A 72,089-nucleotide genomic window follows, 5' to 3' on the forward strand; every position below is an offset into this window, starting at 1 on the left:
GATGCATTTGTTTCCTTCTACTGCCATGACAAACTGCCACAAACTTAATGATTTATGACAAAACAAATTTATTGTCCAGAAACCAGTCTGGCGGGGTTCAGGTCAATGTGTCTGCAGAGCAGGATGCTTCTGTAAGCTCTGAGGAAAGAGTTGCTTTCAGAATTGTTTTTCAGTTTACTTTTTCAGGTTCCAGAGGCTACTTCCCACTCTCACATTATTACCTCAACTTCTTTTTCCTGTTCACATATTCTCTAATAGATTTTTGCCCTCCTAATATCTCTCACAGAAAACTGTAAGATTACAAAAACTCTGCTAAGATAATAGAGGACAATTAAGATCTCTTTGTCATGTAGGGAACCGCAACTCTAAGGCTTAGGCATCAGGGCATGACTATTTTAGGGGCCATTTTCATTACACTGGTCTTAAGCCTTGATAATGTCACCTGAATTATTTGGGCTAATTGAGAGTGATGTCCCCTTGTCCCAATTGTTCCTGTATGTGGTGGTTCTTCTGTTAAGATGGATTAAACACAATAAAGAATCCATCTGCCTAAAAAGACAATTTATTTAAGTACCTGCTCATTTATGATGAATTTTCATTTGGTAAATAAAATCCAATTCTTAGTTTTTCCTGAACAAATCAGTCCAAAGGGTACTTGACAAATACTAATTGTGTAGAGAGGAAGGATTTATGAGGGAGAACAAACCTGTAACTGCATTGAAACAAAAAAGAAATTTCAGTTTCTGTTTTAAAACTTCATTGTAAAATAAGCCGATTTCTGAAACCCATTTCTACAGACTTAGCATGTTTTTTATGAAGGTCTTTTAATTGTGACAGTGTGTTTTTCCAAAATGCTCTATGTCCCTATATATTTAGGAAAATTAGTACTTCATTGTCACCCCTCGGCAAAACATAAGCGCCTAAATATGTTTAATGAAACAGTTTTTGCCTATCATAAGAACATTACTTAATGGTGCTTGAATTAACAAAATGATACAAGTTAATTGATGACATCCCTTCTTAATGATGTATTGACTTTTTAGGTCATCTCCTCTACTTCTGCTGCTCTCATTAGCCCAAGGCCATATGCATAGTAGGTCCCCTCTGGCATTTCAATCCATCAACTCAATGAATCTTCAATGCCAAATCAGAGGTGCCTAACTTCTGACTACTTTCTTTCATCCTAACTTCCAACTCCTTTCTTTCAATCAAATGAAAATCACACATTGGGGAGCATGTTTAATTTAAAAGGATGGTCCTAAAAATATATTGATAGAGCTTGTACTAACAGAGAATTCTAGCCTACAGACCAAAAAATTGAATAAAGCATGGGGTTAGTCACAGGTATCAAGCTTTGACTTAATAAAAATACCCAAAGAAGACTTTTGTTTGGGGGTTTGGCTTTGCTTTTGTTTGTTTTGTTACACCCAGAGGTGTTCAGGGCTTACTCCTGGCTCTGCTTAGGAATAATTATTGGTAGATAGATAGATAGGCAGATAGATCTGAGATACCAGAATCAAACCTGGATCACATGGTACAAGGCTAGTGCTTTGCCTGTTTTGCTGTCTCACCAGTTTCTATTTTGAAGAATATATTCAAGCTTTATTACTTTTAAAATTGGCACTTCATAAAAAAAAAATACTGGCATGCAATTTCCTGAGGTTGGTGGCTAAAAGAAAAAAAGAAAATTATGTTAACAAGTTAAAAAAAAGTACAAAAGTTCCCCCCAAGGTGTAACATTTTATGTTAGAATATTTTAATTGCTGGGTAAAATTGCAAAAATTAAAAATTTATAGTTGTATAAGAAACTATATTAGAGACCCGAGCAATGGTTAAGGGTTAAGTCACATGTCTTACATGCAGATGACCCTTTTGATCCTTGATACCACAAGGACCCCTGAACATTGCTGGGTGCAGACCTGAAGACTCTCAAGCACTGCACACTGTAATCCTAGAAGTCCCTGAGCGCTGCTGGGTAGTCTGTGGCTCCCAGGAGCACTGAATCATAGGCCCTTACACTGAGGCAATTCATTGGCTGAGAACCTCAAGGAAAAGTCCTCTCCACCTCCACAAGTCTCCAGTGCCCTGTTTCAGAGACCAACCCCACCACGCTGCCTGCCTGGAAAAAAAGAAAGAGCATTAAAAGTATAAATTCCCTTCCTTTCTAAAAATGAAACCAAGAAAAGCATCTTTTAAGCATTTATTTCCTGAAGGTGAATGTAAATGAGACATATATTTCTTTTACTGTTTTTCTGAATTCCCGAACCACGTGTGAAAAATCGTAACCGTGTCATGTGCTAGAACTGTTGATGAATTTTAGAAACCACACTTTCAAATAAAATTGATTTCTGTTTAGCCATGGACTTGAAAAAAATGTCACGTTTATTCCCGGATTTATTTGTTATTTCGAAGTTTAAGTGTTCTGACCAGTAAAAAGTTAACAACAAAATGGGAGGGAAATAATAAAAGAGCTGAGAATAGCATGATTTAAAGTATGCCAATCTGTAACACAGGGGATAGGTATTTGCATACTAATTGTAATGTTCCTGCTGTCACATTACCTTCAGCTCGAAGATCAGTCAGAAAGAGAAATTCGGCATCATCTGTGACAGTCAGACAGTGGAACGAGAAATGCCAATGAAGTGAGTTTGCTGTTTAAAGCTATTTTTATCTCAGAAGATGTACAAATGACACGCTTGAGTCTTCATTAGTTTTGATGTTTTGTTTCCTTCGTTTATGATAAATATGATAATTGCTGTCTTTTCTTCCTGATTTATTTTCTTTTTCTCTTTTCTCTACTGATTTCTTCTTCTCTTCTAAAATATGTCAACAATTCGTGGTTTGCTTGTGCAGTGAACTCATTATACTTGTTAAAATGAAACTTAGCAAGTGGAGGAAAACCACTGAGCTCTCTCAATGTGAAGCTTCTCAAAATTATTAAATGTTAGATCCAGAGACAGGAGATCTAAGTGATTCTCGCAGAAATGATTTATTATTGTACAGTTTATTGAAGAACATGAAAATAAATATTAAATGCTTGATAAGGAAGCAGCTGTCACTTGCCTAAGCACATGGACCCCTTGCTTGAGTTTCCCATTCTCCAGCTCACTGTTAATTGAGTGTGAACAGCGAAGTTGTTGGAGCCCACATTTTCTAATGCAATACAACTGGTTCTAGCTGGCACAATTAGCAAGATAACTGGTAGCTTTCATGCAGTTCCCATCTGGCCTGGCTCTTCTATGGACACATAATATGGGGACTGCTGGCCTTGATGGCACTTGCTTAATGAAGGAAACAGAAAGGAAATCAGCCAAAGCCCCATGCAATACTAAGTGCAATTTTGACTTGAGCTACATGGTGAATTTTCATGACCAACCATACACTGACAAAAAGTTCTTCTGATCATGCATCACATTTTTACAGGAAACACAAAAACATAGATATGCAATTGAGAACATTTAGATCAAAGCACTATTTAACCTAGAAGTAAAAATCCGACTAATGGAAGGGAAGAAATGGTTCGTGTTGAATCATATAGAGAAGGGGTGACGAACAAGTTCGACACAAAGAGCCAAAATGTTGAACTGTGAGAGTCAGAGAGCCACACCATGCAGTGACCAGCCCAAACAGACACACACTCACACAAAAGCATATAATTTTAACAATTGTATATTAAACACATATTGCATTTTGCCATTTTGAATGAGGGTAAAAATCCTGTTCGTCACCCCTGAGAGTAAGTCATGACAGGGACAGTCTATGCAATCCATTTCCTCCAAGGTTGAGTCAATATTTGTATAGCTTAAATTTTTGTGTCTATAGTATTATTTACCTCTACTAAAACGTGTCTTATTTCATTTGATAAAATCTGAAATTTTAGAGTCCTTGTCGTTTAAAAACTACCAATTATGACAATTTATTTAGAGAAACTATTTGTGGATATGCATAAAAATATTACACAAAGCACTTTAGGTACTGAAATGTGAACAAACTACAAGCATTTGTATATTGGCTCATCCATTCTAGGAAAAGCTACAGAATTTATTGGGCTATTACACCCATGTTTGAATTCTAATAGCCCATTAAATATGTAAACTATCGTACCAGTAACTAAATCTGTAGTCTCTTTACTCACCTTAGAAAGAGATTCAAAGTCTATCATCTTCAAGAAAAAGAGTAGTAAGGCATGCTCGCTCCCTACAAGGAGATACAGATTATAAACATGTAGTACATTGCTGTAGAATTTAGCACTGTCAAAAACTGGCTTTTAGTGAGTATGTATATAGTTATAATTTATTACTTAACAGAGTGTATAATAATTCACTATTAAAAAAGAATTCATACACATATACCTCATTCTTAAAATAAATATTGCACTGTTGCTAATTCTTTCGTCATACCAGATAGTCTAAATTGAGTCCTTGGGCCAAGACTATAACCTAAAGGTAGAGTTTATGGCATACCTGGATGAGGTCCTGAGTTTAATTCTGAGAATTTGTTATCACAGGAATATTATTAGGTCAGGGAGCTGAAGGCAACAATTCCATTTAAAAATATTAGCACTGATTGAAATTAAGTGATAATGGTACCTAGAATATTTCCTTTTGCCACTCCCAGGAATGTTCAGGGATTCCTTCTGGCTCTGCACTCAGGAATCACTCACTCCTGTGGGCTCAGGGGGAATCAGGGATTGAATTAAGTTGGCATTATATAGGGCAAGCTCTTTACTCACTGAACTATTGTTCCTGTTCTAGCATCTATTTCTATATCTTAAATATATATACATATACAGAATATAACAGTATGTTCTTCTAAGTTTAGATATTAAGATTTTCCTTTTGTTCTCAATTTTATAACATCTCCCAGGTTTTGCTTTCCTCTCTCTTTCACTGTTTTCCAGTATCAAGGAACATAATAAGAATTGCTGGCATTTATTCAACACCTCCTTTTCAAAAAGATTCCTTTATATATATCCAATGAGTTTTCCATCGAAAATCTCTTTGTTTTCTTCTTTTTTGTTTAATCAAAACCTCTTTCTCTCTCAAAGTGAATTTCTCTGGGGTCTTCCAGTACAGATAATACCCCTTCTCTGCAACTTCACCTACCTCAGGGTTGAGTCAGATATGTTACTCCCAGAGATGCTCCCACATAATTCTTGATCTCCACTTGTCCAAAATACTCTTGAAGCAATTGATATTTACTTTTAAATAACCTCCTCATCTCCATCACACCACCATGGAGACCACAGTCCTTCCACTGAAAACTTCAACACCTGCACTATTTAAAAGGCTAAATAATTCTTTACATGTATAAAAATATTTTCTGGACAGACACATTATTCTTTTTGTTGTGAATAATATTAAATACTGTCATCAAAAGCTTACAGATGAATGAGGGAGGACATATTCACCCTTGAAGTTTTTTGCCTAGATACCTTTTCTTTTTTATTATTACTTTTTTTTTTTTTTGGTGGTGGTTGTTTTTGGCCCAAACCTGTTGACGCTTAAGGGTTACTCCTGGCTATGTGCTCAAAATCGCTCCTATGGGATGCCAGGGAATTGAACTGTGGTCTGTCCTAGGCTACGGCTTGCAAGGCAGATGCCTTACAGCTTGTACCACTGCTCCAGCCCCAGATACCTTTTCTTGTTTTGTTTTTTGTATTTACCATAATAGCTGTTTCTCATTCAAAATTGACCAAAGTGCTCTCAAACTTCTCCCCATTCTACTCATCAACAGGTATTCCACAATTATTTCATCTTTTGGTATTCACCAAATTCCATTTTACATCTAGAGTTTTCTTTTGTTTGTTCGTTTGTTTGGGGCTCAATGACACTCAGGGTTACTCCTGGCTATGCACTCAGAAATTGCTCCTGGCTTGAGGGACCATATGGGACGCAGGGGATCGAACTGCTTTCCATCCTTGGTCAGCTATGTGCAAGTCAAATGCCCTACCACTGCACCACTGCTTTGGCCCCCAGAGTTTTTCTTTAATGTGTGTACTTTAAGAAGCCATCTTCTAATATATCATTGCTATAATTCTTACAAAACTTAATTTTTGTATAATATCTTTATTTAAACATCTTGATTACAAATATGATTGTGACTAGGTTTCAGTCATGTAAAGAACACCCCCCTTCACCACTGCAACATTCCCACCACCAATGTCCCAAATCTCCCTCCATCTCACCCCACCCCCACCTGTACTCTAGACAGGCTTTCCGGTTCCCTCATTCATTCACATGGTTATGGTAGTTCTCAGAGTAGTTATTTCTATAACTGAACTCACCACTCTTTGTGGTGAGCTTAATGAAGTGAGCTCGAAGTTCCAGCCCTCCTCTCTTTACAAGACTTAATTTTGACCCATCTGAAATATATCAAAATCTTATTTGAGTAACAGGAGATGGATAATCTAGGAAATCTCTTCTATGTAAAATTAACTCTAAATCACGTGCCATTTCCCATTTCTGAAAGATGAAAATTAAAGACCTAAATGTTACAAAATCATAACTGCAATGAATATAGTGTTTTTAAAAATCGTTTTCAAAATGGATCTGGCATCTCCAAGATTTAGTTGCTCAAGAAAAAAGTAAAATCCAATGCCTACCACTAGAGAAAAATAAATGAAGCAGGTAATGGGAAAGAGTGAGCTGAATTTCAGTTCACATAGTTTCCTCTCTGGCTTTTCTACAGGGACAATCGTTATTATCTGAAAATATAACTACAACTGCAACAGTAGAAGGGAGCATAATGTATCCTCACACAAAGTATAAAAACAATAGCAAATTACTTCACACAAGGTATAAAAACAATAGCAAATTACAAAATATAAAATCATAGAGATATTACAATTAGTCTTACAGGCACAATGAAGATTAATTACCTGGATAAGCAAACATACAACAGTATAAGAATAACTCAATACTAGGGGCTGGAGCTGTGGCGCAAGCTGTAAGGCATCTGCCTTACACACTCTAGCCTAGGATGGACTGCGGTTCAATCCCCCTTATGGTCCCCCAAGCCAAGAGAGATTTCTGAGTGCATAGCCAGGAGTAATCCCTGAGTGTAACACCGCCAAGTGTGGGTGTAGCCCAAAAACAAAAACAAAATCAGAAACAAACAAACAAAAAAGAATGACTCAATACTAGATCCTCTTATAAGTTTTTATTTTAATAGAAACCTTTCATTAGACTATTTCCTTCCATTAAGCAGTCATTTGTGCATCACAGATATTTAATCCAAAATTCTTTCAGTCAGTGGCTGATTTCTCTGGATGGAGGTCTGTTTATCTGGATATTTTTAAAGCTTATATATTTGAATCTCTCAAAGACTATGTCTTAGGAATATCTTTGCATATCTCAAAGTCTATGCCTTAAACCTGATTTATTATTTCTACATCATAAGCCCCAAAGTATAACTTTTTTTCATAAGAATTAAGTCTATAATTTTTCTACTGCTTTGGAACAGAAGTAATTCTATTATGACACATTTCTAGAGTTACAAAAATCATCCTAGCACTGATATCAGTCTGAGGAGAAATAAATACTTTTCAGAGTAGGGTAAGGACTTCTGAAAGCAAAAATAAACATGTTATTCTTAAAAATAAACATGTCCATTATCAGCACATCCTAGATTTCTCTAATCAAAACTTTAAAAATATTTTAACATATAATTATAAATTGGACATTTCATTTACTTTATGAAAACTTAAAAAAAAAGAGTTCAGTCATCATTCGGGTTATCTGCTGAATTTTCAGGAATGAACTAGATAGAATATACCATATAAATTATCATCTGATACATGTCTAGTTGAGAGGAGATTCACTACTGCTACAGAGAAGCATGCAATATTTATTTAGTGCTTATATTAGAACTCAAGAATTTATAAATGTCATTAACACTGTCAATTAGATTAATAAATAATTTTCAGATCTCAAATAACATCTCACATTTGGTTACTATAGCTATCTCCTGAGGCAAAACATGATATAATTCTTGCTGACTTTAGTGCTTGGCATCATGTTATAATGCTCATTTGAAAAACAAAATTTAACAAGGACACATAGCTAAAAATTAACTATATGCTGTGGAAGAAAAAGATCACAATGCTATTGTCAAGGGTAGATGTTGTTTCTACAGGTCACCTGTGACAGAAGCAATGGCATGGTCTGAAAATATGGACACACTTTTAACAAATCAAGGTAAGAACCCAATAATGCTGGGTTTTAAATTACGACAATTAAAACCACCTATGAAATTCTGAAAGTTATCAACAGTGAATGTATGAGTTTGAGCAGTATTTGAACTGTAGATCTCCAGCAGTTATACAGCTGTATACAGATTCAAAACTTAAATGGAATTAAGGTGGGCTCAAAATGAGATTATGAAAACATGTAAAAGAATGTTTAATATAAAGTGAGAAAATGTTCATTTATTTAGACTCACAAATATTTGTTATGGATACAAACTACCTTTTGTACAAGTTGAAAACATACAAATTATTGAAAAAATTGTTTGAAACTGATAAACTTTTATCCAATAAAAGTAAAGTTTTCAAAGTAATCATTTAAGTGGAGTTATTTTTAGTAAAAATGAATTGAAATGAATGTGTGTTACTAAGTAGGTATCATAATTGAAATATGTGCTGTATGCATATGTGTTATAATTATGTAAATGTGTGGGTACATATATTTATAATAAATATGATTACTCAATATAGTGATTTTGACAATTAAAAATAAAATATCCCAGAAAGCATATTGGGAAATAAACCACAAAAATATTTAGGACTTACTTTCTGTTCATGAATAGTCATATTTAGTAGCAGTTGTTGCATATGAATGATAAGGCATTATGGAGACATCCATCAAAAGTATGTAAAATATAATTCTGTCTTTATCAACCAAATGGTACTTCTATTTTATATTCAGAAAATAACAATGAGAGTATCAAAAAACTTAAAAACTGACGAATGAAATGAGTTAATTTATTTGGGAGTCACACTGAATGGTGCTCAGGCTTAACTCCTGGCTCTGTACTTAGAAATCCCTCCTAAAGGTGCTCAAGAGACCTTATGGGGTTCTGGGGATTGATTAGTTGTATGCAAGGCAGGTGCCTCCCCACACTACACTATGTCTTGACCTCGAATAAATTCTTTTTTTTGTAATTTGGTTTTGGAATCATCCGAGTGTGGATTTAGGAAGCTGATTACTCCTAAAAGTGTTCAGCAAACCAGTTGATGTTGGGAATCAAACCCAGTCCTTCTATATGCAAAGCATGTTCACAGCCCACCGAACTAGTTCTCCAGCCCAATAAAATTGAATATTCTTTAAAGCTGTTTATTCATGAGACAGAATCAGATGAAATTACCCTCTGAATTTTTGAGTAGGAAGTTCTGTGAAACAACACCATAGAACAAAGGGATGGACAGAGTGAAAGTTGCTTTCATTTGCATCCACTGACATACCTCCAGAGAGTTTCCATTTTATGCCTACATCAAGCAGTTATGTCATTGGCTCATCTGAACTGCTGTTTACTTTTTATTTTTTTATTTTTTTTATTTTTTTGGTTTTTGGGCCACACCCAGCAGTGCCCAGGGGTTACTCCTGGCTGTCTGCTCAGAAATAGCTCCTGGCAGGCACGGGGGACCATATGGGACACCGGGATTTGAACCAACCACCTTTGGTCCTGGATTGGCTGCTTGCAAGGCAAACGCCACTGTGCTATCTCTCCGGGCCCACTTTTTATTTTTTAATATCAGAAAAATGGCTTGTTATTTAAAAAAATGCCTTAAAAAGTGAAACAACTGGACATATTATTTGTCTTCCAATTTTAGGGTCTACTTTGCACAGTGCACTTGGCATGGCATTAGAGCACGTTTCACAACCTACAGCTAAGTTGTTGTCTACATCACTCTGGTGGGGTCTTAGATAGAGTCAACATAATTTATATAACTTGCATTACTATGATTTTAATTGCATGACATATTTTCCTACTCACAGAACATCTTTTGAACATTGAAATTGTACATAAGGAAGTATAAGCTAGTACAAGATAAAGCCTACTAGCTCTAGTTTTAGTTGCTAATTCTATTCAGTTGTGCCCTCAACAAAGTGGTGGTGGAGGGAAGAAGACAATAATTAATTGTTAGTTCAATGTAACCTTTCATTATTATTGCAAAATGTGAGAAAAATAATTTCTTATATTTCCCAAATCTCTAGGATACATTTAGATAAGTTTCATAGGAGCTTTCTATGACTTAATGTCACACACAACTAAAATGTTGCCAGACATGAATCTATAGTATGCTTCCAGTATTATCAAAGTAAAATTTAATATTTCTAAAATACTATAGCATAAATTCTACATAAATCCTTCAAATGCATCATTGTTTAGACAAAACTCAGGCAAAATTTTAATTGACTATTACAGGGAAGATTTTTGTAACCTAGACTTCTATCATAGAAGTTTCTTGAATGTATTTTTAAACACAAGGAACTGTAGTTTATTGAATTTTTATAGTGCTCAGTTCACATATTACTAACATCCACACTCTACCATATTTCTACTGAGAATTTTAATTGGTACCTGATAACCTTTTGCAATAACTTGTTATTTCAACTTTTTCCAGTGCTAAAAAATGTTAAATCTATTTTTAATCTAGCATTTTTGGATACTTTAATTTTGGAGCATTAAGACCCATTCCATTTTTCCCTCACTAAACTTCACTTTCCTTTCTTCTTGCAGCAAAATCTAAAGCAATTTAGGTTGCATTTCCATATGCTTTCCACATTTTTTCCTCTCTCTAATTAATGTTCCTTTTTCTTAGCTCTCTGTCAACATTTTTCCTCTACTCTGGGGCTTTTGGATGAGCTTTCTGAGCATGCAGTCAGGAACAAACTCCTTTTGAGCTCATGCAAAGGGGAACCCTCTGGCAGATGGAGGAAAAACCACCAATGCTTTGGAAGGCAAATCCCTCGGAGTGTCCAAAGCTCTGATGTATATTTTCCTCTTCAGAAAGATACTCAGCCTTGTATATAAACAGGCTCTGCTGTTAGAAGGTAAACAAATGAAAACTCAATAGCATATATTTAAGGCACTAATTTAGCCATCTCAACTGGGGAATCTGATAATGATCTTTTTTTTTGGGGGGGAGGTACACCCAGTGACTCTCAGGGGTTACTCCTGGCTATGTGCTCAGAAATCGCTCCTGGCTTGGGGGACCATATGGGACACCAGGTGATTGAACTGCGGTCTGCCCTGGGTCAGCCTTGTGCAAGGCAAATGCCCTACTGCTGAGCAATCACTCCGATCCTGATAATGATTTTTTTAAGCAACTCAAGGCACAACCTTAACCTAAGTTTAGCCTTCAAACATTTAACAAGATTTATTCTGTATAGTAGCATGAAATATACTCAAAAAACAACAAACAAACAAACAAACAAACAAAAACGAACAACTATTTCAAGGCACCTTTTGTTTTGGAAAGTAGAGGAAAGAAGGGTTTTTAATGATGGACAGGAGCAAGGACAAAATGTGTAAATTTCACAGAAATTCAGATACAGGAAGAAGCATTTCTGACAGAATTCTAAATTACAAATATCTGTTGATATTCTATTTTTTTTAATCCATGTACTTTTCTTTTTTTTTTTTTTTTTTGTTTTTTGTTTTTTGGGCCACACCCGGTAACGCTCAGGGGTTACTCCTGGCTATGTGCTCAGAAGTTGCTCCTGGCTTGGGGGACCATATGGGACACCGGGGGATCGAACCGCAGTCCGTCCAAGGCTAGCGCAGGCAAGGCAGGCACCTTACCTTTAGCGCCACCACCCGGCCCCCTAATCCATGTACTTTTCAAGGTATAGCAAACAAGCTTGGAAGGCAAAGGACTCCCATAAGCATGATTAAGAGAGATTCTTGGCAGGAGGAGAAAAATTCTATAGACTGGTTAAGTTGGACAAGAACAAGGAGGAAGAATGGAAAGTATCATATTTTTACTTATGCCACTATGGGTAGAAGTCCTTTACTTGGTCATAAGGATTAATATGGTCAGTTACAACAAAATAAAAGGAGAAGCATTTATACCAAGTAACTCACCAATTAATTTTTGCTTTAGAGATTAGAGCTAACCAAAATTATGTCAGTCAAAACTAATTAGTTTATGATAGCCACTCTCCCTTTACATTGGTTTCCAGTCAACACAATTTAACTCCTTAGCATTACACTGAGTTCCTTCACTAGCACAAAAGCAAAGATAGTCTGACTGTAAAATTAGAATATCATTGTTAATTTTGACCCATTGAATGGTTTAATGCAATGGGTCTAAAGAGCAAATCTTAAGGATTTTTCAAGGTTGTAACTGCTATTAGGACTTTCTCCTAAACCCAAATCTTTACACATTTTAGATTTTTTTAAATAAAGGTATAGGTTTTCTTTATTAGTAGAACTAATTCTAGAAATGTAGCTGTAAATATTTTATGTTTAGGGTTAATAGTCCAAAACAAGTTTAAAACTGTAGAAAATGTTTTATGCTACATTTAGAGGTCCAACATTTTACCATCAAATACTAAAATGTTCATATTATGCAATGTTCCTTTTTCATTATATTGCTGGGCTACATGATATACACACTTCTTTATGTATTTTCTAGCTGGTCTAGAAGCTTTTAGAACATTTCTAAAATCAGAGTTTAGTGAAGAAAATGTTGAATTCTGGCTTGCCTGTGAAGACTTCAAAAAAACAGACAGTGTAGAAAAAATTGCTTCCAAAGCCAAGATGATTTATTCGGAATTCATTGAAGCTGATGCCCCTAAAGAGGTGAGTAAAATACTCTATGACAGTAACATTCAACCTTCATAGATCTCCTTCCAATTAAAAAATTCCAATTCCAATAATAGAGTAAACAGTATCCCTGTAGTTCACATGTAAAATGTCCTTAAAGCACAGAAGAAGTTTAAATGATCCTGTGTTTTTCGCTGATTCAGCACATTTTTCTCAGTAAATATTTTTAGCACCTAAGCTCTGTTGATTATATTCAATATTCCTATTTTCTTACACAATATAAAGTGTATTGAAAATTAGTCCTCATACTCAAAAGAAATAAATAGCTCAGAAGTTCACCCTGAAAAAAATACAAATTCAATATTCCATTGGATTAGAAGTATATTTTTGCTTCTTTTCTTAGAAAAAAAATGGAAATCAATGTTGGAACAAAATTCTTCAATAAAATTATTAAATTAAATATATTGTTAGAGAAAATAATTATAAAGAAGCATTATACATTCTTTTCAAAAATAAATATTTTAGGGGCTAAAGTGACAGTACAGTTAGTAGAGTACACAACTGACCCAGGCTTGATTTGCAACACCCAGATAATTCCTTAAGCATTTCCAAGAGTGATTTCTAAGTGCAAAGCCAGGAGTAACTTCTAAATCACTAGGTGTGGCCCCAAAACTAAAATAAATAAATAAATAGTTTAAATATTCCCTTTATTGCATATTATGACAGCTTACTCTTCAAGAGAAATTTTGCTTACTCTTCTTTGCTGGTGAAATGAGTCAAAGATGTCTCAGATTCTTAGGAAGATTAACCAAGCAATAACTAACCAAATGCCAATACCAAAGGTGAAATTATTTGTATTATACCTACATAAAAGAATTTAGTGATTACTAGTGGCATAGGATATTGAGACAGAGCTTTCATTTTAGTAAGGTTAGTTTTAACCTAACTTGTGTGAAGAAATGGATATGTGAATTACTGAAGAAAAAAGTCAAGGGAAAAGCCTTTCATCATATTATGGCAATGCTTGTTTTCATTCTCTATTTTATAGTCATATTTTTCTTTGTACTTTGATGTCCACTTCCCAACTATGCCATTATTTTGAGACTGCCTTGCCATATCAGTGACTATTTGCCTACAGTGTCTCTACCTATAAAATCATCTACAGATATAATGAGATTTGCTTATTTGTCAATGTTCTATTTTTTTGTTTGGTTGACTGTCTATTATACAGCAAACATTAGCCTGATACAACAAAAATAGACAGAACCTTTTAATAACAAGAATATCTTGGTGTGTATTTGCCAATTTAAAAATATAATAATAATGGGCCAAAGCAATAGTACAGAGAGTAGGGCATTTGCCTTTCATGTTGCTGAGCCTAATTCAATCCCTAGCATCCCATATGGTACCGTGAATCTGCCAGGACTAATTTCTAAGCACAGAGTAGGAGTAACCCTTGAGTACCACCAGTTGTGCCCACCCAAAATGAAACTAAACCAAAAGACAATAATCTTTAATGGGAGTGACGACTGAGAAATATAGAAACCCTGATAGTTATGGAATAGGAAGATCTAAGGCAAAGGGATATATAAGATACACTTGATATTTACCTCAAAAGAAATTATTAGCAAGTATTACTATATACAGAAAAACATTGAGTGTGAGTGTGTGGGAGAGAAAGATTAGTCTAGCAAAGATGAACAGAGTCCAGAAAGCAAGTCCACTTACGAAGGAAACCAAGTACTATGTGTCTCAGAGCATAAAAGGAAGAAAGCACATTTCCAGATGCCATGAGTTCTGCATTCTATTTATTTCATCCTTAAAATTAAACACTATTTTAGAAAAGAATGGACGACTAGAGAGCAAGAGTGGGAGAGAGAGGGTTAAGTAGGGAGAGAGTAGAGAGATAAGGGCAAAGAAAGAAATGCAGAGCCACAGAGACCTAAGAAACACCATCAGCTTTCACATGAATTCTCATTCAGACTTCACACTCATTATGGTAGGGAGCTATTATAATCAACCGCATTGTACAGGCAGAAAATGAACGAAACTGTAGACATCTAATGCTGAGCCCTGCAGTTATTATAATTCATGGATCATGAGAAAGAAGGTCTCCTGCCCAGGCTTTTAGGTATCAAATGTATTGGCTGCATTTCCCACTTACTTTTAAATGTCTATGACATAGCTTGGGCCCCTTGATGTTTATGCTAAAGGCAAAAGCATAAAATTATCTTGTCACATGCTGCTTATCTTCCTTTCTATCAAAAGCTTTATTTCTTTTTTCAGTTCTTTCTCGTTTGCTCAACCTCTTAAACTATGAAGCTCAGGTTCAAATATGGCATTGAAGGAGGAAATTAAAGACAGGAATGGTTTTCTGACAATTTTAGCATCATGGTGTTCTGCTGAAAAACAGTGATTTCTGCATTGAACTCAAAAACAAAAATGTTCACCTTTTTTTGTTTCAAAATTCCACAAATCTCTGTGAAAATTCATGGATAAGCACCTTAAATTTGGGCCTAGAAATAAGTCAACCTCTTTCTCAGCTGCACCAGATAGTTTTTGCTTTTACCTACAATAGCATTTTGCTTTCGTACACCAACTTTTTGCATTCTGCATATATTGTGCTTTTGCCCATTATGTTTGCACAGGTGATGATCTCTTTCATTTTTCTTGCTCAATTTCAGGTTTTAGTTCTGCCTCCAAACTTGTGTCATTATTTCTGTCTCCAAAGCCAGTAACACAAGGACATGGGCACATACCAAGATGAATTTCTTCTAGATGCACAAGCATTGCTAAACTCTTTAATAGCTACCCTGGAGAATATATTCCAGGAGATTTGTTTGCATTTAATGCTGCTCAAAATGAAGTAATACTACAGGTGTTAGTGGTGATTAAATAGAATTATGCAACCAAAAACATGATTAGAGGGGACTTTCATTTGAATAGTAATTTTTAAGCTCTGCTGTGAAAGGGGTGGGAATTGCTACCATTTTATAAAGGTTTCATATTCAGGCACTCACCCTGCACCTCATGGCCTGCTCCTGCCACACTATCCATTCTAAAGGAGGAAAGGCTACCTGATTTGAATGGGAGTGCACCACGGAAAATTTTTCATTCAAATTATGTGATAATATAAAAAGCACAGCTTAGGGTCACAAGAAAGTCCAAAGGTCGACTTTAAATGCAGTCTTGTTGCTCAAACCTTGTGATGAAAGCCAAAAGACTGGAAAAGTGCTAACACAGCAAAGAGGAAGGTGGCTGGGAACACCTGAGGTGAATAAAAACCACCCGCTATTAAAATATCCAAAATTTTTGTAATTAAATGCTTCTGAAAAAAAAAAAAAAAAACACCACAGGACTCATTCAGAATGCAGCCATTGAAATGTGATACCTTGCTGCCAATGTCAGCTGTGTCAAGGCCTTTTCAAAACTGACAGGATTTCAAAACCTCTAAACAGTGATGATAACATCTTGGCTGTCATCCCATACCCTATGACTTGTTTGCCGAGATTGGCAGTGCAGTGGTCTCCCATAGCTAAGAGAATCCATGACCTTTGAAAAAAAGAAGAAAATAAAATATTGGATTTCTTGGAGTCCTTGCAACTAAAGACTACTACAAAATCAAAATACAAGAGTTTATTCAGATCAGTAAATTATAAAATCAGAACTGTTTGTTTTATTAATCAATATGCTTCTCAAAACTTGCTTTAAACCTACTAGTATGATATGCTTAGCAAAGCTCAAGCTACTCTGCTAAGGCCCACCTAATTGGAGGTGCTTTAAGATCATATGGGTGCAAAGATCTGCTTTTGCTTCCTCCTTGACTTTCACCTGTAGTCCAGTACAACTAAACTTTTTGAGAGAGAAATTGATTCTTGTATCATCCATAGAAACCAACTCAAATTCAATTTCCAATGGGTGAAAAGTTGGAGTGCAGTTTGCAAATATGCTCTCAGAAATTATGCTATTCAAGAAATTAATGTGTAGAAAATAAACCACACATTTGACTCTCTGCACTTTATTGATGTAGCAAAGGAGTCAAGAGGAACAGGCAATGTATATCAATAGCCTAGATTCAAAGCACACCGGAATTAACCCCTTTATCTTTCTAAAATCAACTTCTAAGGAGCATTTAATAAAATTGATTGCCCAATTATTGAAATACTACTTCAACTGCCTCTTCCCTTATCACTGCTCTTTAACAATTTCTTTTGTGCTTCTTAAACACAACCCAACAAAAAAAACAAGAAAAAAAATCATTATTTATTTTTGTAATTTTTTTCTACTCTATCATATCCCTTCCCAGTTGGTTAATGAATACCTGAAACAATATATTCAAGTCTAAATTCTAATTTTCTGCTTTAAATTTTTAACATCCATTACAGATATTACAATGCTGTTCTCTTAGCTCTGACTATATGGCAAGTAGTAAACCCTGTTCTATTCACAGCTCCTGTCTAATTTATCAGCACTCATCTCATGCTGCTGAATATTTGCAATTCAGCTACTTTTACGAAAACTGTGTTCCTCAAAGAGGCACATAAGTACTCAATGAAAAGTAATACCTTTGAAATCTACGTGCTTCCATCTATTTCTTATAACTTTACCCAGTCTTTTCTATCATTATTACACAACTGAATTTCTAGTGTGTTTTCCTAACTTTTCTTTTCCCATGCACAACAATTAATTATTTTCCAAGTATGTCTTTATATCAATTCCTTTTTTGAAAAACTCATTGTTCTCATGTTACTTAAAAATCCCTTAAAAATTTTAAAAGATCCTATATAATCTGGCACCTTCATAGCTTTTCAAATATTTCTTTTCTTCTCCCCAAATATGATTTAAAAAAAAGGGAAAGTGTCATCATATAAGTACATTGAGTGTCAGTGTAAAATCTTTCTCTCATAAAGCTGTTTAATAAGAAGGTTAGTTGTTTTTCTGCAAGTGATATACTATTGTGGGACTAGGGTGCTTCCTATGCATGCAGCCATTCTGGGTTCAATTCCTGGCATCACATATGGTTCCCTGAGTCCTGAAAGGAGTAATCTCTGAGTAAAGAACTAAGAGTAACCTGATCATTGCCGGTGTGCCCCCAAGACAAACAACAACCTGGAAAAAAGACAGAGAAAAGAAAGAGAAAGAAAGGAAAGAAAGAAAGGAAGGAAGGAAGGAAGGAAGGAAGGAAGGAAGGAAGGAAGGAAGGAAGGAAGGAAGGAAGGAAGGAAGGAAGGAAGAAGGAAGGAAGGAAGGAAGAGAAGGAAGGAAGGAAGGAAGGAAGGAGAGAAGGAAGGAAGAAGAAAGAAAGAAAGAAAGAAGAATGAAAGAAAAAAAAGATAGAAGAAAGAAAGAGAGCGAAAAAGAAAGAAAGAAGAAAGAAGGAAGAAAAAGAAAGAAAGAAAGAAAGAAAGAAAGAAAGGAAAGAAAGAAAGAAAAGAAAGAAAGAAGAAAGAAGAAAGAAAGAAAAGAAGAAAGAAAGAAAGAAAGAAAGAAAGAAAGAGAAAGAAAGAAAAGAAAGAAAAGAAGAAAGAAGAAAGAAAGAAAGAAAGAAGAAAGAAAGAAAGAAGAAAAGAAAGAAAAAGAAAGAAAAAAGAAAGAAAGAAAGAAAGAAAGAAAGAAAGAAAGAAAGAAGAAAGAAAGAAAAGAAAGAGAAGAAAGAAAAGAAAAGAAAGAAGAAAAGAAAAAAAGAAAGAAAGAAAGAGAGAAAGGAAAGAAAGGAAAGAAGAAAGAAAAGAAAGAAGAAGAGAAAGAAGAAGAAAAGAAGAAAGAGAAAGAAAGAAAGAAGAAAGAAGAAAAGAAGAAGAAGAAAGAAAGAAGAAAGAAAAAAAGAAAAGAAAGAGAAAGAAAGAAAGAAAGAAAGAAGAAAGAAAGAAAGAAAGAAAGAAAGAAAAAAGAGAAAGAAAGAAAGAAAGAAGAAAAAAAAAAAAGAAAAAGAAAGAAAAAAAAGAAAGAAAGAGAAAGGAAGGAAGGAAGGAAGGAAGGAAGGAAGGAAGGAAGGAAGGAAGGAAGGAAGGAAGGAAGGAAGGAAGGAAGGAAGGAAGAAAGAAGAAAAAGAAAGCAGGAAGCAAGGAAGGAAGAAGGCAGAAAAGAAAGACTAAAGGAAGAAAAGAAATATAAGCATAATTTTTCTTGTTTTTATTATTCAACCCCCAAATTATTAATAACTTTATTGTTCTTGACACAAACTCCTAAGTACTCAATAACTAATTTGTTTTTTATAAGAAAGTAATATTTTTATATTATAGCTATACATGTATGATATAAAGTAGCAATAGACAGATTTAGCATATACTACTAATATTAAAGATATTAGCTATTATTAAGAACAATTAAAATAATTGTTCCTTGAGATTATTTGAGATATAAATTTATGACTTAAATATTTGAGAGGATAATTTTTTTTAAACAAAGTATATAGGGAGAATGAAGATGGTATATAATTTGAAAATGCATATTTTTCTTCTCATATTTGTGAAGCATATAAAGAAAAATAAATCAATAAAAAAACTAGAAACTAGGCAAGAATTAAAGATAAAAAATGGATTAATTCCATGCCAGGAACTAATGTTCTTTGTAGTGAAAAATCTGTCTCTGATAATCAATCTAAATAATTGATATTACCAAAAATTTGGCAAATTTCATCACCAGGTTTAGAAGGGAAAGGCACTGTAGGAAAAGGTATCAGATAAAACCTAAGAGTTATGGTTTCAGGCAGCGTAGGTAATAAAGCATTTAAGAAGATTTTGAATGAGAAAGACCACTGAAAAATTATAAAACAAAAGGCTTTTCCCTCTATAGACTAGATATGGCTAGGTAGACTAGCTATGATAGGCTATGAGGAAAAAAGAGGTGTCTGAGATGATTCCTGTGCTTCAAGCTTGAATAACTTGAAGAAAAGTAATGACATTTATATAAACATGTGGGTGTGATATTTTGTCACTGACATTAAGTTGAATTGCCAAGACACATTTTCCTAAGACTACTGATTATCTCCCGGGGACAGTCTATCTGCTCATCACTCAGCTATCAATTGCTGATGTTGGCAGTTCCTTGGTAGGAAAACAGACAAATCAGAAAAATGAGAGGGAGAAGTCAGAAGTACATGCTTAATACATTTCAATAAATAATATGAATGATGGGTTTTATGTTGAAATGAAGTCATTCTCTTTAAAAGGTAAGCATGGCTTTTGACAAATACCAAGAGAATTTTTTTGCTTTATTTATACAAATGTGCTTATTGGGTCCTTTACTCTTCAAGGCATAAGAGAGCTGGACAACATGAAAATAAAGTCTAGGGAATATAAAAAAAAATCACTTAAAGTGCCAGAAAAGTAAAGAACCACATGTCAACAGCACAAGGTAGACACTACCTGAATTTAGCACAAAAGGCATAAAAGATTGAAAGACTTAGATGAAAAGAGTGACTTCTGTCTGACTGGTTTGGGATGGCACTAAATATGTTCAGAGTGACAAAATGAAAGGAATTTGAAGGGATCCGGGGGTTTTAGCTTGGTACAATTCTGGGCACATAAAGAAAGAAAAGTATGAGCCTAAAAGCCTTGCCTGATGTCAAAATCGGAGCTTTGGGCCTTTCAAAAGCAGAAATGGGAGTTGATTTCTGGTTAAAATGGATTAAAATGATAAGAAGTCAATACTAAGAACCAAAGACACATTGGCCCTACTTTCATTCACCCAATGACCATTGAATTTCTACTTGAGTGTAATGATAGATTTACCCTGTGAGGGAAGGAAGAGGCAGGAATAGCAAATAGAGTAACTTTCTAATGATGCCATGAAAAAAACTAACAGCATAGCTTTTCTAAAAAAGTGAAAATGTGAAAGAAAACCAACATTTATTATTCACTCCCCATACATGAAATGAAATTTATCAACCAGATTATACTAGATGTTTAATATCATCATCAATATTGACAATAGCCTTCATTCACTCCACTCCACTTTTGAAGGAGCTAATTGGATCATAATCCTGTTATTATCCCACTCCCTCCAGACACATCCCATATAATGTTAAGACCATCTCCAATGCCCACTATTTCTCCTCTCCCAAATTCATCTGAAGAATATGCTTTCTCAGACCCAAGACAGACCATCCAAGTAGTGTGGCTTTTCAGAGAAAACAAACTCTTTCTTGCGCTGGCAATGTTCCAGTCCTGGTTATTTAAGCCACAAAATGTCTTTCCCAGCTTCTTCAAAGATTGTTTATGTCCAGTTCCTCAAGTGTAAATATAAACCAAGTTAAATATAAAACTATTTCATTGCTTTTATCTTTGCCTAAATTTTGAAATCATTTGGTGCCAACTGACACTAAATTATTTGTAGGATTAAGGAATGCATGGATCATCTTGCTTTGTTTGTAACCATTTGAATCACAACTAGCTTTATGAAGAAAGAAAAACTAGAGGTAATATCATTCACCCCAATTTACCCAAGGTGTAAATTTTAGAAGACAAATTTAAAAGCTATACCCAAGTCTGTTTACATTCCCCATGAAGAGGATAATGATTCTTCAAGGATGTGATAACACTTCACCTGAAACTTTGATGGAGGACCTTAAAGTATATTCAACAGAAGAAAAGATAAACTGTTAAGTCTCCAAAAAGAGAAAATGCCTCTGAACAATTAATAATGTTTTGAGATTTTGATGATACTTTTTGATTTAAAATGTTGTAGATATTCCTTGACATAATAACATTTAGACATTTTGATACTAATTTCAGATAATCTTGAAAATGAATGTAAGAGGCTATTACTATTCTCTTTTACAAATCAAGGATTAAAGAAAATTATAGAACTCATTTTAATCATTATAATATTAATTAAGTAGTCAAGAAAAGATCTAAATAGAGGTGTTTAATGTCCACTGAAAAGGCAAAATTGTCCCTTATATTTTTTAACAGACCTCAAATGTTATTTTCACAATCTCCAGTTTTCCAAGAGACATTTTATTTGTAGCCAACAAATATTTGTTGATTGTCTGCTATGTGGTAGATATTCTGTTAAATGCCAAGAAAACAGAGTGATAATTAGGACAGATATAGCACCTGCCTTTGGTGATTTGTTAATTGTAAGATTTAAATATCTTTCACTTTTTATAAAAAATATGCTTATGTTACACAACTTGAATATGAAATTTTCTGCTTCTTAGAATGTTTTTTGGAATCTGTAGAGAGTTGGGCAGTGTCTTCAAAGGGGGATTTGGCATATTGGAAAGTGTATGCATGTGTCCTAGTATAGTCGATCTCTTTTCTCTTTTGTCTAGAATACTTAAATGTGGGAGTGGTAAGGATCTAAGACTATAAACATATTCATACTATACTATACCCATAATCATATATCCATATGCACATTCTGTGGAATCATAAGGGTCAGAGAAGATGAGGGTCTTTTTTTTCTGGGCCACACCCATCTGATGCTCAGGGGTTACTCCTGGCTAAGCACTCAGAAATTGCCCCTGGCTTGGGGGGACCATATGGGACGCCGGGGTATCGAACCACGGTCCTTCCTTGGCTAGAGCTTGCAAGGCAGACCTACCTTACCTCTAGCGCCACCTCGCCGGCTCTGAAGATGGGGGCCTTTGGCTTGCATTTTGGAAAAAAAAAATAATACAAATCAGAGAGAAACAATGTTGATAGAAAAGAAGTTCAGAATCATAAAGTATCTTGCTTGTTTTTTATTTGAGTTTCTATATCTCAAAATAAGGTTTGACCTCTCTCCTCTGCCACAGCCACCCCTCTGAATCTAGGAGAAATAAATCAAGCCTGGAATCTTTATTGCCAAGAATGAATATGTGGCTTTTATGCTGTATTGTATCAGATTAACTTTGTGTCTAGAAGTATTCGAGTAGAAAGTGCATGCACTACCTGTGTAAAACATGAATTCAAGAGTAAACTATGTTAATGCTATGCAAATTTGCTTCCACAGATTAACATTGACTTCAGTACCAAGGACCTCATATCAAAGAATATCCAGGCACCAACTCTCAAATGTTTTGATGAGGCTCAGAAGCTAATCTATAGTCTCATGGCCAAAGATTCTTTTCCTCGATTTCTTAAGTCAGAGATTTATAAGAATCTGATAAATAACAAACAGGTTGGAAATCATAAAAAGTGGCTACCTTTCTTATAAAAGAGGTAACTGATAAGGTAATAAACAGTATATTATTGGGAAAACCAATCACTATCTTTCAAAGCTGACTATTTTAAAATACAAATGTAATATTAAATTTTAAGATATAGGAAACATTTTATTATAACAAAACAACATTTTAAAAAATACAGAAGACCTAAATTGCTAAATCATTTAGTTATCATTTATTTATTTAATAAGATAATTTAAAAATCTTCTACTGGATGAATACAAAAGGGAGTTTATAGAAATGCTGTTAAAACATAAGTGAATACTGTTATGACATTATGAATTCAATGCAGTGTATAACTTCCTGTTGAAGTGGGAGAATATTTAACATCATATACATGATTTTAAATACCATTTGCATTATTCAAAACCTCACTTTTGGAAAAAGAGAATTCTGATTGGAAACACAACTTGAGTATTTAGTGTACTCAACTTTTCCTTTAACTAAAATTTGCCATATGACAATACGATAGCTATAAAGTTGTGTTAGTCCTCAAATTAAGTAGAAAAATGCAAGAATGTAAACATATGTATGGATTGTGGACACGTATGTAAACACGGGCATAGCTAGAATCAGTGAAAATATAACAACCATATGATTTGATCAGAAGCATTAGATAGGAGAATATATATTGAAAATACCTCAAACATGGGAAACTGTTGCTTTTTAAATTAGTAAATCTATAAGAGTAAAAAAAAAGGAAGACACAAGGAGCACGGATAAGTATATACATAAAGCAACTGCACAACAAGTATTTTCTATAAAATTAAAATATCATTACAGCATTGTCTTAAATTGTGGAGTTTTGTATCACTTTGTTTATTTAAGGACACCAAACCTATAGGTGCTCAGAATTTATTCCTGTCACAGTGCTCAGGGTTCAGGCTCATGGACCATATGGGGTACCTGGGATCAAACCTGGGTCAGCCTCTTGGAAGGCCCTAGAATCCTAGCTACTATCTTATTGATCTAGCTGCTCTTAATTCATCTTAAATGAGAAGTTGCTTTTGAAACTCAAAGAAAATAGTTAAATACATTTATTTTGGGGTTATGTAAATATACATATGACTTTATAAACTATAATGATACAGCAGAGCTTCCTTTTTGCATAGATTCATTTAGTTTTATCTCTAATTGTAGACTATTTTAGACATGTTAAAGTGGAGAAAAATAGCATGACTTATGTGTCCACAGCTATTCATTTGATAGACAAACTTTTGTCTCCTCTTGGTCATAATAAAGCAAACATTATGCAAAGGGAAGACTCCCTGCACATTTGCAAATTTTTTTCAAGGAAACTATTACCAAATGTTTGTGAAGTGTTCAGTACAATGTTTCCATTGTAAGATACTTTCCAATATTTATCTTGAAGTGTCCAGACTTAGTTGCCAATTAAGTAGAAAATGTTTCAATTATTGCATAGACAAAAGAACTTTAGAATATATATTAAAAAATCCTCAGAAATTAAAATCACTCTTTTCCTTAGATAGAAAATAGCCCTAGATCTCAGATATTTCCTCAATTTTCACAGCTGGTATTTGCAACAGGTAAGAAATGTAAAGATACGAGCTCCATTCTGGCATTGCATATGGGTCCCTGAGACCACCAGCAGTAATTTCTACATGAAGAGCCAGGAGAAAAACACTTTTTTTTTTTTTGCTTTTTGGGCCACACCCTGGTGACACTCAGGCTATGTGATCAGAAATGTCTCCTGGTTTGGGGGACCATATGGGACTCCAGGGGATGGAACCATGGTCCATCCTAGGTGCAAGGCAGACACCTCCTGCCTTCAGTCACTGCTCCAGCCCCAAAGAGAAATTTTTGAGCATCATTTGGCATGAAGTGTTTTTTGGTTTTGGTTTTGTTTTTGTTTTTCCTGAGTGGCCAATCTCCTCCGTCATCCAGTTGCCTCACCAGGTAGATCTTTGCTAAGACCTAAGAATATAAATTATTACCAAGTCTCAACTACCCAGGCACTGTTTTCTTTAGTTTTATTTAGAGCAAATGTGAATTGTTCTTTCATATGATCTGACGCTTCGCTTCCTTTTTTATATCATGTTCATTTTCAATGACACCATTCAGGGCCTCTTAAATGTTGCAGAGAAAATCACAAAATACATTCCTGCTAATATATATTATAGGTGCCAAAGGATGAAAATATTGAATGTTTCAGAGATTCCTACCAAATATCCATTATAGTAAGATCTATCCATCAACTCATTCCTCAGTCCAAGTTGTCATTCTATGCAGGGGTCATCAAACTGCCCACCAAAAGCAGGTCCATGGTTCCTATTGAAGTCCTGGTAAATTTTTTGATTTAATTTTCCTTGTTCTTCATTTTAAATATTGTATTTGATCCCACTTTTTGACTTCAAAATAAGATATATGCAATATGCATAGTTATTTTTAAACTATAGTCCAGCCCTCCAATGTTCTAAAGGACAGTGAACTGACCTCCTGTTTAAAAAATTTAAGGACCCCTATTCTAGGCTCTTTAACTTAATAGAATAGGTAGAAGAAACTGTGGCTTTGGTAAATAAAAACAATTTCAAGTTTGAGGAATATTTGGAAGTGAAGATTTTTAGTAAAATACCAGATGTCTACATTTCACATTTAAATTGGTTTCCTTCCATATGCTATGTTGTTCATCATTTATCATTGATGAATGATTTCATGGATAGGGTTTTTTTTTATTTAAACACCTTGATTACATACATGATTGTGTTTGGGTTTCAGTCATAAAAGGAAAACCACCCATCACCAGTGCAACATTCCCATCACCCAAGTCCCAAATCTCCCTCCTCCCCCCCAACCCCCGCCTGTACCCTAAACAGGCTCTACATTTCCCTCATACATTCTCAATATTAGGACAGTTCAAAATGTAGTTATTTCTCTAACTAAACTCATCACTCTTTGTGGTGAGCTTCCTGAGGTGAGCTGGAACTTCCAGCTCTTTTCTCTTTTGTGTCTGAAAATTATTATTACAAGGGTGTCTTTCATTTTTCTTAAAACCCATAGATGAGTGAGACCATTCTGCGTTTTTCTCTCTCTCTCTGACTTATTTCACTCAGCATAATAGATTCCATGTACATCCATGTATAGGAAAATTTCATGACTTCATCTCTCCTGACAGCTGCATAATATTCCATTGTGTATATGTACCACAGTTTCTTTAGCTATTCGTCTGTTGAAGGGCATCTTGGTTGTTTCCAGAGTCTTGCTATGGTAAATAGAGCTGCAATGAATATAGGTGTAAGGAAGGGGTTTTTGTATTGTATTTTTGTGTTCCTAGGGTATATTCCTAGGAGTGGTATAGCTGGATCGTATGGGAGCTCGATTTCCAGTTTTTGGAGGAATCTCCATATCGCTTTCCATAAAGGTTGAACTAGACAGCATTCCCACCAGCAGTGGATAAGAGTTCCTTTCTCTCCACATCCCCGCCAACACTGTTTATTCTCATTCTTTGTGATGTGTGCCATTCTCTGGGGTGTGAGGTGGTATCTCATCGTTGTTTTGATTTGCATCTCCCTGATGATTAGTGATGTGGAACATTTTTTCATGTGTCTTTTGGCCATGCGTATTTCTTCTTTGTCAAAGTGTCTGTTCATTTCTTCTCCCCATTTTTTGATGGGGTTAGATGTTTTTTTCTTGTAAAGTTCTGTCAGTGCCTTGTATATTTTGGAGATTAGCCCCTTATCTGATGGGTATTGGGTGAATAGTTTCTCCCACTCAGTGGGTGGCTCTTGTATCCTGGGCACTATTTCCTTTGAGGTGCAGAAGCTTCTCAGCTTAATATATTCCCATCTGTTAATCTCTGCTTTCACTTGCTTGGAGAGTGCAGTTTCCTCCTTGAAGATGCCTGTAATGTCCTGGAGTGTTTTGCCTATGTGCTGTTCTATATATCTTATGGTTTTGGGGCTGATATCGAGGTCTTTAATCCATTTGGATTTTACCTTTGTACATGATGTTAGCTGGGGGTCTAAGTTTAATTTTTTGCAAGTGGCTATCCAATTGTGCCAACACCACTTGTTGAAGAGGCTTTCCCTGCTCCATTTAGGATTTCCTGCTCCTTTATCAAAAATTAGATGGTTGTATCTCTGGGGAACATTTTCTGAGTATTCAAGCCTATTCCACTGATCTGAGGACCTATCCTTATTCCAATACCATGCTGTTTTGATAACTGTTGCTTTGTAGTACAGTTTAAAGTTGGGAAAAGTAATTCCTCCCATATTCTTTTTCCCAATGATTGCTTTAGCTATTCGAGGGTGTTTATTGTTCCAAATGAATTTCAAGAGTGTCTGATCCACTTCTTTGAAGAATGTCATGGGTATCTTTAGAGGGATGGCATTAAATCTGTATAATGCCTTGGGGAGTATTGACATTTTGATGATGTTAATCCTGCCAATCCATGAGCAGGGTATGTGTTTCCATTTCCGTGTGTCCTCTCTTATTTCTTGGAGCAGAGTTTTATAGTTTTCTTTGTATAGGTCCTTCACATATTTAGTCAAGTTGATTCCAAGATATTTGACTTTGTGTGGTACTATTGTGAATGGGGTTGTTTTCTTAATGTCCATTTCATCCTTATTACTATTGGTATATAGAAAGGCCATTGATTTTTGTGTGTTAATTTTGTAGCCTGCCACCTTGCTATATGAGTCTATTGTTTCTAGAAGCTTTTTGATAGAGTCTTTAGGGTTTTCTAAGTAGAGTATCATGTCATCTGCAAACAGTGAGAGCTTGACTTCTTCCTTTCCTATCTGGATTCCCTTGATATCCTTTTCTTGCCTAATCGCTATAGCAAGTACTTCCAGTGCTATGTTGAATAGGAGTGGTGAGAGAGGACAGCCTTGTCTTGTGCCAGAATTTAGAGGGAAGGCTTTCAGTTTTTCTCCATTGAGGATAATATTTGCCACTGGCTTGTGGTAGATGGCCTTCACTATATTGAGAAAGGTTCCCTCCATTCCCATCTTGCTGAGAGTTTTGATCAAGAATGGGTGTTGGACCTTATCAAATGCTTTCTCTGCATCTATTGATATGATCATGTGGTTTTTATTTTTCTTGTTATTGATGTTGTGTATTATGTTGATAGATTTACGGATGTTAAACCAGCCTTGCATTCCTGGGATGAAACCTACTTGATCGTAGTGGATGATCTTCTTAACGAGGCATTGAATCCTATTTGCCAGGATTTTGTTGAGGATCTTTGCATCTGCATTCATCAGTGATATTGGTCTGTAATTTTCTTTTTTGGTAGCGTCTCTGTCTGGTTTAGGTATCAAGGTGATGTTGGCTTCATAAAAGCTATTTGGAAGTGTTTCTGTTTGTTCAATTTCATGAAAGAGTCTTGCCAAGATTGGCAGTAGTTCCTCTTGGAAAGTTTGATAGAATTCATTAGTGAATCCATCTGGACCTGGGCTTTTGTTTTTCGGCAGACATTTGATTACTGTTTTAATTTCATCAATGGTGATGGGGGTGTTTAGATATGCTACATCCTCTTCCTTCAACCGTGGAAGATTATAAGAGTCCAAGAATTTATCCATTTCTTCCAGGTTCTCATTTTTAGTGGCATAGAGTTTTTCAAAGTAGTTTCTGATTACCCTTTGAATCTCTGTCACATCAGTAGTGATCTCTCCTTTTTCATTCCTGATACGAGTTATCAAGTTTCTCTCTCTCTCTTTCTTTGTTAGGTTTGCCAGTGGTCTATCAATCTTGTTTATTTTTTCAAAGAACCAACTTCTGCTTTCGTTGATCTTTCGGATTGTTTTTTGAGTTTCCACTTCGTTGATTTCTGCTCTCAGCTTTGTTATTTCCTTCTGTCTTCCTATTCTTGGGTCCTTTTGTTGAGCATTTTCTAGTTCTATTAGCTGTGTCATTAAGCTACTCAGGTAAGCTCCTTCTTCCTTCCTGATGTGTGCTTGCAAAGCTATAAATTTTCCTCTCAGTACTGCTTTTGCTGTGTCCCATAAGTTCTGAGAGTTTGTGTCTTTATTGTCATTTGTTTCCAGGAACCTTTTTATTTCCTCCTTGATTTCATCTCGGACCCACTGGTTATTGAGCATGAGGCTGTTTAACTTCCAGGTGTTAAAGTGTTTCTTCTGAGTCCCTTTGGAGTTCACAAATAATTTCAGAGCCTTGTGGTCAGCGAAGGTAGTCTGCAAAATTTCTATCCTCTTGATCTTATGGAGGTATGTTTTATGTGCCAGCATGTAGTCTATCCTGGAGAATGTCCCATGTACATTGGAGAAGAATGTGTATCCAGGTTTCTGGGGATGGAGTGTCCTATATATATCCACTAGGCCTCTTTCTTCCATTTCTCTCCTCAGGTCTAGTATATTCTTGTTGGGTTTCAGTCTGGTTGACCTGTCCAGTGTTGACAAAGCCGTGTTAAGGTCCCCCACAATTATTGTGTTGTTGTTGATATTATTTTTCAGATTTGTCAACAGTTGTATTAAATATTTTGCTGGCCCCTCATTCGGTGCATATATGTTTAGGAGAGTGAATTCTTCCTGCTCTACGTACCCCTTGATTAATATAAAATGTCCATCTTTGTCCCTTACAACCTTCCTGAGTATAAAGTTTGCATTATCTGATATTAGTATGGCCACTCCAGCTTTTTTATGGGTGTTGTTTGCTTGGATAACTTTTCTCCAGCCTTTTATTTTGAGTCTATGTTTGTTCTGACTATTCAGGTGCGTTTCTTGTAGGCAGCAGAAGGTTGGATTGAGTTTTTTGATCCATTTAGCCACTCTGTGTCTCTTAACTGGTGCATTTAGTCCATTGACGTTGAGAGAAAGAATTGTCCTGGGATTTAACGCCATCTTTATTTCAAAATTTGGTGTGTCTTTTGGGTAGTCTTGTCTTAGATTAGGTCTTTCAGTTTTTCTCTTAAGACTGGTTTTGTGTCTGTGAAGTTTCTGAGCTGTTTTTTGTCTGTGAAACCATGTATTCTTCCATCAAACCGGAAAGTGAGTTTTGCTGGGTATAGTATTCTGGGTGAAGCATTCATTTCATTCAGTCTTGTCACAATATCCCACCACTGCTTTCTGGCATTGAGCGTTTCTGGTGACAGGTCTGCTGTAAATCTCAGGGAAGCTTGCTTGAACATGATTTCCCCTTTTGATCTTGCTGTTTTCAGAATTCTGTCTCTATCTGTGGGATTTGTCATTGTGACTAGGATGTGTCTTGGGGTGGTTTTTCTGGGGTCTCTTTTGGTTGGTACTCTTCAGGCATGCAGGATTTGATCACATATATTCTTTAGCTCTGGGAGTTTCTCTTTAATGATGTTCTTGACCATTGATTCTTCCTGGAAATTTTCTTCCTGGGTCTCTGGGACTCCAATGATTCTTAAGTTGTTTCTGTTGATCTTATCATAGACTTCTATTTTCGTCTGTTCCCATTCTTTGACTAATTTTTCCATTGTCTGCTCATTTGCTTTAAGTTTTTTGTCCAATCTCTCCTGCTGTATGGAATTGTTATGTATCTCATCTTCCACAGCACCAAGTCTATTCTCAGCTTCTGATACCCTGTCCCAGAGCTTATCCATTTTGTCATTCACTTCGTTTACTGACTTTTTCAGTCCTGTTAGTTGACATGTTATTTCAGTTTGGAGTTTTGTCATTTCTGCCTTCATATTTTCTTGGTTCTTATTAGTGTTCTGTTCAACTCGATCCATGGTTTCTTGGAGTCTGTTGAGCACCTTCCATATTGCTAGTCTAAAGTCCTTATCTGAGAGGTTGATTAGTTGTTCAGTCATTATCTGGTCCTCAGAATTGTCATCTTCATTCTCTATGTCTGATGCTGGCCTGCGTTGTTTCCCCATTGTCACACTTGTATTGTGGGTTTTTCTACGTGTTGTGGTGGTATTCATTGTCTATATGATGTAGGCAGCACACTCCTCTGGCTCCTCCCTTTCTGGATGGGCTGACTTGCCTCTAAGGGAGGGGAGTCCTCCGTGGATGAAGCCTCACACTGGGTCAAATCTTAGGCCCGAGCATGCAACAGAGAAGACAGTCCAGAGAGAAATGTTTGCTTCTGTGATATAGCGCCGTTCTTAGTGTGATTTTTCCTTCTTGTTGCAATGGAGTTCTTTCCTTAGAAAGAGTGCACGGCCGCGTAGCGAAGCGGAGCGGCCGTGCTCCTCTGAGCCTCTTTTTGCCCCACTCGCAAGAGTTTCACGCAAGAGGACAGTAGACAGACATAGACAGGTCACACTCACAGTCTTTCACAGCTGAGCCCCACTGGGCCGGTGTACTTTCGCGGATTTTCCCCGCCTGGTGTCACACACAGGGAGCCAGCTTTTGCCACCCTTCACCTTCTTTACTTTTCCCTGCAATGCTCATGGATAGGGTTTTTAAGTGAAAAAGGATGACAGCAAAACATGAGTAAGAATATTAACATTAAGATAATGCATTCAAATATAAGTTTGTTATACCATTTTGTAACAATATTTATATCAATTGGTAGAAATGATGTGCTTATATTAAAAACGAAGTAAAACAATACGATTACAAGATTGATATAGGCATGAATATAGATAGAATCAAAATATGGATATGACTTCAAGTTTTTAAGTTTTTCACACACAGCTTTTTTTCATTTTCTTACTGTTCCTACAGAGTTTATTTTAATGCAATTTGTTGGCCTTTCCTTCATTACATTAAACCTAAAGTAATTAAATGATGTCTTTCTAAAAGAATCTTAGCTTCTCTTGTGGTCTGTTGTAGAGTTAAGATCACAAATTGATCTAAAATTCTTTACAACTTACTTAAATGCTGATAGTTAAACATTAACAATAATAATTATTATTTAAATTTTCATAACATAGTTTCCTATATTCTTTTTTTATAATTATCTTTATTTAAACACCGTAATTACAAATATGATTATAGTTGTATGATTACAGTCATGTAAAGAACACCCCCCTTCACCAGTGCAACATTCCCACCACCAATTTCCCAGATCTCCCTCCTCCCCACCCCCCACACCTGTACTCAAGACAGGCTTTCTACTTCCCTCATTCATTCACATTGTTATGATAGTTTTCAGTGTAGTCATCTCTCCAGCTGCACTCATCACTCTATGTGATGAGCTTCATGTCATGAGCTGCACCTACCAGCCCTCATCTCTCTAGTTTCCTATATTCTTAGAAGATACTCACTTTAACTTGAAATAGAATCAAGAAAATATAGACAGTAGATTTAAAAATATTATTATTATAAAAATCTCAAATCAAGGACTGGAGCAGTGGCACAAGCAGTAAAGCATTTGCTTTGCACGCACTAACTGCAGTTCTATCCCCCGGCATCCCATATGGTCCCCCAAGCCAGGAGTGATTTCTGAGTGCATAGCTAGGAATAAGCCCTGAGCATCACTGGGGTGGGCCCCAAACAGGCAAAAAAAAAAAAAATCCACCTCAAATTATTTGGTGTCACAAACAAAAGCTAGTCTTAAAGTATCTTCCCAAAAGTTCTAAGTCTGTTAAAGTAATTCTATTCACCTTGTATCTTTTTAGAGTTGTTTGATTTTGTAGGATATATAAGTAATGTATGTATATTCATAGTATTGGGGGGGGTTATGGGCCACAACTGGCTGTACTCGGTGCTTACTTCTGTGTCTGTGTTCAAGGATCACACTGAGTGAACGAAGTAGGGAACAAAGGTGCCTAGGCTCAAACCCAGGTCATCTGTATTCTCGTACAGCACCTTACCAATTTATACTATCTCGATAGCTGCCCAGTATGATGAGAGCACAAATTGGCATAATGGCAGAGAAAATTCAGTTATCTTCAATATATTTTCTAATAAACCTTGTATCATTTTGGCCTTTTAAATAGTATGGAAATTTTTTTAGTATGGAAATTTTGATCTATAAGTTGAAGATTAATTTTGATTTCTTTCCTGAGACTTTAAGAGAAGTTTTAGTCAATTATTCTGGACTTAAACTTTGATGTAATTAATCTTTTTGTCTAAATAAAGCTGATCAGCTAATTTTTGCATTATATGAACTAGTTTTTAATAGAAGAAATGAACATGAATATTATTGAAAATGAAAGAGACCATTCTAAAATAAAATTTCCTTTAAAAGCAGCTACACAGAATTGGGTCTCAGAATCACTAAGCTTCAAGCATATATTTCCTATGCAAAAATTCTATCTCTAACTTTCACCCACACTGTCCCATATAACACTTTCACCCCAATTATATCTAATATGAACCTGATTTGCTTCCCAACTGCACAGTCATGTAATTTATTTCATGGTGATACCAATTAATTTAAAGTGAACTCTTTTTACAACTATGTGGAAAAGGTGTGATGCTGTCATGGCAGTAATCAATTATTATATGAATAAAGAGTTACTTGCTGTACATTCTTTTTATAGTTTTGTCAGATTTGTCATTCTATTTTAATGGGAAAGAATCAAAAAATGAATATAAGTGATCCCTATTTACTTCAGTCATGCCATTGCAAGGGATTTTTACATAATATCTATAGTACTACTTATAATGTGTATTTAAGTATTAAATACATATGCAAAATTCATTCTAGTAATATAAGGACTAATATTGGTGTGCTCCCAACTACAACAAAAGGTGGAAAAATAACAAGTTTACATGGCATTGCTTATAAAATGACACAAAATTTCTCCTTATTTTGTTTAAGATTCAAAAATAAGACTTGGGTGTTTCATGGTGAAAACTTAAGTATAATCATGTTATTGTTTACCTGGTGAGTATTTCTGACTTACATCAATTAAAGCAAGCTATGAATATCTCTGAGAAAAAATTATTTAATCAACATGCTTTACCTTAGGTAATGACTTTATTACTAGATAGCTCACATCACTTAATTTACTTGTACTTTTGTAAATAAGTATTTTGATGATATCAGTTCTTTATATGCATGATTTGGTTTCCTGGGTTCGATACTCTTTCGAATCTTTTGTGTACTTAAGAAAATAAGTTGTAATATTTAAATAATTGATTGTGTTAATAATGATGTTCAAATATTAGATAGAGTCAACAGCTGGATCTGTTTAAGACTCTTAAAAATAAATGTGTTTAGTTTTGTAATGTAGACATATTATATTTTCTTGAAATTATTTTATAGAAATTTAAATTTATGTTCCTTCTTTTTAACTATCTACAAAAGCAAAAAAATTTTGTGCATGGAACCATTGAATTACTATTCTTGTTCTATTTTGTTTCGAATATCTTGTATTTAGTGAATAAAAAACAATGATGACAAATTTTAGGAGGGGAGTGGGCCACATTCCTGGCAGGCTCAAACCCGGGTTGGCCATATGCGAAGCCAACACCCTGCCTGCTATGCTAATGCACTAGCTCCAATGATGACAAATTAAAAAAAAAAAATTCTTTGTGGATTGTAAACAGAAAAGACAAAGAAACAGTATTTAGAAAAAATATATTTTAAAATAAAATCTACAAAGCAGTGTTTGCATAATATATAATCAAGATCTTTGTACAAAATCATGCAATATTCTATTATTAAAAGCCAATAGCTCTTAAAGAGATTTAAGTGTTGAATTTATATAAATCTACTCAAACATTTGATTTGCTTTTAAAACATTATGTATTGTTCAACAAATCTATAGATTATTTTATAGAATTTTTTTTTTTGCTAGAAGCAGTCTTTTACAAAGAGTAAATAAACTATGGTACTAAACATTGATTAGAAATGCCAAACCTTGAGCCCTAACTGGTTCAAATCAACTAGAAGTAATTTTCACCAAAGTAGGCCTAATGTTTATTGTTTAAAATCAGGGAAGAGGGGCTGGAGCAATGGCACAATGGTAGGGTATTTGTCTTGCACACAGCTGATCCAAGATGGACTGTGGTTAGATCTCTGGCATCCCATATGGTCCCTCAAGCCAGGAATGATTTCTGAGTGCATAGCCAGGAGTAATTCCTGACTGTCACAGGGTATGCCCCCCAAATAATAAATAAATAATTAAAATAAATAAAATGTTCCATTTTAATATATGCATTTTTTCTCTATCCTTACCATTTTCGGTGCTGCTTGGTACAAAATGCCTTGACTGGGATAAAAGCTCAGAACAAAACCAGACGACAGAGACTGTGTGTGCAGCCTGTCATCCTTACCCAGAATAGCACCAGCAACACAGTATGACATCATATGTTTTTGTATGGGCACAGTAAAAAAAGGGGAAACCATAGACATAGAAACAAGATCTTATCTTCTAGAGATAAGAACTCACTTTTTACAGCAGAAGGGTTCCTCCCATCCTGAACATGTGTCATGTGGATGCAACCAGTCCCCAGGAGATTGGACAGTGTTAGTCTAATCTGAAACCCCAGATCCCCAACGTAAAAATGATACAGCTCTGGGCAACACCACCAGGAACTAAGCTCCATTGGGCGATTTATAACACTACTCTGGCACCAACTTGTGCCAGTTTTTGATATGACAACGAGGAAAGGAAAACTTGACCTAAGAGCAGGCTGTCCTATTACATCACCTAACACTAAATGGAAATCAGAAGAGCTATCGTCCTTTGAACTGTGAAAAATAAGAGCACCAACAACAGAAAACTGACTTTGACAACTGTGACTGAACAGAGCCTACCTTGGGACTAATAAGGAAAACCCTACCCTAGGCTGAAGTCCAGGACACATAAAAAATAAAACAACAACAACAACAAGATGTGTTATTGCAGAGGTCCAACTTGGACAACAGAGACTGAGCAGAACCTTTGGATCCATAATATCCTAGGCTTCAGCCTAGGGACTTAACGAAATCAGGGAGCAAGTGTTCCAGAAGACTGAGCACCACATCAACGATGGATAGGAACCTCTAGAACCTAGAGACTCTATCCTAGAACCTGACCTATAACCTGCGCAAATACCAAGATCGCTAGCTACAATGGCTTGAATTTCTCACACACAACCGAAAGGAAACTTTCCTGGCATCACAAAAAAGCCTTTGAGATGGGGTAATGAGTATATATGGAGCCAGGAGTTGATCCCATGATGGTAGGCTTCAAGGATGGAGAAACCCTGAATCTCTTAGGCCACGGGAATTCCCTTTCTTCCCCAATGCTTACTGTGCCTATGCAAAGAGAAAAAAAAAAGTGGGGGAAGACCAAACCCCATCACCCCAGCACCCATACTTTTTCTTGTTTTGTTTTGATTTGTTAGTTTTTTACTTTATTTTCCTTCTCTTTGTTCTTTCACTTTTCTCTTTCTTTTTCACATGTGTTGTTATTATTTAGAGATTTATTTTTATTTTTATTTGCTGGGTCCACTTTTTTCTTTTTTCTCCATTTTTCTTTTTTTTCTTTTCTCCTTTCTTTTTTTGGTAGTTGTCACCAAATTTTTTTCTCCCCTTTTTCTTATCCTTTTTATCTCCAATGACGGTGGAATGGATGCTCAATCTACAACAAACTGTAAAGTGGAGACCAGTTGCACTGGCATACTGGGGGGTAGAGGAGGGAGATATGGGATGCATGCTGGGAATAGGGACGGAGGGAGGTCAGCACTGGTGGTGGGAATGCCCCTCATTCATTGTCACTATGTACCATAAATGATGCAGTGAAAGATTTGTAATGCACAATGGTCACAATAAAAATTAAAAAAAATAAATAAAATAAAATAAATAAAATCAAGGAAGAGCAAAAGTTATCATTATCTAGAGACTCTGAATAATTTTTAACTTGAATATACATGTATGTTTATATAAACATTACATGCAATTTATATAATATACATGTATTTATTAATATCATTACATATAACATTAATAAAACATTTTATGTATCATATAGAGATATGCATCCACTTAAGGAATATTTTCAATTTCTGTCTCTTCAGATATGTTACTTATTAAAATTGGCTCTTCAATGTTTTTCACTAGGAGTAAAAACTCAGAAAAATAAAATAAAACTACATAATTATTAAATTCAATTAATTTCTAAATCTAAAACTGAAAAAGTATAAGTTAAGAATATTTTCTTATTCTGTAATTAACAGAAATATAACCATGAGACCTGATACATGCATGCACTCTTCTTGGTCAATGTTAAAAATAAAACTTACATCTCTATGTGTTTAATAATTATTGCATAATTACTTGAGTTTTAAGAATCAACAGTTCTGAAGTGGTACAGAAAACACAAATGATTTTCAAATTTTTGAAAACAAGTCTTCAAAAATCAGCTCCCATACTAGAAAGACTGAAGCATCTGAACAATAAGCTGACAGTATATGATTTTACAGTGAAAAGTAATTCTTGTGTAAAATGTACAATTAAAGATCAACATGGCTTGAGAGACAAAACAGTGAATATGTAACTTACTTTGCACAGAATCAACCTACGTTTGATCCTAAGCACCATATATGGTTTCTTGAGTCCTACCAGGAAAGACCAGGAGTAATTCCTGAGCACAGAGTCTGGAGTAAGTTCTCAGTATTATCATAAGTGGCCCTAAAAAAATAAAACCCAATAATAATATAATCATTTAAAACTAGATCAATAGCCAAAATATGATACTGAATTGAAACATATACTTAAACAGTAAAATAAAATTATTACTCATAAAATACATAAATATAAAGCCACAGACTAGTTAGAATAAAATTATCTGACACATCAGCAGGAGGAATTAGTGTGCATGTGGGGGGAGAGCAGAGGTCATCATCTATTGGAGAACACAGTAAGAGAAACCAACACTACTTAAACTTAGGGGTAGAGAGCACAGTGCAATGAAGAATGTAGACTTAAATAAAGAGAAAAAGCATACATCAACTTGCACTTGGTACACTAATGGTGGTAGAGTTCAAGACTGGCTTTGGAAAAATGGGGAACTGATGCTCAAATGAATTAGAAATCTTCATAGAAAAGTAGGATAACTAAAGAAACACTGACTTCCATTCACAGCAAAGGTTTTCAGTGCAGCAAATACAGGATTGTTATATCCTGTAGTTTGAAGGGATAGAAAAGAAATATGCATGTTTCCTCAAGTAGCTATAACCAATTTCTTTTGTTTAGATCCCATGACCAGTGAATAAGTAATAACTATTGCCTGAAATATAGTTTTCTCTGAGGATGAATCTATTTATTTTCTTTCAGCTTTGTCACCTTTGTATTTGTACTTCCTACCCACAATTAAAATTCAATTTACAGTTTCAGAGAACAAGTAAGCCTTAGGGTAGATTTCACATGTTGGATATAATTTGTCAATTACAACCCTAGACAATAAAATAATCTTGGGATGAGTTTGCTCTAACATAACACTTAAAAACTTGCAATATTTCCTTGTCATATTTCAAGTTGGAAGTAATTTATTAATCATACAAATTTGAAAGTAGAAGTAAAAAGAATGAACTAATTCATAATCTTAAAACAAATTGCCCAGTTTAATTCTGAACACATATTCTTTTCATATTATGATGCAGAGCATTCAATAACAAAATCAGCTAATTTTGTTTTCATATTGCTATACAGTGTAGTTGTAATCAGAGGTTATTCTAGCTGCAACAAAAGTCAACAGCAGCGGAGAGGTACAAAGTGAAAAAAAAAAGGAATGTACACTAAAGGAAATTACAAAAATGAACAACCTGTGACTAGTAAGGGCAGCCAAGGTGGTTAATGAATGTAATTGGATTGTCAGATTCTAAAAGAAAAAGAAAAATAAGTCTGGTTATATAAAATAAAGGGCATTTGTGTGTAGATTTAGTCATAAAGGGATAGATGATGGCCTCTCCCCCGCCCCAGACTTACTAATGTCTCCTGCTGAAGTGTCAGATAATCTGATGTTAACTAGTCTGTAACTTAATTTATACTTATGTGCTTAATATATATAAAGAGATTAGCATCACTAGGACATCGCTGTTGCTTTAAAAAGTTACACCAAGAGAAGGAGATTATCAAGTGGGAAGGACCTCCCACAGGGAGTTGAGGAGTTACTCCTACAGTGCTCAGGGGTCCCCATATGTACCTCCACTCCTATTATAGCACTTGGGCTGAGAAGGACCTGTTAACAGACCTCTAAAGATCCTCCAAAGATCTTTGTTGGGTCAAAAAACAATTGTGAGGATTATCTGGGGAGAAGTAGGTACCACAGGAGGCTGAAGTCTTAAAGTGAGACAAGACAGTGCCTGTTGGAGTAGATACTACCTAAATCTGAGTGAGATAAAGGGGAGCACTACACATTTTCTACTTTTTCCCTTCTCCACTGACCAGTTCTATCTAGAACTCTCATAGAACAACACACACACACACACACACACACACACACACACACACACACACACACACACACACACACACACTGAAATCAAGTATTTTTTAAGTAAGATAGGTATGGAATTATCTGCCTAGAAATAAGAAAATAAGAACCAAGGGGGAAATAACTTAAAAAGAACAGGGATTAACTAGGGTAATTGATTCTCAAGAACAAACCTGCATTTCTACACACACAAAAAAGACTGCCAGTCCCTGATAATCAACAATCTATAGAAGATCATGTATTTGAAACAAAAGACAAAATTGTAAGGTAGACATAATTCACTAACTAAATTATATTTGCCATTGTTACCGTTATATCAGATACTTAGGAGAAATCTACTAAATTTTAATAATTGAATAATGTTATATGACTTTGAATTTGTATTTTCAGGTAATTTTAAGTCCAAAGTATATTATTTAGAGCTAAATATAAGTTAAAAAATTGTTTTAAGGGACTGGGCGGTGGCGCTGGAGGTAAGGTGCCTGCCTTACCTGTGCTAGCCTTGGACGGACCACGGTTCGATCCCCCGGTGTCCCATATGGTCCCCCAAGCCAGGAGCGACTTCTGAGTGCATAGCCAGGAGTAACCTCTGAGCGTCAACGGGTGTGGCCCAAAAACCCCCCCAAAAAAAATTGTTTTAAAGTTCTGTTGTCAATGAATCCACAGTGTCATATAAATATTTAAATTATCATGTAAATTATCATATAAATTATCATTAATAAAAAATTGTACTTAAATTGCATATATTATGAAAACATCTAAATAATTTAAAATTATTGTTTAGATTAGGAGAACACTACTTTAACAATTTAGGAGAACTGTCCCATGAGTTTAAAGCAATACTAGTTGTAAACTACACAAATGTTAAAATATAACCACATTTAAATATAAATAAAAGTTTTTTTTATTAAGCATGAGCACTTCAGAAACATGCCTCGGGAAAATACATTTGGGGAGTATGAAATACAATAAAACAATATAAGGAAATTTATGGCACAAAGTAATTACAACTTCTTAGGATTATTTTTTCTTTTGAGTTTAAAAAAGTTTAGCAGAGAGGCAACTTTTGACAAAACATGTGGTTTTATGGCTGTGAAGAGCTAAGCATTATATTATGCAAGTATAATTTTACCCCACTGTAACACTGAATAAGTGCACATACTGTTTCATAATGAAGCACATCTTAGTATTATTCCAAATATACAACACAACACAACTCTCAGTAAAGGGTAACTAATATATGCTACAACTATTTTTTAAAGCCAAAGCATGAATTAACTCTGTATCATAATGCTTAAAATAATAAACCTTAGGGGCTGGAGAGATAGCACAGCAGAAAGGCATTTGCCTTGCATGCAGAAGGACAATGGTTCGAATCCTGGCATCCCATATGGTCACCCAAGTCTGCTAGGAGCGATTTCTGAGTGTAGAGCTAGGAGTAACCCCTGAGAGCTGCCGGGTGTGACCCAAAAACCAAAATGATGATGATGATAATAATAATAATAATAAACCTTAGCTACAACTCTCAGTTACTATAATGATATGAGATGTCTCCTTATGTTCAAATTTATCAGCTAAACAACTACCAGCCAATGGATGCTGATAGAAGACAAAAGACCAACTAACCAAAAAGGCAATAGTATAATCCACACGAGACTATTTTCCCAAAAATTGTAATGGTAACACAAAGAGAGGACACCTTATTTTGTGTTGGTCTCAGCCTAGCGATAACCATGTAGCTAGATCTTTCTTGATATTCTGAGTATGACTACAAAAAGCCTTTAATCAATAATCAATAGGAAACACTAAAGAAGTAAAGGTTTACTATTCACAAAATTCTATGAATTATACAACACACCTGTATCACAGGAAAATCCAAGGGGGAGTGATAAAAAGGAGAAAGAGGGAGAGAGTGAAAAAGAGAGAGAGAACAGAGAGAGGGAGGGAGGGAGAGAGAGAGAGAGAGAGAGAGAGAGAGAGAGAGAGAGAGAGAGAGAGAGAGAGAGAACATGGGTCTTCATCCTGCTTTTAGTGGAGTGGAAATTAGAATGTCTGTGTTTCCTAGATTCAACTCTTTTTGGTAAATTTCAAATGCAACAGTGGGAAGACCAAGTAATAAAGGAAATGGTTTTTTAAAAAGACAAAAACTACCCACACAGGCAAACTCCAAATGGAACTCTAAATCAACTAGTAGTTGTTGTAGATGAAAGGAGTTTGAGGAAGGGAGGCATCCTGGCTCTTTGTCAAGTTGCACAATTAGAAATGCGTTTATTTTAGCTACCCTTCCTTGAGTAGATGATATGGCATCAAACTCTAAGTCAGGCACTTGCATTACAAATAGAAAAGCCAACCACTTACACTACATGCCTAAATAGTCCTATTTACATTAAAAAATTTAGGGGGCCTACATCTGTTACCCATCCCTCATTCTTCCTATAACCTTACCTGCTAATAAGACCTGTCCATTTCTGGGAGGGGTCTTGAAGAGGTCTCAAAAGGTTTGGCCTGAAGGCCAGGACGGGGATTAGAAGATTTTGGAGGATTGGAGGAGCAGGAGGAGAGATGGCTGAAAGAAGCTAAGGCCAGGGCAATCTGAGGAGAGCATGCTTAAATAGGTTTAAGATTATAGGCCATATATGTGGTGGCTAGGGCCATGAATAAAGATGATGTTTCCTGAAACCTGTCTGTGAATAATTTCCTCTATGTTACCTTGAAACCTCAGACCTGCTGGCTGGAGGGAGTTGGAGATACATGGTTCTGGGCCGACAGAGAAAGGCCTCATCTCACCATCCAACACCATTAACTATCTTTGAAAACTGAGACCAGAACAACCATAGTTGAGGTCTCTGAAAGTAAGACTACAAAATAAGTGGTCTCATGTCATAGAACTTTGGAGAAAATGCTCAGATAAAGATCACAATCTGGGTACATTCATGGTAAAGACATTTAAGCATTGCAGGACATTCCTGAGAGCAGGAGAAATAACCCAGAGAAAGGTAACATGCGTCATGTTTTTAGAAGATACTCTCCAAGAAAATGTCCCAGACCTTATAATATGTAATAAACAAATATTATTTTTGCTTGTTTGTTGGTGTCTGGGCCACACCTGGTGACGCTCAGGGGTTACTCCTGTCTATGCACTCAGAAATCTCTCCTGGCTTGGGGGACCATATGTGACACCGAGGGACTGAACCATAGTCTGTCCTAGTTAGCGCTTGCAAGACAAACACCCTACCATTTGTACCACTGCTCTGGCTCCAACAAATACTACTTTTATCAAAGATTATCCACATCTATGACTTGATCTCTAAGTTGGTGGAATAGTCATGGGACTTTTCTCTTTAGAAACTCTTCAGCTACCTATCTACAAATGGATCCGAGAAATGGCTCACAAACAGGCCTGTGTTTTCAAAGTTGGTAATCCTCTGAGTGGAACAGATTGCATTTAAAATAAGTGTCACAAGTGAGATGACTCAACTAAATCTTCACCGCTCCCAGATCAGCTGTTTACTGTCTTCTAAAAAAGAAGCCATCCTTTTTGAAACCAAAAATGGAGCAGATTTCATTTTATTTGTGTCACACTACTTGTAGCTCCATATTGTAATTATGCAATATTGAAGGCGAACAAATTGCCCACTTGAAAGTCAGATGCATTTATTGTGTTTCTATAATCTTCCAAACCTCATACAATTAGGTAAACCTCCTATTTCTGTTCAAAACCATTTGTATGAATTGTGAACAATAATAATTGAAAGTTAAATATTTTAAATAATAAAAGCTATTGTCCACTATGAATATCCACAGTCACCTGCTTACCTAACAATCAATTTATTAATAGAAAGATATACCATATGCATACAATAATAAATGATAGTATGGCAAATCATTACATTTCCTATTGTTTTGTTCTTTTAAATAGATGCTATTTATATTCCAAGCCTAATGCAAGTACCTACAAAATGAGGAAATAGCTTGTGTGGTTATGGTTACAAGCATGTAATATGAATATGAATGTATGTAATATGAATAGTAATATCTAATATAATGTAATGTATAATATGAATATGAATATTCATGTAATATGAATATAGTTATGACTATCAGCATGTAAGAGTGTATCTTAGAATTCTTATTATAGGTTTTTCTGAGGTAAATTTTATTTTTAATTTTTCGGCCACCACTCCTGGCAGTGCTGAAGACTTCCAGGTATTCTACTAGTATATGGACCAGCCCTGTGAGCCTCTTCTCCGATTTGTGGTTTTCAAATTTGCTGCCAATTTTTTACTGTCAAGTTTTGAGTCTCATATGAATAATCCAAATTCATATGTTAATGGTAAAAGTTGGGGCCAAAGCAATAGCACAGCTGTAGGGCATTTTCTTTGCATGAGGCTAATCTAGCACAGATCTTGGTTCGATCCCCTGATGTCCCATATGAGTACATAGCCAGGAGTAACCCCTGAGCATCACAGGTTGTAGCCCAAAAAGCAAAAAGCGAACAAAAAAGTAGCTACTACTTCACTGCTTCAGTCTATTAATGCAATTATATATATATATATATATATATATGTATATATATATGTGTGTGTGTGTATGTGTGTGTAGTGCTCTTACCACTCTACATATATATATATACATATATACACACCCAAATATAGACATCTACATTATATTTATAACCATTAGTCATTGTTTTTTATTTTAAGTAATTATGACCAATGTGAAATTAAAAGTCTCATAGTTATATTTAAGGTACATAGTGGCAGTGAATTAGGGCCATTTCCACCACCAATGTTGTCCTCCCTCCACCCCTATTCCCAGCATGCATCTCATACCTCCCACTTTGGCCCCTGGACTGCTAGGCAACAGGTCCCCTTTGTATATAGTTTGTTGTAGATTGAGAGTCTTGATTCTGTTGTCATTGACTTTGGGTTTGGTATTTATATCTGATCATTTTTTATTTCCACTCAATGTTCATGTGACTGTTTGCTTCTGGTTCCATCCACATTTTTCCCCCTCAATTTATGAGGCATAAAAAGATGATTCAAGTTCTTTAGTTCTGTTGGGAAAAAAAAAGGAAAAGCAACTGGGAGGAGCCCATCTAGAAGCTATAAATAAAAATTTAAAAGAAAAAAAAGCAATGATAAAAACACAACAACAAAACAGTAAGAAAAAATAAAAAGGAAGAGGGACTAGTGTGGCAAGCTTTTGTGTTTTGTGTTTGTTTTTTTTTGTTTGTTTGTTTTTTCATAGGCACAGTAAGTATTGGGGGAATTAGAAAGGGAATTCCCTTGGCCTAAGAGATACAGGGTTTCTCCATCCTTGAAGCTTACTGTCATGGGAACAACTACAGGCTCCAGACATGCTCATTGTCAAACCCCAAGGTCTTTTCATGGTGCCAGGAAACATTCTGCTCAGTTGTACAACCATTAGTTATTACTTGCTCATATTTATGCTTGGTAGATAAGTGAATAACAAGATAGAACTTCTGTTAATGTGTTAAAAGATATGCTGCTTTTGCTGAGAGCTTTATAGGGAAATAAATAGTGGAAAGTAGTAATAGAAATATACATGTAAAGGGACAGAGAGACTGTGGTGGACACAGTGCTTCCCTTCACATAACCAACCTATGTTCAATCCCTGACATCCGTAGGATCCTCCAAATCCACTAACCTTAAATCCAGGAGTAACCCCTGAGCACTGCTGAGTGTGACACAAAACAAAATAAATAAAAAGAAATGCCTATGTATAAGTAAAATGGAGTTGGAAAATGAATAATTTAAAATAGTGTGTGTGTGTGTGTGTGTGTGTGTGTGTGTGTGTGTGTGTTTGTAGGGGTTGGGCAGAGATGTATGTAGCCAGAGAATCATTCAGGTAATAGATCAAATAGGAAGAACCACAAAAGGAACCCAAGAAGCAATTTAGACTCAATATTCAAAAGTGCCAGAGAGTGAAGAATATGAAAAGATATGAAGATGGGGGAGTGATTAAGATAAAGAGAGAGAGAGAGAACTCTAAGTTTAAGGATCCTCAATGCATAGTAATTGTATTTCTTTTACTGTTTTTATTTCTTCTGGGGTCACATTGGCAGTGCTCTGTGATTATTCCTAACTCTGTGCTCAGGGATCAATCCTGGTATGGTTCAGGGGACATATGAGGTACTAGAGAGAGAATCTGGTTGGCTGCTTGTGAAGCATGAGCCCTAGCCCTAAAATATCTCTCCAGCCTCCACATGAATTTATTTTTTACTACCTTGTCCTATCTGTTAGAATATATTGATCTACTCAGTTTTGAAGTTGCATTTTACAAGGAGGCATATGGTACTCTAGAAATTTTCCCAACCAACACCTAATAAGCCAAGAACGTAGGTGTCCATGCAGAAGAAATAAAACTGTTGGCTTTACATTGTTGTTTGCTAATGTGCCACCAGTCAGAGGTATTAATATTCACACATTCAAAAACTGCTTGATAAATTCCTGCTGTGAAGTGTGCATTGAACTAGTTTCCAGGGATACAAAAATGAAGAGGATACTTGCATCACTAGAAAATAAAGTTTGGCAATGATAAGATGAAACAAGTTCAAGATATATCTTCCATGAAAGAGGAAGGGTATGGCTCAGTGCAGGATAGGGAATTCAGACAACACTTTCCAGAAGGCTAGCAAAATTCTGTGTATCAAAGGGAGAATAAAGCTATTGAAGAGGCTTAGGAGCCAAAGCAACAAGAGTTACTTTTAGAAAGATAAATGTCTTAGAAATGAACAAAACTGCCACTTGTAGATGTTTAATGTTTATATGCCATCTTGTAAATATAGAAAAGTTCGGCAAAATGCTATTTCTTCCACATGTAAGTTATAAGCTTTTCCAGGGCAGGAAATTTGCTTTTGAAAACTGTGGGACAATGTTTCAGAACACTGGAATCACATTGAAAACATAACCATTATGCTGAAAGCTGAAGGAGAAAATTCAACAAACTAAAACTAGCAATGTCAGTTTGGTTTCTACAAAGTGCACTTCAGTTTATCAAGACCCTAAATAAGGTCACAGATATGTTTCATGTGTTTAAATGATTCTGCATTTGATATATCTTTTATGTTACATATACCTCTGAATTTTAAATCAATGTCCAATTTGGTCTAAAATTCCAGAACCAGTACTTGAGCTATCTACTTGCCTATCTCGTTGGTTATAGAGTTGGAAGGGTTGGGATCAACAAAGCCGCTTCCCACAGAAAAAAAAAATCTTCAATGAACTTCTCCAGTTAACCGCAGAGGCCTTTCCCAGCAAAACCCACATTCAGGTAGTTGTATATGCCTAAATAGCAAGAAAGTACTCGGAAAACCATATGCTGGATGAACTCCTCATTGTGCATAATTGATAGAGTGGTTACTCAAACCAACACAGAATGTTATCATACGGATATCTCTATGCATTTGTTGCCCACTGGAATTTTTGTGTCCACATATAGTGATAGAAAAATACAATGAAGGTGCCTAAGCTGTGGCACAAGTGGTAAGGTGTCTGTCTTACTCACACTTGCCTAAGATGGACTTTGGTTAGATCCCCTGACGTCTCATATGGTCCCCCAAGCCAGGAGTGATTTCTGAGTGCATAGCCAGGAGTAACCCCTGAGCATCACTGGGTGTGGCTCAAAAATCAAACACTAACACAAAAACAAAAAAAAATTTTTAAAGAAAAATACAATAAAAATATACAAAAGACAATGGAGTCATCACCAAGATCTAAATGCCATTATGCAATGCATGCCTGGGTTTTAGCATGAAAGCAAATCCCCAAACATGGATAGTAACTTTCCATCAACCGAGTTTCATGTCAATATTTATACCATGTTGTTGTTAGTGGTGGGGGTCTCACCTCTAAACTTTTTTCCAATTCAAAGTAAGTATTTGGGAGAATGTGAGAGAGCACCTAGATGATGCTACTTAGGTGCCTTCGGAATCCCCAAGGAAGGCCAGCCAAGCCAACTAAGCTTAATCGAAAAACTTGGGGCCTTGGGGTCTGGTCTGAACAGAACTGCCAGCTGAACGTGTGGGGACTTTCTTGTCCAGATCAGTCTTCCAGCACAAAATTCCTCCAGCTAATTTCATTGACACTAACGCATTCAGAGTGGAAGAGAGCGACCCTTACCTGTAAAGGGTGATCCCTGCCGTACTATTTAGGATTGATTTTTAATTAATTTTCATCTTTGGATTCTAATATATTCCCTAGTCTTTACTAATTCTTGACTTAATGACAACCAATAGAAGTGCTGGAGGAAAACATACACCTGTATGAAAAGTCCAGTGCAAAAATTTCACACTCAAACGTGAAACAATTTCAGAAAAATTAGTACTGTATGTATATGTATGTATATATTAATGTTCACCAAAATTATTTTTGTTTTCAATATAATAATTGGGGAATTGCCACATATAGAAATCTCAGATAACATGCAGATAAACATATTTTATATCTCTCCCTTTAGAAATATACAATTCTTTCCTATTATTAGTCTTTCCCTCATACTTATTTTTTTCAGAATTTTGGTAACTGAGGGATTTTCAAGATAGATTCTTCATCTACCACTGACAGCAGTAAGATGGCAAAACTCTGCCTGATGCACTGTCTTTTCTGATTTATTCTCATAAAGAAGAAAGTGGCTATGCCTCCTAGTCACCATGACAGCTTTCTGCAATGCCTGAAAACACGCCCTTTCCCTCTGACATTCTTGTCCTACTCAAATTCCACTATTTGCATTTAAAATGAATGAATGCTGAATTGCATAATCTTATTCAAGGCCCTCTGCAAATGGGTTTGCATCCAGGTTGCTGCCAGAGTGTGAATAATTTCCATGCTGCATTCATTAGTCATAGAAACAAGCAAAGAGGATTTATAGGAAATGATTGAATCTGCAGACAGTATTTTTTTCTTTCCGGTGTCATGGATTTCTTGACTTCCATTTTTCTCTCACTATAAGAATGCAAACAATAGACAAGAAAATTTGCTCAAGTATAATTAAGTAATTACCATCTCTTACAAAAATAGCATAAGAATCAAGACATAACAAGTATAAAAGGAAAAAAAAAGAGAATGCAAGAGACACCTAGAGAGGTCAGGAGTGAGAAAAAGAAAGTAAGAAAGAGAAAAGCAAATCTTTTAAACAAGATACCAGTTATTAAAAAAAAAAGAACATAATAGATTCTACCACGCACACTTTTGATAGGAATGATACAATTTAGTTATATGTCTGGTACATTGTTTGGGAAACCAGTGCAGAGTTAAAATAAGTGGTCTTATTTAAAGGGGGGGAGGTGAGTTGATTGTCTCTGAAAAAAAAAAAACTGTCTTGTTGAAACTGGGCCAGACCTCAAGATTGGGTTAAGCTGACAGCATTTCAAGAAACCAAGAGTAAAGACATCCAACTTGTGATTTTACCCTAATATCCTTTCACTTGACCATTCCCCATCCATCACCTCCCCTCCATGACCTCTTCCTTCTTTTTATCTCTAAAATTTCTTGAACTCTGTCCTCCTTTAGGACATGTTCAATTTTTCACCTAAATCTGTATATCCCAAAATTGCAATTCTCCACTATTGCCAAGTAAACATACTTCAGTTTGCCTACTAGCCTCACTGTTCACTTTTCAAGGATAACATATACTTTGACCCAATTTCTCTGTGATGGCCAATTTTGTCCTAAGGACTTTGATTCTCTAAAATTGCACAAAGTTGTAGAAAGAGAAAAGTGAGCAGAAAAGGGAGTGACATTGCAGAAATTAAATTTAAACAAGCTCTTTTAAAGCTCTACTTTAGATGAATAAATTGAAATAACGGGGCAATAAGTTCCTGTAACAATTAAGAAAAGAAAAAATTTTCCCCTAATTGAAAAAAGATCTACAATGCTTAATAAAAATCTCTATTCTTTTAGTATAAGAAAAAAGATCTATGTATGAGAGTATAGCCCTGTTTCAATTCTTTATACAACCTGGTCCTTGAGGACTGCTCAGTTTGGCTCCATCAATAATTGTTTTTAAATATACAAGGAAAAACACTTCAAAAACATTGAATAAATCTAAAGAAGATAAAATATAGCTAATCAGAAATTGAATTAGTAAAGTTGGAGAGATAAGTACAGCAGTTACTATCTTGCTGTATAATTGCCTGGAGCATAGCTGGCCTGGTTTAATCTCTGGCATCCTATGTGGTCTCCTGAGTCCTCCAAGAGTGATCCCTGATCACAGAGTCAGGTATAAATTATATTTTTTTAAAAAAGAGTTAGATTAGGAGCCAGAGAGGTAGTGCAAAGGTAAAGCCTTTGCCTTGCATGAGGCTGCCCTGGGAGAAACCTGGTTCGATTCCCAGCATCACATATGATCCCCCAGCCTGTCAGGAATGATTTCTCAGGGCAGAACCTGGAGTAACCCCTGAGCACTGCTGGGTGTGCCCCAGAAACCAATCTATCACTCAATCAACGAATCAATCAATAAATAAAGTTTAAAATGAAAGAAATTTGATTATTTTCTATGATAGTGATAACAAAGTACTATAAACTAGGTATTTGGGGGGTATTTGGTATATGAAGAGGGGGGGTAATGTAACCAAAAATAATAGGGACTGAAAGCACCATGAAGGAAGAATATGTTCCAGAAACTACTTTGCCTATACTCTTTTTTTTTGTTTATGTGGTGTTTCTTCTGCAAGCATGTCAAGCCCCTAAAATCCCCTTTTTAAGGGCACTAATTTTATTGGATTAGGCACCAGGCCTGCTCAATTAAGATTTTATTTTAACTACATACATGAATAGTCCTATTTCCCAAAAAAAGGTTACATTCTATTGTAATGGAAGTTAGAAGTTCATTTTTTGAAATTTGGAGGCCTAATTCATTACAAATGGGGTGAATCCTTCTTAAAGCAGAAAACTGTACAAGCAGATAAGCAGCAAGAATAAATTTTTTTCTGGGATATTTATTTTTTTATAATATCTTTATTTAAGTACCATGATTACAAGTATGTTTGTAGTTGGGTTTTAATTATAAAGAAAAAATATCCCTTCACCAGTACAATATTCCTTAAATGAGGGACAAATTTTTTCATGTATCACTTATATAATATTCTTAACCCTTCATAAAAAAAAACAAAACTTAAAATTAATTTAAATAAAATTTAATTTATTAAAACAAATTAATTTATAGTAGAAGCTTCCTTTTGCTGATGCCAAATCACATCTCAGCATGTATAGATATAATATTGGTGCTTTCTATTTCCATACATCATGGATGACTGAGACCATTTTTCCATTGCTTTTCTCTTTTGAAACTTTCTCTATTCATTATATAACAGGACTAATCCCAACAATATATGGTTATGCCCTTTCAGGCACCTGATGCTCTGAGCACCTTTAGTGGTATAATGAAAGACATAACTCACATCACACAGCTCATTGCATGATCAGTTTATTTATTTCTTTCCCTTTGACTATCATTCTCCTTTTTCTTTGTGGATGTTTCAACTTTCCCACAATGAGAAGAAACGTTAGGTAGCTTACAAGTAAATCATATCCTCATGCTAGTCAGTTTCTACTATCAGAATCCATCTGTCACCTACCCAGGACATACGTTTGACTTACCAGTCCTGAGGGCTTCCCCCAAGGAATAGTAGTTCTTGTCTCATGGGCTGGAAGACAGAATAGCTCCTACTGATATTCTGAAATGTAGAGTGCAAGAGAAAGATGCCTTGACTCAATCCATCCCTGCATTTGCTCTAAAAGCATGTTCACTCACTTCAGAGACCTGGATGGCCATCTCAAGCTAGACAGATTGATCACATAAAGCTGAAAAACTTTTCCAAGGATCATTGACTCATCCTCATTTAACACAATCCATCTGAACAGGGACTGATGAAAGGTTTTGCTCCCTCTGGGCAGTCTTGACTATACCAGGTTTCTACCTGATCAGGCCACCTATCACTGCTGAGTTAGTAAAGACCCAAATACAAGGACTCTTTCCCCTATTTAATATTGCACCACTGCTGTGAAAACAGCACAGAGTGCAACCTGGAGAGCTGATTTGCTTTCAGCTTCTTCAATCAGAGTGCTGATCTTCCCAGTATGACATGGGCACTCACCTTGTATTGTCATCTGCAAACCTCTTTGTCCGCAAGCTCTTTGTCAGTGTGCAGAGAGCTACAGAGGGCCCTGTCCAAGTGATGAGAGATTCCAACAGTTCCTAGATCATTCCCAGAGAAAAAGAGGTCTCCTGCTCATGGGACTCTCGCTCTTACCTTCCTTTCCTAGGCAGCATGAATCTGCCTAAGCCACTTTTTATATGAAATTTATTTGCTTTGTAGTTTTCAAGGCAAAGCTATGACCTCTACTTTAATTGCTCTTACCATCCATTTTAGTACTGATTTAAAAAATGTAACAGCCCTTTCCATTAGACCTCTTGGTCTCAGAAGTATCATAGTTTTTTTCCACCCTCTCTATTCCTTCCACCACCAGTCTTCCTTATGATGAGATGTTAGAGAACCATTCCTTTATCCTTGTGCTTTTGACTGTAGTAATCAAAGCTTGGATTAATCAAAGTTCAAATTCACAATCAAGCCATAGTCCAGGACTTTATCTTACTTTAAGTTTTGCTCTTGCAGATAATAAAAATCAGAGAATATATTTGATTTCTACTCTTTGTTTGCATTTCTTGTGATCTAGAAACTAACTTTAAGTCTATTGATATTTAGACTTTTAAATTTTGATAGAGGCACAGCTGTTAGCTACACCACTTAAACTAATTGAATGAGTAACTCCATTCCTCATCCTCAATTTTTCATGCTTTTTTTCTTTTCCTTAACTATGTGTTTTCAGGAGCCAGGTTCATTCTACCAAATACAACACTAGAAAAAATTTCCTATTCTCTACTTACACAAACATTTTAGATAGAAAAACACTGAGTATTTGCTCAGACCAATAAATCCCCAATTATCTAGACACCAACTTAGTGTCCTATAAAGAGTCGGTACAGAATGCATAGGTTAAGAGTTTGATTCCACAAGGTTATTCACTTTCTCCTATTTCAACTCCAATCACAGAGTTTGAAGTTATCTCTATTTCAAACATGACTATTTAGTTTTGATAATTTGTTATAATGGATATAGCTATAAATGATAGCCAAATGAAGGTATATATATATATATATATATATATATATATACAGAAAGGTATAAGACTTTCCACTTCTTCAGAGTTGGGTTGTATTATCTTCCTATTACATAGGAAAAAATCAAAATATACAATCCAAATATTCGTACTTTCGTGATTTTTATGAGGGCTTTCTCTTTTATCATGAGTGGTGAAAGAGGAGACTGAAAAGTCCAAGATTCTAATCATTCTTGGTCTTTCTGCTGGCCAGCCCCCAACCAGGAACCAATTGACCAACTGAGTGTCTCTATCAGCAGCTATTTGTTTACATCAATGAAATTACTCCAGAGAGGTCAAGAAACAAGAATGGAAGAATAAATTTTAGAAAAGCCATGTTCCAAGTCTACAACTTAGAAAAATTTTTTTTTTTGTACATCGATCCTGGGGGTACTGCATGACCAGGTCAATGCGTGGAATGGATGCAGCAAGCTCCTATTCCAGTTTCTTGTGCCAAAAATCCATTTAATATATTGTTGTTGGATAGATGATGTATCAGATATTAACCTGATAAGAACAGATACTACACTTGTCTTAGCCAAAAGGCTGAGAAGTGATACAACTTAGAAATCTTAAGGGTTTTCGGACCTCTATGCCAAGAACTAAAACCAGAAACCAAATAAAGACTTCACAGACTCATTGCTGCATACAAGAGTGTAACATATTCTATATCAGTCTAGTCTGGATTCAGTTAAGAGAGAAAAACAACACATTCAGTAAGGGGAGAGTTTCATTTAAAGAACAATGAATTATATCAAGGTAGTGGATGACAAAGGTTTACTAGGAGTAAAGTAAAAATTACTTTAAAAAGATAAACAATCATATATCAGAGGACCATTACCAGCACTCAGAAATAAAAAGATAGCACACATCTGAGATTGAGAACCTGAAGTTTTAACTAATTTACAGTTGATGTTGTGGGTATTGCCCCCATAGTAGAATTTTCTGGAAATGTCTTTGTAAAAATGCCAAGTAAAACATTTCATGGAGCTATGTTTAACCAGAGATACTCTGCCACAAAGCCTTTCAAGATGCTACAAAAGGGAAGTTACTGGCTGACATGTACAAGAACCAATCACTAGAGAAAAGAGCAAGAACTATCAACAGATTTTCAGAGCAATTGTAAAAGGGAAAAATACCTACAGGGCCCATGACCATTTTCACAGATGAGATAGAAAGAATAAATTTAAGATCTTTGAGGCAACAAATCAATAAGCAACATCAACACTGAATCACTAGCACGATCATTAGATTTATTTATCTTTCATGTATTAATGTCATTCTATTCTTATTTTCCACAAAATGAAAGACTTTGGTTTACTATTCCTTATCCTCACTCTAATCTTGAAATGACTTGGAAACCAAACAATTTTCATCATTTATGTGATTTAGCAAAATATCATCTAATCTAGCAGGAGAATATTGTTAGACTTTATCTCCCACTGAGTTGAATGTGCATATTTAATGCTGAAGAAATATGGCTGTGTTTATTTCAGGGTTATGACCCATTCTCCCTAAGGAAATCATATACTTGGAGTATTTGCACTGAATTACTGTTTGAAAAACTAAAATTTGAGAGGTATATTTCCCCAAGAATTTCAAATAAGGAACTTTATCAGTACTTGAAATCAACTTAAATATAAAATATTATAAAATAATATAATATATTATTTTAAATATAAAAACAGATATAGGGAAGTAATTCACAAAATGGACAAAACAGAAAGTCCTAAACTTCATTCCCAACAGAAATATTGATTTAAGAACATGTAGTCCAAAAGTCTAAAGGTTTTGGGGGGATAAGCAGAGAGATAGTACAACAATCAGGTCATTTGCCTTACAATTGGTTAATCAGAACTCAATTCCCAAAACCCCATATTGTCCCCCAAATCTTCCAGGAGTGATCCCTGAGTGTAGAGTCAGATTCTGTAAACCCTAAGCACAGTTGGTTGTGGCCCAAAACAAAGGTCTCTAGAAAGTCCATAAATAGGTCAAGAATTCAAATTTGAGACAAGCTTAATGTCAGAGCAGCTGCATTGAAATAAGTAATAAAACCATTTTATTTCAACTACATATAGCCCTGCCTTGAGCTCATGTAACTCCTGTCCAAGAGAAAAAAAATCTAACTCAAAGTTTCTCTTGGGAGTGAAAAAGAATGAATCATTATTCCTAATGTTGGGCTATTTAGTTAGGGGGCTACAGAGAGAAGGCAAACAAGGGACTTACTGCAAAATCAAAGAACTTATAATTCTAGAGACAGAAGACATCATGGTACTCGTGATCTGGAGAAAGGACTGAACTGTCATTTTTCTTAGGAGATGAAGGCAGGAGAGGACTTTGTTTTAACCTTTTTGCTTTGGAGAGCAAGAAGTTCCCCAAAACATTGACTTCTGTTTTGTCTGAACAAGAGCACTAATTCATAGTACCATTGATGCCTGGTGATGGAGAACAAGAGAGCACAGCAGGATATTCTAAAACTAGAAAATATGCTTGTCTCTGATCACCACAAAAAACAAAATATCACAAGCTCCGATAAAAGAGTAACCCAAAAATATCTATTATAATCACATTAAAACCCCACAGAAAACAGGCACCCTCAAAAAGTTTGGATCCCTCCAGCCAGATTTAGTGAAAGCCTTATTTTTGTATGAAGCCAGGAAAGTGTGTCTGGCTTTCATTTATTTTTGGAGGGAGGTGTTGTTTGTTTAACACAAAAATATAGCACCTAATAGAACAGGAAAATATGGGGCCGGCGAGGTGGCGCCAGAGGCAAGGTGTCTGCCTTGTAAGCGCTAGCTAAGGAAAGGACCACGGTTCGATCCCCCGGTGTCCCATATGGTCCGCCCAAGCCAGGGGCAATTTCTGAGCCTGTAGCCAGAAATAACCCCTGAGCATCAAACGGGTGTGACCCGAAAAAACAAAAAAAAAAGAACAGGAAAACATAATTCTAAGGATCAAGGTAAATCTCTAGAAACTGACAGTAAAGAAATAGAATCTATGAATTTTCTAAAATATAATTCAAAATCATCTCACAGGTGCTCATATCTTGTTCCTCAAAAGAACTACAAGACAACAACACAAATATGTAACTAAAAGAAAAGAGGAGGGAAGTGTCTGAATAAAATGATAATATCAATATAAATAAATGAGGAGACGCGGTAGGTAGTGTAGTGGGTAGGTTGCTTACCTTGCACACAGCTGACCTAGGTTCAATTCCTGGTAACCCATATGATACCAAGTCCAGCAGAAGTGATCCCTGAACACCAGTGTTAAGACTTAAGTACAACCATGTGTGCCCCAATAAACAACAACAACAAACATTTTAAGAAACTAACCATAAATTCTGGATCTGAAAATAAAATTGAGTTGGAACAACAATTAGAAGAGGAAAATCAACAATAGATTTAAGCAAAGAAAACAGTATTAAAATAGACAATATCAACATGTAACAATATAAATAGATGGGACACAGAGTGATAACACAGCGGGTAGGATATTTGCCTTGCAAGTGCCTGACAGGTTTTTATTCCAGGCATCCTATATGGTCCCTCAAGCCTGGCAGGAGAGATTTCTGAGCACAGAGCCAGGAGAAACCCCTGAGTGCTGCCAGGTGTGGCTCCAAACAGAAACAAACAAACAAACAACATAAATAGACCTTGAGAACATTATACTGAATTAAATAAAGAGAAATGACAAATACTACACAATTCCACTTATAGGAGGAGATAAAACAATTAAAATTCTGAGAAGGTGAAAAATAATTGGTGGTTTCCACGGGTGCAAGAAAGGGGAATTTTATTCAATGCATAGAGTTTCCATTGTATGAATAAAAATATATTATAAGGGAACTAGAACTATATTACACAATGTATACAAAGCTGCTACTAACTTCAATGCATATTTAAAATATGGAAATATTTAAAATATGGTAATATCCAAGATGATAAATTTTATTTCATATATTGTGATCATTAATTTAAAATATAATAATGCTGTAAAAAAGATTTGAACTTGGGGCCAGAGAGATAACATGGAGGTAAGGCGTTTGCCTTTCATGCAGAAGGTTATCTGTTTGAATCCGGCGTCCCATATGGTCCCCCGTGCCTGCCAGGAGCATGGAGCCAGGAGTTTCCCCTGAGCACTGCCTGGTGTGACCCCATAAAAAAATATTTGAACTCTTAGAATGTTCTTACTTTATTCAAATACAGTATAGTCATTTAAGTGATTCAAAAAATGCTTATACATTTTGTTTGGTATCTGTATAAATAAAATTCCAAAGAATTTAAGATGTTTTCTCAAATAACTAGAGTATTGGTCTAAAATATTTTCAGAAGTGAAATTTAGAATACTGGGAAGAAAGACTTAAAATCCCAATTTGAGAAGCCCAGAGCACATGATTAATTTATACCTCATGCATGAAAGAATAAGGATTGCACACTGCCTAATTGACTTTCCAGTGCCAAATCATCAAGTAGAACAAAATTCAGGGTGCCAGCTATCAAAATGTAACTTAACCTTAACTTCAGTGAATTCTCACATTTTTATAGATAAGAAGAAACTTTATTTTTAAATTACACCTTTACTGTGAATAGGAGTTACAAGAATATAATGCTATCTCTAATAATATAAAAAACAGATACTATAGTCCTCTTAATCCATACCCTACATGATAACTTCCATATATTTTATTTTTATTTTATTTTTTTATGTTTTTTTTTTGTTATATTTTTTGGGCCACACCTGGTGACGCTCTGGGGTTACTCCTGGCTAGTGCACTCAAAAATCGCTCCTGGCCTTAGAGGACTGTATGGGATGCCAGAGATCCAACCCAGGTTCGTCCTAGGTCAGCCAGGGCGTGAGTCAACAGGGCATGCAAAGCAAACACAGTACTACTGAGCTATCACTACAGCCACAAATTTTAATTGAAATTTAAAATGTCAGGTAATATGTTATTTGGAAAAATATTTTAACAGTTGCCATTGAGTTCAAGTTACTATCATTGAATCACCAAACTTTGTGCAGAACAGATATTGTTTATTTTATTTATTTAAATGTCCCTGCTTTAGTTTATTCATTGTAACTGCTGAAAAGTATAATAGAAAAGTATAGAAAGCATAATAGAAAGTGTAACCTCTTGTGCTAAGGATATTTGATTAATTAAAACCACCACAAAAATCATTCAAGTCTTGTCAGATAGTCATTAAATATGCATTAAATATTAAACATGCAGCATTGTATCTCATAACTAAAATTCAATAATTTTATTAAAGTACCATACTAAAGGATATTATGCCACAAACTTGTAAATAAATAATAAATACATTGAAGAAAGATTTAGCAGTCACCAAAAGCAATGTTTCTCAAGTTCTTTAATCTTTTTCCCAACTGTGGTCCTTTCTTTTTTTTGTTTGTTTGTTTTTTGTTTTTGGGCCACACCCGGCGGTGCTCAGGGGTTACTCCTGGCTGTCTGCTCAGAAATAGCTCCTGGCAGGCACGGGGGACCATATGGGACACCAGGATTCGAACCAACCACCTTTGGTCCTGGATTGGCTGCTTGCAAGGCAAACACGGCTGTGCTATCTCTCCGGGCCCAACTGTGGCCCTTTCTGATCGAATTCCCTTTTTAGATTCCCCTCTAACCTTCCCACCTGTGCTACCAATTATCTCTTATCTCATACTGTAGTTTACCAATCATATAATGTTCAGCCGTAGTACCTTATAATATATGGCTCCCAATTAAAAAACACTGATCTAAAGAATAAATTTCTCTTTTTTGTTTGTTTTTTGACAACACCCAATGGTGCTCAGGGGTTACTCCTGGCTCTGCACTCAGAAATTGTTCATGACTCGGGTGACCATGTGGGATGCCAGAGATGGAACCCAGGTTCATCCTGGGTAGGCCTCGTGCTAGGCAAATGCCCTGCCACTGTACTGTCTCTCCTGCCTCAGAATGAATTTCTTGATCACAAATTTTGTAAGTAAATGAAGGCAATAATATTCCCAGCTCATACCCAAACATCAGCAATATTAGCACACTGATGCTTACAAAATTTTTTTCAGATAATTGCTACAAACCATGGAGAATACATGCTGTGAAGCACTCAGATGAAGCACTCAGATACTTGACCCTCTGTAATTAGGAAGTTTTATACGTTTTGAAAGTACAATGGGCTGATTGTGATCACCTGTAACTAAAACACAGTAGGATGTTTGAAAATTAAAATACAGAACATGGCGGGAGGGGGGAGTGGTGGCACAGAGCATAAGGCATCTGCCTTGCACACGCTAGCCTAGGACAGACGGTTCGAATCCCTGGCGTCCCATATGGTCCCCCCAAGCCAGGGGCGATTTCTAAGCATATAGCTAGGGAGGGAGGAAGGAAGGGATGGAAGGAAGGGAGGAAGGAAAGGAGAAAAGGAGGAAGGAAGGAAGGAAGGAAGGAAGGAAGGAAGGAAGGAAGGAAGGAAGGAAGGAAGGAAGGAAGGAAGGAAGGAAGGAAGAAGAAAGGAAGGGAGGAAGGGAGGGAGGGAGGGAGGGAGGAAGGGAGGAAAGGAGGAAGGGAGGGAGGAAGGAAGGAAGGAAGGAGGGAAGGAAGGAAGGGAGGAAGGAAGGGAGGGAAGGAAGGAAGGAAGGAAGGAGGGAAGGAAGGAAGGAAGGAAGGAGGGAAGGAAGGAAGGGAGGAAGGGAGGAAGGAAGGGAGGGAAGGAAGGAAGGAAGGAAGGAAGGGAGGAAGGAAGGGAGGGAGGGAGAAAGGAGGAAGGAAGGAAGGAAGGAAGGGAGGAAGGAAGGGAGGGAGGGAGGGAGAAAGGAGGAAGGGAGGGAGGGAGGGAGGGAGGGAAGGAAGGAGGGAGGGAAGGAAGGAAGAAAGGAAGGAAGGAAGGGAGGAAGAAAGGAAGGAAGGGAGGGAGGAAGGGAGGGAGGGAGGGAGGAAGGAAGGAAGGAAGGAAGGAAGGAAGGAAGGAAGGAAGGAAGGAAGGAAGGAAGGAAGGAAGGAAGGAAGAAAGGAAGGAAGGAAGGGAGGAAGAAAGGAAGGAAGGGAGGGAGGAAGGGAGGGAGGGAGGGAGGAAGGAAGGAAGGAAGGAAGGAAGGAAGGAAGGAAGGAAGGAAGGGAGGGAGGGAGGGAGGGAAGGAGGGAGGGAGGAAGGAGGGAAGGAAGGAAGGAGGGAAGGAGGAAGGGAAGGAAGGAAGGAGGGAGGGAAGGAAGGGAGGGAGGGAGGAAGAAAGGAAGGAAGGAAGGAAGGAAGGAAGGAAGGAAGGAAGGGAGGGAGGGAGGGAGGGAAGGAAGGAAGGAAGGAAGGAAGGAGGGAGGGAGGGAAAGAAGGAAGGAAGGAAGATCCCTAAGAGAGCCAAAGACCAAATTGTTGGCAACAAGACTGCAAGATGAATCTCTCATTATAAAATGTCTGTGTCCTACAGAAATTAAAACATTTTTGTTGCTCATATGCATCTTAACACCCATCTCAGCTTAAGTTAACTTTAGACTCAAGACTCATTCCCTTAAGAAAATCCATTTTCCTTGAAAAAATTATTTAAAAAATCTTACTATTATAAATCCTTACTCTGTCCTTAGAAGGAACATTTTTTTTAATCTTGTATAATTTACACGTAAGAGAGATATTCAGTATCTATCGCACTCCTTCTGGCTGACTTTACGCAGCATGATACCTTCCCGTTAAGCCACTTCGTTGTAAATTGTATGATTTCAGAATTTCTTAATTTAAGTAGTATTCAAGTGTATAGGTTCTATAGTTTTTTATTTTATCATATTTTGCTAAAACCATTTTGATTTACAAAGCCCTTTATAGTTAGATTTCAGACATAGAACGAATTATTTAGATCTTTTATCTAGTCATCTGTTCTTGGACACTTGGTTGTTTCCAGATTTTGTTATTGTGAATAGTACCACAATGAACACAGAAGCCCAGACATCTTTTCTGAGTAACGTTTTGGGACCTAGAAGTAAGGTTTCTAGATCATCAGCTCTCAATTATTAGGGGATTTAAATTATTTTTCCAAATTTCAACAACCTACTTAATTTTTTTAATAGTTTTTATTTAAGCACTGTGATTACAGAAATGTCTATAGTTGGGTTTCAGTCATCAAATGTACACCACCCTTTAGCAATGTAACTTTACTGACACCAATGTTCTCCATCTACCTTCTTCCCTTCCTCTGCCTATCTCTGAGATAGCCATTCTATTTCTCTCTCTCACTATTATTGTCATTGTAGTTGTTAGTGCAGTTAATATCCTCTCCCCGCTCTTTGTGGCAAGCTTCATGTGTGGGCTGGACCTTGCTGTCCTAATTTCTATTGTCTCTGGATATTATTACCATCCTGTTATTTATTTTTATTATATCCCATAGATAAGTGAGACTATTCTATGTCCATCTCTATCCTTCTGGGGTATTTTTTAGAAGTGTTCATACTTTTCCCAGAAACTAGTAGACATTTTCATCAGCAATAGATAAGTATTCCATGCTGACACTTGTTTTCATTTTTTGTGATATGTGCCAGTATCACTAGTGTGAGGTCATATATAGTTGCTCTGATTTGCACTTCCCTGATTATCAATGATGCAGAGCATATTTTTCATACAGAGCATAACCTCATCTATAGTTTGAGAAAGCTTTGCTCATCTCTATTCATCCCTTTGACCCATTTTTAATGGGTTTGTTCTTTCTTGTTTAGATTCACCAATGATTTATATATCTTGAAAACTAACCCTTTGTTAGTTAAATATATTCTCCCAGTCTCTGAGATGGCTTTTTTCCTAATAATCATGTGTTTTGTGGTTTTAAAGCTTTTAAATTAATGCAGCTGATATTAGACTCTAAACATCAAGAGAGGAGAAAGAGCATAAGAGAGTATGAAGAGCTTTATGGATAGAGAGCTCAAAGTCATTAAGATTAGTATGGAGGCTAAGTGTTGGAAATAAAGAAGAAGGGACTCTCAGGACAATCTATCAATAAGGCATTTCATCTACTGGATTGAAGAGGACGACTAAGGAAGAAATTGCCTTTTCTCATTAGTAAAGACTAAATACTTATTAACTGATGTTAGCTTTGAGAAATTTCATGATAAATAAAGCACTTGATCTAGGTAAACTGTTTTTGTCAAGCTTGTTGGGTCTAGAATTTCATTTGCTTCCCAAGGCTACATTCAGTAAATTATAGTCAGTATGTCTTGGGTCCAGTGAGAGCCTTGCTCTTTTATCTACATTGCTTGCATGGGTCTTCTGAGGAAAAAAAATCAAGATTGCAAGAGATCTAATGAAGATTAGTTTTCTATCTATTCAATAGAGCTGTCTTAGTAGACTGAATAATGTACAGTTCAAAAATTTGAAGAGAGCACAAATTCACAGGCATGGTATTTCAGGTGTTTTCTTATTAACTAGAATATCTAACCACGTAAATTCTATCTATACTGACTCTTTGTGGGGAGAATTTAAATTAGCTTTCTTGATAAACCATGATAAATTGTTCCAGAAAAAAGCTAAGGTATAAAAGAAGCAAAGATGGAGTGAGGTGAGGAGAGGAGAAAGTAAATAGGAAAGGGGAGGATAAAGGGGGAAATGTGGAGGAGGATAAGAAGGATAAAGAATAAGAAGAGAAAGAAAAGAAAACTGGGGGACATAATGAGGGGAATTAGAAAGGAAGGAGAGGAAGGTCAGGGAGAAGGATATGGAAGAGTGGAAGGTCAATAGAAGAGTAGAGAATAGCATTAAACTTCTAAGAGAAATGTATCCTAAGAATATCCTAAAAAAAAAAAAAAAAAAAGCTCCAGGTAAATGAAACAAGAATGGCTGTCCAGAGGAAGATTTCCTGTGTACATAGAGAATGCAAATGTACACCCACAGCAAGCTTACTTTACCAATGTATTCATCCAAGAGAGACTTACTGAGCACCTCGTTTGAATAAGTACTAAAATCAAACTTTAGTACTTTGGCCTAGGAGATACAAATGTGAAGTAGCCAAGGTTTTTTTATTATAATCCCAATAAAAATATTTACTATTTTTTCAAATATTGTTAAAGCATACATAGAATATTCAACTAGTCAGAATGGCCCAGTTCCCAGTATACTAGTAAGAGTTTTGGTAACAAGTATTATTCCACTGATCAGTCAACGTATTCAGGTCACTGCTCTTGCTCACACAAAAGGAGGAAAATGTGGATATTTTGTGTATGTATGCTACTTAACACAATGAATGCAAGATTACATGTTGAGAGTTTTCAAGTTTGAAAACATTGCTAAGTAACTTTCAAACGACAAAAATTTCTTTGAAAACCCAATGACGTTTATAAAAGTAAACTCTTGTGATGAGACTGTATATGAAGAAAATAAATTGCTCTCCTTTCCTTCTGAATAGGAAAAATTCATTTTATATAAGGAACATTCACAGAGTTTTATTTAACCGCATGTATTTGAGAGTGTCTGAAGTACTTCAGCTGCTCTTGGATGTCATCATTCTGAACTCATTTAAATTCAGTGACACATCACAGAGCATAATATATTCATTTGGTAACCATTTGGATGTCACATTTATTTCTATAGGTATTCATCTGTAATTCAACATTGCAGGGAATTCAGAAAAATAACATTGGCCCTAATTTCTATAGCTGCTCCAGTTAGAATTTTTTCCTCTGCATACAAAATCAGCACATTTTCATGTTAAATTTATTTATTCTTAATCTGAGCTTTATATTTTAAAGAATTTCTTCTCCTGATGATCATGTTTAAATGCAAATTATTCTATACACTGCTTGTCTGTAATGGTTGTGAAGAAGTCTTTGAAAGCAAGAACTTCCATAGGTGTAGAGCTGACATAGTTTTGTGTGCTCGTATTTTTTTCATCAAGGAATAGCAAACCTAAACAATATATGCATTTTTGTCACTTATTTCTAAGCTAAACCAAATAGGCCAAGTAAAATATTAACACGCTGTGGAAAATTGCTCTTACCATTTTGCAAGTCTCGCCATCCTTCGCTTAGAATGTGGCCTAATTTATTTTCATAAAGTGAGCCAAGCAATAATACAAATAGTCAGAAAATGATTCTGAGAGCAAGTGGAAAGTCTTTGCTCTCTGATGTTCAGAGGTTTTGCTGCCAGTAGAACTGAAAAGTGGGAGTGAGAAAGAGAAGAAAATGTTCCTGTTCTGAAGGGAGTTATATCAACATCAAGATTACAACCTGTTGTAATTCTCTAGGATCTTAGGGAGAGCAATATGTATGTACATTATAATATTTTCATTGGTAGAAATATAAAACAAAATCATTCTAATTGCATAATTTGATTCTCAGAGATATATGACATATGAATGTGAATATAAATATCTCTAATTTTATGTAGAATGAAAATATTTATTTCAAAATAATATTTATAATTATAACACAATATCTCAAATCATTTCAAAAATAAAGTAGGATATACCTTTCATTAGAAACGAAAAAAGCAAATCTATTTTTACTTTTTATAAAAGACAAATAAACTAGGCATATTTTCTGAATTAGAAATATAGTGAGTTTATCATGAATAAAAAGGGCATACTCTTACCCTAAATTTTATGGGTTTTAAGTGAGCTTAGTTATCTTTAGTTTCCAAAGCCTAATATATTCTTGGCTGACAAAACAACATGATAAACAGTATATAATTAACAAATTATATTTTTATATAACTTCTTAGCCTTGTAAAAACTGAGTACTGGGGCTGAATAATATAGTAGGTAGAGCACTTGCCTTTCACAGGACCAACTTGTGTTTGAAACCCAATTCCTCATATATGTTCTTTTAGCCCTGTAAAGAATGGTTCCTGAGCACAGAACCAGAAATAATGCCAGATTAAAAAAAATTTTTTAAAGTAGTAAACAAGTAAGTTGAGAGCAATTAGATGAATGGGTTATTTTGTAAATAGTTTCCAATTCTAGTGAAGGCATGAACACAAATTTAGTAGCCCCATGAGCCAATGTCAATATTTCCTGGCAATACTAAAAAAGAATTTAACTATAAAGGGATTGGAGAGAAAGTATAGTAGAGAGGGTGATGGACTTGCATGAGGCAAACCCAGATTTAATCCCTGGAACCCTATATGGTCCCCTAAGCACTTCAAGCATGATCACTGAATATAAAGTAAAGAATAAGTGTAAACCCTGTATAATGCTGAGTGGGTCCCAAAATCAAAACCAAACAAAACGTACAACAGAAAAGAGTTTAACTGAAAAATAATTGAAGGGTCATACTGTTCTTTTTATAAAGCATATCAATCAAAAATAGAAAACATATATATGGTCTTTTAGCATGTATAAACATATATATATATATATATGAAGTTTGTTTAAGAGTAGTGATGTAGAGCTAGATATGCATTAATGTTTAAAGCTTTATGGGTTTCTTTTCTCCACCTAAATTCCTTGTCCATATGTCTGTTACCATATGTTTGCAAATCTCATTTTTAATTCTTTAAGACTGTTAATCCACTAAATGCTATCTAGTTATCTCAAGATTGAATCCTTTAATACAGGTAAAAAAATTTTTGTTTCTAATCAAAGGCATTTAATATTCTAACTTGTCAAATAGAAATATCTAAGATTCTGCAATGCAGTTTTACACTTGGAGTTTTTCTTGATGAAAGCAATTAACTTTTATTCCGAAGTAACTAAGAGAAACAGATATGTTAAAGAATTTTATGCCAATAAATATCAGGAAATGTTAAAACATTTTCATATATAAATAAGATATCAACTATATAAAATAAATTATCCTTTCCGTCAAAGTGTGATTTTTATCTTGGAATGATGACCATTCCTTACTCAAACTTCTGCCTTTATCTAACATAATACTATTGGCCCCAGATAGTATATACTATCATTAAACTTTCTTCCCAAGTGATGGGGGAAGAGCACTTCCAGCAAGCATTTTGTTTCCTTATGGGTTGGAGATTTCTACACAGAATAATTTCTGTTTTAGAGACTTTTTGCTTTATCAGAAATAGCACACAAACACTTAATCATCCCTTCATCTCTTTTCCTTTTCTTCTGACCTGTTTTCTAAGAGGAAAGGCCTGGTTGCTGAGCAACAGATGACTCTGAAAAGTTTATGTTTCATCTCCTTCCTTCGTGAAAGACAGACACTGGAAGCTAACCTGAGACCTTGACAGAAAAAGATTTTTGCTGCACCCCCTTTATAAGACTGGGATGGCCTTGCAATCAGCATTTGAGCTTGGCAGCCATGTAACTGCACAACTGCAGGATACCGAATGCCTGGATAACACCTACTAAATTGAAGTGAACCAAATGTTTAAGAAGAATTTAAATAACCTGTCTATGTTTAAGAGCATTTAATACATCAATAATTTTATTTAGTTATAAAATAATAACTTAAAAATATATATCAGGTAGTATGATTATTATTGCGATAATGTGTAGAGTGTTGATGCAACTTCACCACCACTAAAGTGCCCAAGAATTTCCTTCATTGTCCTTTTGTTACTTCTAATAAGACTATCACTGTTCTTTTACACAGTGCTGGTAATGTCAGTGCTGTAGTCTTAGTTCAAGTGTTTGTCCGTGTTCAAGATCTCCTTAATATCATTGCTTATTATCTCTTCCCTTGTTTTGTTTCTCCATACACCGCAGATGTGTGAGATTATCTGGTACTTGTACTTATTGCTCTAATTCATTCTGCTTACCATAATGTTCTCCAGTTCCATTCCAGTTACAACAAAGAGAAAAGTATTACCTTTTCTTACAACTGTGTAGTATTCCATTGGGAATATAAACCAAACCTCTTTGCATATTCATCTGTTATTGGATATTTGGGGTTTTTTTTATATCATGGTTCTTGTACTTAGTGCTACAACAAACATAAGTATACTGTACTTATATTCTTAAAAGTTAATGTTTTGGGAGGTCTGGGAGGTCTGGTTATCTGATGATATCTATCATCAAGCAAAGCAATGACTTATTCTTGTCTTAATGTGGATTAGTCTAAAAATTATATCAATATATAATATATAATTATATATAATATATAATCAAATTTATTAATTTATTCACTTAGACATAAAACAGGTCTTTCTGTATAATGGTTTGATGTAATACTTTTTTTTAATTTATAATGTTCTAAAGTTGTAAATAAGAACTCCACAGAAACTGGACTTTGGACTTTGAACTAGGATCTCATCTTAGGTTATTGATATGTTGAATTATATTACTAATGCTGGCAGTCACAGCTTCCAGATAGTTCTGCGATCATAAGGAGACACTGAAATTTGTTCTACAATGTGCAATGGTGCTAGTGAGTTTGGAATATGGAGTTGTGTCTGCCACCATCAATATCTTTCACTTTCAGTATAGTTTTCAATAAATTATTGACATAAAATATAAGAGTTTTGAATATTTATGATAGAGGCCAGGTCAAGCTATAATACTCTCTATGATAAAACTATGAAGTGCATTTTGACTTGTTTTTTAAATGTTCAGTGCGTTCAATTTACAAAGGGTAGAATAAGATGTGGTCTCAATATAAAAGTAGACATTTCTATATAATGGCTCATTTGGGTTGAGGAAAAGGATATTTTGTTTTGATATAAATACACATGCCAAATTTCATGTGAATGTCACGCCCATAAAACATGAAGATTTTGAGCAAAAATGGCTCAGGTCCTCTATTAAGATCCAAAAGAAAATAATGGCTGCCAGATAGTCTGATCCAGGCTGAAAACAGTGTGGTCTTCTCAAAACAGGTAGGGGTAAATTCTCCAGCCCACCACCATATTCCACATCCTCTAAGATAAATGATTCAGCTTCACAACTTTATGACATCAAACTGCTAAGCCACCAATTTCATAGTAGGGTTAGCAGAGTAGAATCACAGTAAACCAGATGGTAAAGTTATATAGCAGATCTTCAAGTTCAGTGAACCCAAACAGGAACACAGAAGGAACAACTAGCATGAACAACAGCCCAGTGAGTCCTTGAAATGCGATTTTTTTAGTAATAATATTGAGAGATGTAACAATTATTTCAAAATGACCCATATGAACCTAAGATTTAGTAATTTAATCTGTATTTGTGTTATAACAAACAATATGAATTAAATTTGCTTGTGCCAGCAAGGGGACAGACTAAGGTGGTGAGTGGGAAACTGGAGACATTGATGAAGAAAAGGTAACATTGGGGTGGGATTACTATTTGAACATTTAATGCCTAAAACAACTGTATTAGGAACAAATTGGTAAATTATGGTATTATAATAAAGTTCTTTTATACAAAAAAATATAAAGATTTTCAGTCTTCAACTGTACTGTCTTTTACTTTATATAATTGATTTTAAGTAGAAAAATTATTAAAGAACCTAGGAAATCATGCATCTTTGTTATTTTCCATGAATCAATAAGTACATTTTCTATATAGCCACCAGTCATTTAAAATCTTGACTTTTTTTTAATGAATAGAAGAATTGATCCAAACAACGAAGTTGTGCATGTGAAGGAATTGAAAAAGGAGAAGCCTGTGCTTCTGCTTAAGAAAGATGGGTACATCTCCCTGATGATTAGTGATGTGGAGCACTTTTTCATGTGTCTTTTGGCCATCTGTATTTCTTCTTTGTCAAAGTGTCTATTCATTTCTTCTCCCCATTTTTTTATGGGATTAGATTTTCTTTTTTTGTAAAGTTCTGTCAGTGCCTTGTATATTTTGGAGATTAGACCCTTATCTGATGGGTATTGGGTGAATAGTTTCTCCCACTCAGTGGGTGGCTCTTATATCTTGGGCACTATTTCCTTTGAGGTGCAGAAGCTTCTCAGCTTAATATATTCCCATCTGTTAATTTCTGCTTTCACTTGCTTGGAGAGTGCAGTTTCTTCCTTGAAGATACCTTTAGCCTCAATGTCCTGGAGTGTTTTACCTACGTGTTGTTCTATATATCTTATGGTTTTGGGTCTGATATCGAGGTCTTTAATCCATTTGGATTTTACCTTTGTACATGATGTTAGCTGGGGGTCTAAGTTCAATTTTTTGCAAGTGGCTACCCAGTTGTGCCAACACCACTTGTTGAAGAGGCTTTCTTTGTTCCATTTAGGATTTTTTGCTCCTTTATCAAAAATTAGGTGATTGTATGTCTAGGGAACATTCTCTGAGTATTCAAGCTTATTCCACTGATCTGAGGGACTGTCCTTATTCCAATACCATGCTGTTTTGATAACTATTGCTTTGTAGTAAAGTTTAAAGTTGGGGAAAGTAATTCCTCCCATATTCTTTTTCCCAATGATTGCTTTAGCTATTCGAGGGTGTTTATTGTTCCAAATAAATTTCAAAAGTGCCTGATCCACTTCTTTGAAGAATGTTATGGGTATCTTTAGGGGGATCGCATTAAATCTGTACAGTGCTTTGGGGAGTATTGCCATTTTAATGATGTTAATCCTGCCAATCCATGAGCAGGGTATATGCTTCCATTTCCGCGTGTCCTCTCTTATTTCTTGGAGCAGAGTTTTATAGTTTTCCTTGTATAGGTCCTTCACATTTTTAGTCAAGTTGATTCCAAGATATTTGAGTTTGTGTGACACTATAGTGAATGGAGTTGTTTTCTTAATGTCCATTTCTTCCTTATTAGTATTGGTGTATAGAAAGGCCATTGATTTTTGTGTGTTAATTTTGTAGCCTGCCACCTTGCTATATGAGTCTATTGTTTCTAGAAGCTTTTTGGTAGAGTCTTTGGGGTTTTCTAAGTAGAGTATCATGTCATCTGCAAACAGTGAGAGCTTGACTTCTTCCTTTCCTATCTGGATTCCCTTGATATCTTTTTCTTGCCTAATCGCTATAGCGAGTACTTCCAGTGCTATGTTGAATAGGAGTGTTGAGAGAGGACAGCCTTTTCTTGTGCCAGAATTTAGAGGGAAGGCTTTCAGTTTTTCTCTATTGAGGACAATATTTGCCTCTGGCTTGTGGTAGATGGCCTTATACTATATTGAGAAAGGTTCCTTCCATTCCCGTCTTGCTGAGAGTTTTGATCAAGAATTGTGAACTGTCCTAATAATGAGAATGTATGAGGGAAATTGAGAACGTGTTTAGAGTACAGGCGGGGGTCGGGTGGGGAGGAGGGAGACTTGGGACATTGGTGATGGGAATGTTGCACTGGTGATGGGTGGTGTTCTTTATATGACTGAAACCCAAACACAATCATGTAAAAAAATATATATATATATATAAAAAATAAAGAAAAATAAATGTAAATATCAACCAAAAAACTTGAGCAGGATACTAATGTCCCAACATGAAGAGTAATGCGCACAGGAAATTTGGTTTATAGAAAAAAAAAAAAAAGAAAGATGGGTACACTGGTAAGGGGTGCAGTGTTGAAATTATGTAAGGAAAAACAGGAAGCCATCATTAATAGTATTGTAAATAGGGGCCAGAGTGATGGTGCTAAAGGTAAGGTGTCTGCCTTGCAAGCGCTAGCCTAGACCATGGTTCAATCTACCAGCATCCCATATGGTCCTCCTAAGCCAGGAGCCATTTCTGAGGGCATAACCAGGAGTAACCCCTGAGCATCAAACAGGTGTGGCCCAAAAAACCAAAATAAAACAAAAACAAATAAAAAATAGTATTATAAACCACAAAACCTCAATCAACAAATAAAGTTTTATTTAGAAAAAGTGAGAACATAAGATAAGATTTGTGGGGGGGGGTTGTTGGGGTCACACCCGGCAGCGTTCAGGGGTTACTCCTGGCTCTATGCTCAAAAATCGCCCCTGGCAGGTTTGGGGGACCATACGGGATGCCAGGGTTCGAACTACCATCCTTCTGCATGCAAGGCAAACGCCTTACCTCCATGCTATCTCTTCGGTACACATAAGATAATTTTTAAAAGAAAATAAATAATGTAGCAGAGTAAATTGGTGACAGTGGTGGAAAAAGATGACTTTTTCAGGCGCTAACTTATCTAATTCACACTGCTGCAATGAGAGTTTCTCTTTATATCTGCTACTTAACCGCATTATCCACCTTCCCTTCAGCCCACAGTTGTTCAGTAGATAGCAAATAAGAAAGTCCATGATCTATTTCACACTCTTTTTTTTCTTAAGGTTAATGAAAAGTTTAAACCAGCTAGCTGAGTGCCTGCCCTGCCCTGGAACTTTCATCCAACCTACTGTCCAGCCACAAGAAAACCAGTCACTACTTCTTCCTTCTCTCAAGTCTTGATATTTTTTAGTATGGTCTTTGTTATTATGAGGAATATTTCTTCATAATTTTATAGTTCAAATTGTTTATTAATCTTCAGACTATTTGGGGTAGAGTTGACCATACTCCTTAGGCAAAATACTACACATACATACTACATAGCCAAAATGCAAAACAGATACTTATATTTTTCAATTAGCTATAGGAAAATATAAAATTATTCTGTTTATGACTGAAAGCCAACTACAAACATGCTTGTAACCATGGTGCTTAAATAAAGATATACATATTAAAAAATTTAAAGCAATGATCCTATAACTGTAAACAAATCAATCCAGAGTTACCCAGTTAGTTGATACTCATCAGCATTTTTAGTAGTTACCAAAGAGAGAGAGAAAGAGAGTGTTCTAGAATTTCAGGTGAGAACAGTTAGTATTGTTAAAACTCTACTGGCAAGTTTTCACATTTTGTAGTACTAATTTCTTGTAGACTACTTGAGTTTTTCAGAAATGAACTATGTAAAAAAATAATTATACCAGTTTAGTCTAACAGAAGATTGACATAAATTTTTTGGCCACACCCAGTGACACTTAGGGGTTACTCAGGGCTCTGTGCTCAGAAATCAATTCTTGCAGGCTCAGAAAACCATATGGAATGCGAGGAATTGAACACAGATCTGCCCTATGCCAGCCGAGTGCAAGGCAAACACCCTAATACCTGTGCTATTGCTCAGGCCCCTTAACATAGAATTTTTATCCCAGTAATAAAAGATGCCCAAGAAGACAGAATTAAATTTCAAATATTTATTCCACATCCAAAACACTTCAGACCAGAAAAGTCATGCCTTGTTGTTTTTCTCTCCTAATCTTTTAAGTTTTCTGAGAATATAAAAAAAACGTTAAATGTAGGATTTAGGTGTTAATCTACCTTTAGTACTAAGATGACACCCAGCTATTAACCCAAAACAAAAGCATTCCCCCATCGTCCTCTTTCCTTTAAACCTATACCTTTGATATGTAAAAGCACACCTAGATCACTTGACCTTCTTCCTGCTGGTGGAATTAAAGTGGGAGAGTAAAGAAAGGGCAGTCTGTCTTTGGTACTTGCTAAGAGACCACAAGGCGAGAAGCCACTGACTTCATGAATCTCTTCTGACTGGCTTGGTTTATTCATTCTTTGTAGCTACCCTTCTTTAGACGCATCTGCCTAGGCTTGAAAATATGGCCTGGGGATTAATTTACAGTACTGCTCTATAGACAATGTAAGTCGCCATCTTACAGCATGACCACTTCCCAGTGCAGAATAATGGGACCAGCAATATCCACATAATATGAGAAATATGGGAATAGAAATGGAGAGGACCCAGAAGCAGTAGTGGCTAGAGAGGGTAAATCTATTAGGTGATTTTAGGTAAATATTCAGACCTGAATCTAAAACTCAAGAATAAAAAAAAAAAAAAGAATATTTCCTGAAAAAATATTACATTATATAACACAAATTAGCCTCTTAATCTAGAGAGGCTGTATGTTGTAGCTTTTTCAAC

At 35.7% G+C, this 72,089-nt stretch overlaps 1 protein-coding gene and 1 non-coding gene across 2 annotated transcripts; one reads left to right on the forward strand and one right to left on the reverse strand.

Moving 5' to 3' along the window:
- Positions 1 to 2,631: 2,631 nt before the first annotated feature.
- On the forward strand, positions 2,632 to 22,917 carry RGS21 (regulator of G protein signaling 21). The gene is made up of 4 exons (XM_049769745.1): positions 2,632 to 2,642; positions 8,122 to 8,198; positions 12,644 to 12,810; positions 22,714 to 22,917. Exons 1-4 carry the CDS (start codon positions 2,632 to 2,634, stop codon positions 22,915 to 22,917), a joined length of 459 nt encoding a protein of 152 aa, XP_049625702.1.
- A 29,823-nt stretch (positions 22,918 to 52,740) lies between these two features.
- On the reverse strand, positions 52,741 to 52,930 carry LOC126005412 (U2 spliceosomal RNA). The gene has a single exon (XR_007494514.1). It is a non-coding gene; the product is annotated as a U2 spliceosomal RNA (small nuclear RNA).
- Positions 52,931 to 72,089: the final 19,159 nt, after the last annotated feature.

Source organism: Suncus etruscus, chromosome 3, assembly GCF_024139225.1.
Source record: "Suncus etruscus isolate mSunEtr1 chromosome 3, mSunEtr1.pri.cur, whole genome shotgun sequence".
In the NCBI taxonomy this organism is placed as follows: Eukaryota; Metazoa; Chordata; class Mammalia; order Eulipotyphla; family Soricidae; genus Suncus; species Suncus etruscus.

What these genes read in the sequence shown, in the direction of transcription:
- RGS21 (XM_049769745.1), top strand. An exon ending in CACACTTTTAACAAATCAAG is followed by an intron (nt 8,199 to 12,643) that starts GTAAGAACCCAA and finishes TGTATTTTCTAG; the next exon opens with CTGGTCTAGAAGCTTTTAGA. An exon ending in AAGCTGATGCCCCTAAAGAG is followed by an intron (nt 12,811 to 22,713) that starts GTGAGTAAAATA and finishes TTGCTTCCACAG; the next exon opens with ATTAACATTGACTTCAGTAC.